At 36.1% G+C, this 72,089-nt stretch overlaps 2 protein-coding genes across 2 annotated transcripts; both read left to right on the forward strand.

The window, feature by feature from the left end:
• Window positions 1-31,531: 31,531 nt before the first annotated feature.
• LOC133035545 (uncharacterized) lies at window positions 31,532-32,917 on the forward strand. Its single transcript, XM_061111390.1, has 2 exons — window positions 31,532-31,822; window positions 31,937-32,917. Exons 1-2 carry the CDS (start codon window positions 31,532-31,534, stop codon window positions 32,915-32,917), a joined length of 1,272 nt encoding a protein of 423 aa, XP_060967373.1.
• An 11,197-nt stretch (window positions 32,918-44,114) lies between these two features.
• LOC133029478 (secreted RxLR effector protein 161-like) lies at window positions 44,115-44,678 on the forward strand (the record flags this gene model as incomplete). Its single annotated transcript, XM_061101899.1, has 1 exon — window positions 44,115-44,678. A coding segment is annotated over exon 1 (477 nt), but the record flags the coding sequence as incomplete, so codon positions are not given.
• Window positions 44,679-72,089: the final 27,411 nt, after the last annotated feature.

Genomic DNA, 72,089 nt, shown 5'->3' on the forward strand with positions numbered 1-72,089 from the left:
ACACAAGACAACTTAGCTGATCCATTCACCAAAGTCTTGGCAGTGACTGCATTTGAAAAGCACCGTCAGAATTTAGGATTAATTGAGATGTACTGATTAGTTTTATATTAGTGCAAGTGGGAGTTTGTTGGGTTTTATGCCCTAAATAAAACTTTGTTTCAATGTAATCCAGATTATTCAATATTAATAAAGTAACAGAAGTATTTTTCATTCATTTGTGTATGTTTTGGTTCATCTTATCAATTGTTTGTCAATTTGATTTATAAATTCATTAAAACCCTTTTCACATACTTGATCATGTTTATTGTGTTGTCAACACATTGGAAAGTAAACATGACTATGTGATTAAAGATTCCTAGATTTATCAAAACACTGGGTTTTACTGATATGACAATCTACAACAGAGTTTACTTGCATTTGGAGAAATGCTATGTTCTTTCCAGAACATTAGTTAAAGTAAAGCTTGGGTTGGATGCATGGAGTATGCATTGGAATGGACCGATATTGAACTTTGATATAGATTTATTAAACTTACCGTAATATCTATTCAATTCAATATCACTTAGTTGATCCTAGATCAAATGATCTTAATCCTGATATGATTAGGTTCAATCTTAAGAGTGTTATTCGTGTTCTTTGATTTTTTAGTTAAGCCTACTTTTGGGTCAGGGTGATACGTACATTTTGGGAACACGGTAGTGCAATTGAGTGGGAGCGCTAACATAAATATGGAATCTATAGCTTCTATCTAGCGAATAGAAAGTAAAGGATGATTTCCTTTGAGCTTAACCAAACAAAAATAAATGGTGGAGTACTCAATTCACTTAGCTGAAATATCATTTATACAGGGTTAAGTGTTTTAAGGATAAAATACATTGTAGGGTGTTACGGTAATTTAATCCCTTTACAGTGTAAATCATCTATATAGAGGATCATTGATGAAATTAAGATTATAACAATGGATAATTAATGACGTGTCTATATGGTGGAACATATAGAGCGTTCTATATAGCTGAGAGTGCAATTCTAAGTTCTATGCGTGGAATCCACAAAGAATTAATAAGTCAGTGAATTTAAGATGTAAATTCTTGATATGCTTATTGGAAGCTCGGATATATAGACCCATGGTCCCCACACTAGTTGAGACAATATTACTTGTAAGACTCATTTAATTGGTTTTAATTAATCAGTTATAATTCTCAAATTAGACTATGTCTATTGTGAATTTATCACTTATTAAGGGCGAAACTGTAAATAGAGAGTTTATAGGGTATGTTTATTAATTAAGAAACTTTGATTAGTTTAATTAATAAATATGATAAATGATAATATTATTTAATAATTATTCATAGTTATTAAATAGTTAGATTTGACATTTATTTGGTTAAATAAGTAAATTGGCAGTTTTTGAGAAAATGGGAAACTAGAAATGATGAAATAGGAAAGTTGCAAAAGTGAAAGGCTTGTTTCCATATTGCCATCGCTGGCCACTTAACTTCCCTTTTCTTATTTATTTTTTTCATTTTTAATGCCAGGTAATTCAACCCGAACCCTGTGTGGTATTCTATAAATGGAAGGTAAAGGCTTCAGGAATCACACATAACACAATTGCTTTATTTTCCTTTCATAGAAAATTCCCTGAGCCGCCACTCTCTCTCTTTCTTTCTTCTCTATTTCAAAATTCCTCTAAGTGATAGAGTAGTGCCCACACACATCAAGTAATACCTCAATCATAGTGAGGAAGACTGTGCAGAATTCAGAGTCAACAAAGAAGGACATTCGGGCTCAGATCTTGATTATACTCTGCTACAGAAAGGAATCAAGGGTTAGAGATCTGCATGGAAAGAGACATATTATTTTGCTGCATTCAATGTAAGGTTTCTCATACTTTATATGTGTTTAATTAATTTCGTTTTAAAAGTTCATACTTAGGTTGTTAATCAACATACTTGTGAGTAGATATAAGATCCTAGTAAAATAATTCCAACAATCTATTCCCGAGACCGCAAAGGGCCAGGGACTAGTCATCAGGGTAATCTCATTGGGAGGAGCTCTCGGTATGTTCGCGAACCTTTGGTACGAATCACATTTCTGGACGTCGTCTATGCAATCTTTTTTCATTGTTGGCCAGAAGTACCCTTGTCTCAATATTTTCTTTGAGAGACTTGGTCCTCCTGTATGATCTCCATAGAACCCTTCATGGATCTCTTGCATGATTTGGTTAGCTTCAGGGTCCGATACACACCTTAAATAAGGCATGCTGAGTCGTCTTCGATAAAGAATTTTGTCCATCATCACATAACGGTGAGCTTGATACTGAATCCTTCTTGACAGTGCCTTTTCTTGGGGCAACTCACCTTTTGTTATGTATTCGATGATGGGGACCATCCAACTGGGTTCTTGCCCAACCGTTATTATGGCTTCTTTTATTTTGATGCTTGGCTCTGCCAAGCGTTCCACAGGTACCACCCCCAGTTTCTCGATTTCGCTGTCTGAAGCTAACTTAGCTAGACAGTCCGCGTGAGCATTCTTTTCTCTGGGGATTCTTTCCACTTTATAGTCTGCAAACTCGTGGAGCAGTTCCTGGACTATTGCTACATATGCGGCCATTCTTTCTCCGCGTGTCTGATATTCTCCCGACACCTGGTTCACTACAAGTTGTGAATCGCTATAGACTTCTACCGTTTTAGCCCCCACAGTTTTTGCTAATCTCAGCCCTGCTATCAAGGCTTCGTATTCGGCCTCATTGTTAGAAGCTGAGAAGTCGAATTGTAGGGTTGCTTGGAGTCGAAGTCCGTTCGGGGATATCATGGTGACCCCCGCTCCGGATCCATTCTCGTTGGAGGCTCCGTCTACAAATACCTTCCACGCTGGGACTGATGGTGTGGGTATGTTTGCAGTAGCTTCAGCTTCATCGCACTCCGTGATGAAGTCTGCTAGCGCCTCCCCCTTTATGGAAATGCATGGAATGTAGTGCAAGTCAAATTGGCTTAACTACATTGCCCATTTGAGGAGCCTTCCGGACGCTTCCGGCTTTTGTACGACTTGCCGGAGCGGATGGTTGGTCAATACCTTGATTGGGTGAGCTTGGAAGTAGGGTCTCAACTTTCTCGAGGCCATCAGGAGGCAAAGAACTAGTTTTTCGATCACTGGGTATCGCGTGAAGCCCAGAAACTTCCCTGACTTAACCCCGATAGTGCACTTCTTTGGGTTGAGTTTCATTCCGTATCTCCGGACCACTTCGAAGCATTCTTCTAGGTCGTCCGCGTGGCTAGTGCACGCCTTTGACTTGACTAGCATGTCGTCCACGTATACTGTTGGAATTATTTTACCAGGATCTAGATTTACTACCAAGTATGTTTGATTAACATCCTAATATGAATTCTAAAACAATGAAATAAACACATAAGAGTTTAAGAAAACCTTACAGTGGGTGCAGCAGAATAATATGACTCCTTCCATTCAGATCTCTAGCCCTTGATTCCTTTCTGTAGCAGAGCATAATCAAGATCTGAATCTAGATCTTCTTTTCTCCTTCTTTGATGCAGAACTTCCATAGTCTTACATACTATGATTGAGGTACCACTTGATGTGTGTGGGCACTACTCATCACTCAAGGATTTTCGAAAATAGAGAAGAAAGAAAGAGAGAGAGTGGCGGCTTCATAGAGTTTGAGAGAATAAATAGTAAAGTGTTTTTCAAACCTGAAGCCTTTACCTTCTATTTATAGAATACCACATATGGTTAAAATTGAATTATTTGGCATTTAAAAATGAAAAATAAAATGAGAAATAGGGGTAAAGGTGGTCGGCCATGTATTGAGGAAACACAAGCCTTCCACTTTTTCAACTTTCCTATTTCATCATTTCTAGTTTCCCATTTTCTCAAAGATTGCCAATTCTCTCTTTCAACTACATAAATGTCAAATCTAATTATTTAATAACTATAATTAATTATTAAATAATATATTGTCATTTATTTTATTTATTAATAAAAACTAATCAAAGTTTCTCAATTAATAAATATACCCTTTAAACTCTCTATTTTCTGTTTTACCCTTGCTTAGTGAAAATTCACAAAGTAGACATAGTCTAACTTTAGAATTTTAATTGATTAATTAAAATCAATTAACTGAGTCTTACAAGCAGTATGGTCTCAACTAGTATGGGGACCATGGGTCTATATAACCGAGCTTCCAATAAGTCGAACCGAATTTACCAAGTAAATTCCCTAACTTATTAATTCCTCATTGAATCCACACTTAGAACTTAGAATTGCACTCTCAGTCATATAGAACGCTCTATATGTTCCATGATATAGACACGTCATTAGTTATCCATTGTTATAATCCTAATGTGATCAATGATCCTCTATATAGATGATTTACACTGTAAAGGGATTAAATTACCGTAACACCCTACAATGTATTTTATCCTTAAAACACTTAACCCTGTATAAATGATATTCCAGCTAAGTGAAATGAGATCTCCACCATTTATTTTTGTTTGGTTAAGCTCGAAGGAAATCATCCTTTACTTTCTATTCTCCAGATAGAAGCTATAGATTCTATATTTATGTTAGCGCTCCCACTCAATTGCACTACCGTGTTCCCAAAATGTACGTATCACCCTGACCCAAAAGTAGGCTTAACTAACAAATCGAAGAACAAGAATAACACTCTTGAGATTGAACCTAACCATATTAGGATTAAGATCATTTGATCTAGGATCAACAGGTGATATTGAATTGAATAGATATTACGGTAAGTTTCAATATATCTAATCAAAGTTCAATATCGGTCCCTTCCGATGTATACTCCATACATCCGATACTGGTAAACTTTGCCAATGTCCTGGAAAGGACATAACACTTTTCCAAGGTGTAAGAATACCTATCGCTGATTATACCATGTCAGTCTAAATCCAGTGTTCTAACAAATCAGGGAATGAACTTTTGAACATATAATTAAGATTATATTCCACTGTGCTGACAACACTATAATCTTTAACAAACTCATATGTTCTGGACTTAAAAAGCATTCATACATTATATACATATAATCATGAAATAAATCATGTGAACCATGCAACATAAAATGTTATTTCTGATCTTTATTAATAAGTAAATCTGATTATATTGAAATGAGTTTTATTTAGGGCATAAAACCCAACAAACTCCCACTTGCACTAACATAAAACAAAATGTGCATTTCAAATAATCATTAACACCTTGATATACAAATCAAGTGTAGTAGTAGTAAACTTCTCGTAATGGGATCTGACAGGTTGAATTAACAACAACCTTTTCTCCACCATTACTTTCCCTTAATCACAAAATCCTTGATATTGTGAAATTCATCTCTATATGTCTACTCTCTTAGGATACTGGATTCTATACTTTTGGCAACTACTTCTTGGTTATTCAGGAAGTAACCCTCACCCTAGTAGTTAAGGCAAGTTGGAACAGTGCCACAAATGTATAGAACTTTCCTTAGACTGAATAAGTACCTTTCCTGCAACTTTAACATTCAGTCTCTTTTTGGTAGACTAAGAGATTTCAGATAGGTTTTTACACTTCTCCAAAATCACTACTCCACCCCCAAAGTAATGACCATCTCATCAGCAGACTTTCTAGCACACAGGCAAGTCTCGAAATCTGATGTGGTGTAGTCTAAGAGTTTCAAAACCACCCTTATTGACTAACATATAATTCCTTTTCTTAATCTTAAAATTTACTTGATTTTCTTCCAATGTTCCTCTCCTGGATTAATCTGATACTTACTCATTACTCCCACTCAACAACAGGTGTCTGGTCTAAGGCATACTAAAGCATATCTGAGACCTCTCACTGTTGATTTAAGAAATTCTTTCATGGCTTTATCTTCTCTGGAATAGTTGAAACTTTTCCTCAGATAAATAAAATCTATGCTTAGAAGTTGTGAAGCTTCTATAGATTTCCATTGGAAAGAAAATGCTTCAGTATCTTATGCTTGCATTAGAGTAAGTAATTACCAGGTATACCACAAGCCATAGGTTTTAGATAAACTCAAACCTATAATACTAGGAACAAGAAGTTTTGTTAAATCCATTGAATAGACTTATGAACGAAAATTTCCTTTCATGTCCTTGTAATAGAAAACTTTAGGTTACTCCATGTGAATGGATCAAACCATAGTTCTATTGACTTTCATCTTGGTTTCTTATCTTGACAATCCATTACTTGTTTAAACTCACAATGCATTTTAATCACTAGTATCTTCCAAGTCATGAGAAGGTAAAGTTCTTTGAAACTCTCCCACTACGACAAGGTATCGTGAATTATGTCTAAGAAAACTAGATGGTATTAACCTCTTCAGTTGTGTTAAGACAACAGAGGCAGTGGGATCATCTTGTAACGAATAAGATGATAGAACACTTATGGAATCAAGAAAAAAATATCTCCTTTATTTGCTACTTTATTTCCAGACTTAGTCATTTTCTTAGAAAAGTAGTATTTGTTTAAACAAACCCTTTCCTATCTAATGACTATGGGATCACTACTACAAAAATTATATTTAGCAACACTTAATTAGTGACACTTCAAAAAAGAGTGTTGCCGTTTTGTCTTTTTGAGAAATTAGAAACAATTGTAGAAAAGTGTTACTAAAGGCTTATTCTAAATAAAATTAATATATATAAACAAATGGTAAATTGAACATTAGACAACACTCTTTGGTGAAGTGTTATGTATATATTAAAAGATAAAATAGAAAGCAATGCTTTCTACAAATGCATTGTCTGATAGTTCAAAAAAAAAATAGATTTAAGTTATATAATAATATGTATATATTTTTGAGTAGTGTTTTAACTGCACCCGCCTCATAAAATTTTAAAATTTTAATTTGAAAATATTAATAAGGATTTCATGGTCACACGTTCTCAATATAAACTTACCACTTATTTCATACAACTTCTCTCATTTAGTTCTATTATTTCATAGTTCTTCTCTTTCAATTCTTCATAATAAGCTAGATATTATATTTTCCTTCTTGATAACTTAGCAGATAATATACATCTCTGGTTATATCGAAGTTTACCCAAGTATAATTGTTTACTATTATAATTACTTATATATAATTCTTTAATACTAATTTTTCGTTGTTTAATTAGTAATTATTCTTTCCAATTGTTTTGCTTGCATCAATATTTTTTTCATTTAATATTTTACTCTTTGTCTTGTGATTGAAATGATTTGTAGCTCTCTTTTTATAGGCACTGAACATTGATTATACTATATACATATATATACATTTTAATAATGTTTACGTTATTCTTATGCAGATTGTTTTTAGTCGGTACATCAACAAATACAGCTTTGATTAACTACAAACCGATACAATTTCAAGCTTTGGGATAACATCAACACCTTTTATTCTTATCCAAGTCTTGTAATTAGATATACATTTAACTAAAATTGTACTTGTAGAAACTACTACATGTAATCACATTTTATTTTACTTATTGCAATACAATTTATTTTCACATAAAGATATATAACAATATTCGTGTGTGCATTTTATTATTATTTTCTTTAGTTATTTTAAATTATAGTAATGCCCTACAAAGTTTATTTTGTTAGATTTCTAGAATGCGAATATTTTAAATATATATTTATATAATATAAGCACAAGATTTTAAATATAATGAAAACCTAAATAATATATGCCTATTTTTTTTTTTTATATTCCACAATATAAAAATAAAATAACATATAGCAACTTACAATGTTTATTAATAATTTTATTAATGGTAACACGTATAATACGAGTGTTGCATAATGTTTATTTTTTGAAAAATTAAAGATTATATTAGGCAACACTTTGTAAGTGTTGCTATAGGATCCGACCTTTTAGCAACATTTTAGGAGACAACACTTATGTAAGTGTTGCCTTTTAGGTTTCTTTAGTTAAAAAAAAGTGTTACCAAATGTATTTTTTCTAGTACTGGATGGCCCACCCCTAATCACTTAGAATCGCTAACCAACATGCAAACCAAGGTTAGCAGTTCTAGCTTTTCTTAAGATTTCGATTAGGTCATCCATGAATCTAGTAATGATTTACATTAAGTATACAACCATTGCATCATTCTGAAATTTATTACCATAGAAGGATTTAGACAACGACTAGTAACTAATCATCAATATGCAACTCGAATTTCTGGGGAGGTAAGTTTGGATATAATTCAAAATCAAATTAATGATCTTTAAACTGCATATCTACTAACTTTTTCTCCACCCCTATCAGTTCGCAGGATCTTTAACCACTTACCATTGCTAGAAATTCATGAAATTTTTCAAACATTTCAAATTTCTTTTGCATAAGGTAAAATCTAGAGTGATCGTTTTAAGAATACAACGAAAACTCATATCCACCCCTGAATGTACATCCATCTGCGAATGAGATGAAATTACTTTCAATGGATATAGGCATATTAACTCTTTGCAGAGAATGATCTTGTCAAAACCACTATGAACAAGATACAAATGCCATATATTTATAAAATAGGTGGTTGTATCTTTTGATGACTTCAGTTTAGTTACATCAAAGAGTTCTTAGAATAGTGCAAGTGGATTCTGGTCACAAAATAATAAACTCATACAGTTTGAATCCATTGATAGAAAATGGTTATGGAACACTTGTGAAAGTGTAACTGTATAATTAGTAATTCTTTCTTGGACCACCACTACTAATCTAACTCTAAGTTGATTTGCCCATACAAGTAGGAGATTTCTAAGATTGAGGATTTATATCATTTTGGGATAGAATTTCGGGAATATAATCATATGCGTCATTCAATTTCTTAAGACAAAATATTGAATGACTTTATATGATTTATAGACCATTCATCCAATGATATGTTATTAAGCTGATTCGAAATGAATAAGCTAAGAGGAATTAGGATAACTTCGTTTTAAATAAGAATCCAACGATGCTCCGATTAGCGAGAGTCAAAGTAATCTTATTTATACAATCTTCTTGTTTCATATTGTAAAATACTGGTCTAAGGTGTCATCAATTGATGAACAGCTATATGTTGCATATACAATATTTATCTTTCGAGATCTAACACTATTATGTTAGTCTAATGGTGAAAATCCATTAGGGATTTATCTCATTAGAAAAACAAACCAAGTTAGACCAACAATGAAGATTCGAAATTAAACTACAATTTAATAACAGAAAATAACATGGTTCAATACAAATTCATACACAATTCAGAAATTATGAAGCATATAGCAATTAGGAATGACAAGTGAAAATACTAAAACATACAATCCTAAATAATTTCCAAGGTTTTCAACAAACTAATATCAGTGTCTCGTTTAGGCGAGAGTCAAAGCTACCATCCATTGAATAGAGTTGTCAGCTCATCTAAAATGATCAACATTCTAGCAACCTTTTATTCGATCAAGATTGGAATCCGCGTTGTCCCGTTTAGGCGAGAGTCAAGGCTATTCTATCTTATGAGCTTCCACCATTGTTTCATATTCTTGCAAGTCTTATACAGTCGCCACCATTAGGGTGATCAAAACCATATAAAAAACTTACAAGATTACTTATCTTTCGAGATTAAACGGTGCTAACTTGCTAATGAACGTTCCTCCATTAGGGAGGATTACTCACTAAAACAATAGCTATGTAAAACCAATAATGGAGATCGAATATCTTTATAATAAAGCTCATTATTTTAATGAAGGTTGTATTTTCTTCTAATATTTATTTTAATCAATTTATTTTAAATATATATATTTATTTAATTAAAATTTCCCATTTAGAATGAACAATTCCAAATATAAATTTTAATTTAATATTTATAAATTATACTTAGATGGATATGAAAATAACGTGAATTATTTCCATCTTAGTAATAATTTCCATAAATATTTCGAAAATTATTCAATTTAAGTTGTTTCAAAATTAATTTAAATTAATTTACAACTCAAATTTAATTTTTAATAAATATATATTGCATTTCAAAAAAAGAAGTGTATAAGAATACTACTTTCGAAAATACTTTTAAAATAAAATAAAAACAAATCCTGGAAAATTACTCTAATTTTATGTTGGCCCAAAATTAATAAAAATTAATTTTCAACAAAAAATATAATCTATCTAGACTTTCATAGACTAATTAATTCAATTTCTAATTATTATATAATTTAGTTCATTTATTTTAATTAATCATTAAATGAAAAAGTCATTGATTTAAGTTGGTCCAAAATAAATAATTTTCAACTTTAATCTATTTTCAAATAAAATTCAAAATTTCTGCATCAAAGTGATGCAATTTCGAAATTTTGGGAAATGATTAATAAAATAAAATAAAATATATTTTGAAAATTATTCAAACTTAAGTTATTCTGAATTAAGATTCCAAACTTAAAATAATTTCCAATTTTAATTAAATAACATGAAAATAACAATATTTAAGTATCATGATGAAAATAAACTTAGATATTGAATTTTCAATTTAATTAAATGTATTAAATTCAAGAAATAAATAATTAAGTATAGAGGAAACTTAATTATTAATTTTAGTTTAATACTAGGAAAATATACTAAACTTAGATTGTACCAAAATTAATTATTGAGACAATTAATTTCACAATCAATGATATTTTCCTATTTAATATTAGAAATAATGATTAGTACTAGAAATAACTATCTAGAATATATCATTAACTAAGTGTTTTTCTAAAATTAACATTAAAATATTACATGAAAAATAAATTTCATATATTTTAAAAGTTAATTATGTTGCTAATTCAATTTTAATTAGATTAGACTAATATAATTGACCTAATACAATTATTTAAATAAGGCAAATGGGCCTTCACAATTGGGGTAGTTCATGTGAGGGGGAGCTGGGTTCAGTATGTCGTACCCACTTCTATTGGCCCCCAACTCTCACACAAGGCCCAAAAGAGAGGAATTTAACCTTTAAATAAACAATTGTTATTCATTGAATAAGCCCAAATCCAATTGGACCTAAATAAATTTACTTATGTCAAAATTTATTTTAGCAACCTAGTCAATTTACTTAGTAAAAACTTAAATGGGCTTCCTATATGCATCTAAGCCCAATAGCAAACATATAGGCTCACACGGGTCAAATGATTTGGATGGGCCCTATCATGCTACTAGGTTTACACAGATGAAAGAAGTACAAAACTTACCTGTTACAAAATATTTATAAGATCTATCGTCAATTGGACTATGATTAAAATCAGATCATTGGATCTGTCAACAAGTTAATCATAGCAATTTAGATCAAATAAATAATAGGTTTGTAAAAAAAAATTTGAATAAACAATATTAATAAAGAAACATTGTCCATGTAACAGATGTGAAAATAAGATATTAATATAATTAAATTATTATTCTTAAACTAACCAAATAAAGGAAACTAATTTTAAAATATCTAGGTTTATTTGAATCAAATTAATTTAAATATCTAATAAGATCAATGATTTGAAAGGAAAAAATCTCCAATATCACTTTCAGATCTTATAATTTAATAAAATAAACCAATTTTAAAATAGATTTGGTTAGATAATTATTATTTTAGGAATAAAATAATAAATGAATAATAATTACCATAATTATATGTCAAAATATCTCAAATTAAGCAATATTCAAATCTCTACAAAAATATCTATGTTATTTAAATATTTAGGATATGATTTATAAATTTCTAATAGGAAAAAAATGATATATATATATAGAAAAAATATCATTTTAAACTTATAATTTATAAATAATTAAATGTTTAACAAAATAACAAATTTTTGAATTTGAAAAACATTATGGTAAGTATATCTTTAAAAATATCTATGTTAATTTCAAATTTATTAATTATTTAATTTGTCATATAAGATAATTTTAATATCATATTTTAAATAAAAGGACAAAGTTATCTTTTAATTTAAAATATCTTAAATATTAAAATATCTAATCTTATAATTAAATAATAAATAAATATTAAAGAAGTTAACAATTTTTTTTAAATCTGACGATAATAGGAAATATTTAAAATTGGAAACATTCCAAAATAGAAATATTTAAAATTGGAAACATTTCAATTTAGAAATATTGAAAAAAAAAAAAAAGAAAAAATGAATTTTGGGAAACAATTCCATGAAAAAATTGGATTTTTGGGGAAAACCCCAAAAAATCGCAACTTTTGGGAAGCTGCCCAGGAATGGGCGTGCAACAGGCTGCACGCAGCCTTCATGCGCGCGCGCGGATCGAAGGGATGCAGCCCCATCTGCCGAGAAACCTCGCCGGGCTGCAGGGTTCCTTGGGCGAGACTCGTGGGCGCTGGCAGGGTGCACTCGGACGTGTCACGTGCGCGCGATTGAGCACCCATGCATACCCGAAATCCCGATTTTCCAACATTCATAACTTTTTCAATTTTTATCGGAATCAAGTTCCGTAAAAAACAAAATTGCTTAATTTTTCACAAGGAATCCAAATAAAATATTTTCAAAAATCAAAAACATATTTTTCGTGGAAAAAGGTACTGTACAACATCAACATTCATCAAACAACACATAAACTAACATGAAACCATCCAAAACAACACAAAAACATATCAATCATCATTTTAATTCATATTACATGAAAGTAAATCATTACCATGGCTCTGATACCAGTTGTTGGAATTACTTTACCAGGATCTAGATTTACTACCAAGTATGTTTGATTAACATCCTAATATGAATTCTAAAATAATGAAATAAACACATAAGAGTTTAAGAAAACCTTACAGTGGGTGCAGTGGAATAATATGACTCCTTCCATTCAGATCTCTAGCCCTTGATTCCTTTCTGTAGCAGAGCATAATCAATATCTGAATCTAGATCTTCTTTTCTCCTTCTTTGATGCAGAATTTCCATAGTCTTACATACTATGATTGACGTGTTGGGTTTTATGCCATAAATAAAACTCATTTCAATATAATCAGATTTACTTATTAATATAGATCAGAAATAACATTTAACGTTGCATGGTTCACATGATTTATTTCATGATTATATGTACATAATGTATAAATTCATCTGAAACCCTTTTCACATACTTGATCCTGTTTATTGTGTCGTCAACACATTGGAAAGTAAACATGACTATGTACATAAAGTTTCCTAGATTTATCAGACATAGGGTTTTACTGATATGATAATCTACAACAGAGTTTACTTGCATTTGGAGAAGTGCTATGTTCTTTCCAGAGCATTGGTTAAAGTAAAGCTCAGGTTGGATGCATGGAGTATGCATCGGAAGGGACCGATATTGAACTTTGACTTAGATTTATTAAACTTACCGTAAAATCTATTCAAGTCAATATCGCCTAGTTGATCCTAGATCAAATGTTCTTAATCCTGTTATGATTAGGCTCAATCTTGAAAGGCTATTCGTGTTCCTTGAATTGTTAGTTAAGCCTACTTTTAGGTCAGGGTGATACGTACTTTTTGGGAACACGGTAGTGCAATTGAGTGGGAGCGCTAGCATAAACATGGAATCTATAGCTTCTATCTGGCGAATAGTAAGCAAAGGATGATCTCCTTCGAGCTTGACCAAACGAAAATAAATGGTGGAGATCTCATTTCACATAAGCTGAAATATCATTTATACGGGGTCAAGTGTTTTAAGGATAAAATACATAGTAGGGTGTTACGGTAATTTAATCCCTTTACTGTGTAGATCATTCATATAGAGGATCATTGATCAAATTAGGATTATAACAATGGATAACTAATGATGTGTCTATATGGTGGAACATATAGAGCATTCTATATACTGAGAGTGCAATTCTAAGTTCTATGCGTGGATTCAACGAAGAATTAATAAGTTAGTGAATTTTAGTGCTAAATTCTTGATCTACTTATTGGAAGCTCGGTTATATAGACCCATGGTCCCCCCACTAGTTGAGATAATATTGCTTGTAAGACTCATGTAATTTGTTTTGATTAATCAATTATAATTCACAAGTTAGACTATGTCTATTTGTGAAATTTTCACTAAGTAAGGGCGAAATTGTAAAGAAAGAGTTTATAGGGGCATATTTGTTAATTATGATACTTTGTATGGTTCAATTAATAAATATGATAAATGAAAATATTATTTAATAATTATTTATAGTTATTAAATAGTTAGAATTGGCATTTAAATGGTTGAATTAGAAAATTGGCGTTTTTGAGAAAATCATATGCAAAAAAGGTAAAACTGCAAAATTACAAAAAGTGAGGCCCAAATCCAATAGTATAGGGCCAGCCACTTTTGTAGGAAATTTAAACTGATATTTTCATTATTTTAATGCCAAATAATTCAAACCTAACCCTAGTGGAATGCTATAAATAGATAGTGAAGGCTTCAGGAAAATTACACTTAAATTTTCTACTTTTCTTCAGAGACTTCTGAATCAGAAAACCTGAGCCTTTCTCTCCCCCTATCTTTAGCTGCCACTTCTTCTTTCTCTTCCCTCTTCAATTTCGAAAATCTTAGTGTGAGAGTAGTGCCCACACACATCAAGTGATACCTCAATCATAGTGAGGAAGATCGTGAAGAAAGATCATCAGCAAAGGAGTTTCAGCATCAAAGATTCAGAGAAAGAGATCCAGGTTCAGATATTGATAATGCTCTGCCACAGAAAGGAATCAAGGGCTAGATATCTGAACGGAAGGAGTCATTTAATTCCGCTGCACCCAATGTAAGGTTTCTTAAACTTTATATGTGTTTAATTTATCGTTTTAGAAAGTTCTTATTTAGGATGTTAATAAACATACTTGTGAGTAGATCTAAGATCCTGGTAAAATAATTTCCAACAACTGGCCTCAGAGCCATGGTAATTGATTTACTTGCAAGAAATTTGGACTTTAAAACGATTGTTTGTATGTTCTTTGGATGGTATCATGTTGTATTGAGTGTTATTTGTTGATTGATTGATGTTTGTGAATTTTCGTGAAAAATAATTGAATATCTGTTTCTGGAATTATTTTTATTGGATAGTATGGAAAAAATTAAGCAAGTTAGCCTTTTACAGAACTCAATTTCGATTTTATTTGAATTAGTTATGAATTTTTGAAGATTTGAAAAAATCGGGGCTGTGCTGAAATTTTCCTGCGATCGCGAAACTGTCCGTACAGTTCACAATTTTTTTATTTTTCTTCGATTTTTCATGCTTTTTCATGGAATTAACTTCCGATTTTTGGTATAGTTTTGTATTTATACTATTACTATTCCTAATTCAATTCTAATTATCTTTTTGAATTAATTTAATATTTTTTAAATTTAATTCAAGATATTAGTGTAATTTGAATTTGAATAGAATTAGTATCTATCTTCTTGCTTAAAAATCTATCTTATTTTAAAATTTGATTATATCTTATCTTATTTTAAATTTAAAAATATGATATTTATAATCATGTAATTTTTAAATGATATAAGATATTTTGCTAATTTTTTAAATTTTGTTATTTTATTTATTTAAATTACATTTAAAATTTGAAAAAGATATTTATTTATCTTTTCTAATTTTTTATTTAATTTTTATTTATAAAATAACATTTAAAATTTAAAAGTAGTTAGGAAATTTTTGAAATGATATTTAGGTTGGTTGAAACCTAATTTTTCAAAAATTGTAGGTTTAATTTTAAATTTAAATTTTTTAAAAATTTCGAATTTTTCAAATTTTTTTTAAATTTTCGAAATTTTTATTATTATTATTTAATTAATTATTTTCGAAATTAAATATTTAATTTAAAATTAAATAAATCCTACATCCAACTATCCAACTAACCTTGTTGCAGGAGTATGTGTTTTAGCTTATGTGTAAGTTTTCAAAACCTATTATTACTTGATTAAAAATAGCCATGGTTACCTTTTGCCAGATCTAATGATCTGATGGCTCCCTTGGTCAAGATAATAATTTGTAACAGGTATATTTATAATCTTCTTTCATCTGTGTATGACCTAGCAACATGATAGGACCCATCCAAAGTGTGCCTGTGTGAGCCTATGTGTTTAATTTGATTATAGATACATATAGGTTGTTGTTTCTAAAATAAATTATCATAGTTCTTGATAGAATTTATTTAGGCCCATTTAGTTATTGGGATTATTCAATTAATAACAGTTGTTCTTATTAAGGTTAAATTCCTCTCTTTTGGGCCTTGTGTGAGAGTTGGGAGCCATAGAAGTGGGTACGACATACTGAACCCAGCACCCCCTCACATGAACCACCCCAATTGTGAAGGCCCATTTGCCTGATTTGAATAACTGTAATAGGTTAATTAAACTAGTTTAACCTAATAAAATTGATTAGCAACATAATTAATTTCATTTATTTTAAAATTAATTTAAGAAAATTATAGTTTAAAGAATTTTTTATTCTAAGCTAAACTATATGTATTTTCTTGTATTTAATTAGATATAGAATTATAACCATCTAGATTCTTTCTGGAACTTAATTTAAATTTTTCATTAAATATTCTTATTTAAGTTGATATTTAGTTATCTACAACTAACCAACTTAAATCTGAATATCTTTTGAATTTCAAATTTCAAAATTAAGTTGAGGAATTTTAGGCATTGGTTATTAAGATTCTTTAGATATTTTTTTAAGTTAATATCTTTTCGAATATTAACTTAAAATGGAATATTTTCAAATTAAGTGGTTACAACTTAATTTTTGATATTTAATTAAATTTAAATTTGAAAAATATTTAAGTTCTAGATTTTTTCTAATACAACTTAAATTAGATATTTTTTCAAATTTTGTGGAAAAGATACTTAGTCAAATAAGATATTTTCTAGATAGTTGTTTCTAGACTACTTATTATTTCTAATATTAAATAGGAAATATTATACATTGTGAAATTAATTATTTATTAATTAATTTTGGTACAATTTATGTTAAGTATATTTTTCCTAGTATTAAACTAGAGACTAATAATTAAGCCTTCTCTACACTTAATTATTTATTTCTTGAATTTAATACATTTAATTAATTTGAAAATTGAATATCTAAGTTGATTTTTATCATCATACTTTAATATTTCTTTTTCATGACATTTAATTAAATAGAAAATTATTTTTAGTTGAAATTTATTTTTTCAACTAAATTTAAATAATTTTCAAAATATTTTTTTTTTATTTTATTAATCAATTTTCGAAATTGCATTTCTTAAATGCTAGAATTTCGAATTTTATCTTGAAAAATAGATTAAGTTGTAAATTAATTATTTATTTTAATTAATTCTTGGATCAACTTAAATCAATGATTTTTTCATTTATTGATTAATTTAAAATAAATTGAATTAAAGTATATTATTAGAAATTGAATTAATTAGTCAAAGGAAAATCTAGATAGATGATATTTTTGCTTGAAGTATTTTTCCAGTATATTTAATTAAATAGAAAATTAATATTTAAGTTGATTTTCATCATCATACTTAAATATTTGAAATTTTTCTTATATATATTTAATTAAATAGGAAAATTATATTTTTTGTTGTAAATTAATTTTATTAATTAATTTTGGGCCAACATTAAATTAGAATAATTTTTCCAGGATTAATTTTTTTTTTATTTTAACATGCATTTTCGAAAATTGTACTCTTAAATACTTTAATTTTTCGAAATGCAATATATATTTATAGAAAATTAAATTTGAGTTGTAAATTAATTTATATTAATTTTGTAACAACTTAAATTGAATATTTTTCTAAATATTTATTGGAAATTATTACTAAGATGGAAATAATTCATGTTATTTTTATATCCATCTAAGTAAAATTTATAAATATTAAATTAAAATTTATATTTAGAATTTTTCATTCTAAATTGGAAATTTTAAATAAATGTATATTTAAAATAAATAAATTAAATAAAGAGAATCAAAGAAAATACAACTCACTTTAAATAATGAGCTTGATTATTATTAAGATATTCGATCTCCATTGTGGGTTTTACACCGCGTTTGTTTTAGTGAGTAATCCTCCCTAATGGAGGAACGTTCATTAGCAATTTCGCACAGTTTAACCTCGCATGATAAGTAGTTTGTAAGTGTTTTGTATGGTATAGATCACCCTAATGGTGGCGACCATACTTGACTTGCAAATTATGAAACAATGGTGGAAGCTCATAAGATAGAATTGCGTTGACTCTCGCCTAAACGGGACAACGCTGAATTCCAATCTTGATCGAATAAAAGGTTGCTAGAATGTTTAACATTTTAGATGAGCTGACAACTTTATTCAATGGATGATGCTTTGACTCTCGCCTAAACGGAACACTGTATCAGTTTGTTGAAAAACCTTAGAAATTATTTAGGATTGTAAGTTTTAGTATTTTCACTTGTCATTCCTACTTGCTATATGTTTAATAATTTCTGAATTGTGTATGAATTTATATTGAACCATGTTATTTTCTGTTATTAAGTTGTAGTTTAATTTCGAATCTTCATTATTGGTCTAACATGTTTGTTTTTCTAATGAGATAAATCCCTAATGGATTTTCACCATTAGACATACATAATAAAATTAGATCTCGAAAGATAAATATTGTATATGTGACATCTAGCTGTTCATCAATTGATGACACCTTAGACTAGTATTTTTACGATATGAAACAAGAAGATTGTATAAATAAGATTACTTTGACTTTCGCTAATCGAAGCATCGTTGGATTCTTATTTTAAACAAAATTATCCTAATTCCTCTTAGCTTATTCATTTCGAATTAGCTTTAAAAACATATCATTGGATGAATGGTCCATAAATCATTTCATGTCATTTTATATGACACATATGATTATAATCCCGAAGTTCTATTCCCAATTGATATAAATCCTCAATCTTAGAAATCTCCTACTTGTATAAGCAAATCTGACTTAGAGTTTGTATTAGTAGTGGTGGTCCAAGAAAGAATTACTCATTATATTTGGTTGAATTTAAGTCTTTGACTTTAATTTTAGAATCCAAACAGAAATTTTCTTATATTTCTAATTCCAAAATACATTACAGTTACACTTTCTCAAGTGTTTAATATCCATCTTCTATTAATGGATTAAAACTGTATGGAATATGAGTTAGGTATTCTGTGACCAGGATCCACTTGAAGTATTCTAAGAACTCTTTGATGTAACTAAACCTATGTCATCAAAAGACACTACCATTTTTTTTAATCTATGGCATTTGTATCTTGTTCATAGTGGATTTGACAAGATCAATCTCTGCAAAGAGTTAATATGCCTATATCCACTGAAAGTAGTTCATCTCATTCCCAGATGGATGTACATTCAGGGGTGGATATGAGTTTTTCGCTGTATTCTTAAAACGATAACTCAAGATTATACCTTTTAGCAAAGAAATTTGAAATGTTTGAAAAATTTCATTAATTTCTAGCAATGGTTAAAACCATTAAGGTAAGTGGTTAAAGATCTTGCGAACTGATAGGGGTGGAGAAATAGTTAGTAGATATGCAGTTCAAAGATCATTAAATTGATTTTTGAATTATATCCAAACTTACCTCCCCAGAAATTTCGAGTTGCATGTTAATGATTAGTTACTAGTCGTTGCCTAATTCCTTCTATGGTAATACAATTTCAGAATGATGTAATGGTTGTATACTTAATGTAAAACATTACTAGATTCATGGATGACCTAATCAAAATCTTAAGAAAAGCTAGAACTGTTAACCATGGTTTCTTAGCTATTCTAAGTGATTAGGGGTGGACCATCCCATTGTCAATAGATAAGAAAGTGTTTGTTCAAACAAATACTACTTTTCTAAGAAATTGACTAAGTCTGAAAAAACAAGTAGCAAATAAAAGAGATATTTAATTCTTGATTCCAAAAGTGTTCTATCATCTTATATAACATATGATGATCCCACTACCTCTGTTGTCTTGTGACAACCGAAGAGATCAATACCATTTAGTTTTCTTAGACATAATTCACGGTGCCTTGTCGTAGTGGGAGAGTTTCTAGGAACTCACCTTCTTATGACTTGGGAGACAATAGTGATTAAAATCCATTGTGAGTTTAAACAAGTAATGGATTGTTAAGATAAGAAAATAAGAAGAAAGCCAATAGAACTATGGTTTAATCCATTCACATGGAATAACCTAAAGTTTTCTATTACAAGGACATAAAAGGAAATTTTAGTTAATAAGTCTATTCTATGGACTTAACAAACTTCTTGTTCCTAGTATTATAGGTTTGAGTTTATCTAAACCTATGGCTTGTGGTATACCTGGTAATTACTTACTCTAATGCAAGCAACTTACTTTAGTAAGATGCAGAAGCATTTTCTTTCTAATGGCAATCTATAGAAGCTTCACAACTTTTTAGACATAGATTTTATTTATCTAAGGAAAAGTCTCAACTATTCCAGAAAAAATAAAGCCATGAAAGAATTTCTTATATCAACAGTGAGAGGTCTTAGATATGCTTTTGTATGCCTTAGACCAGACACCTGCTGTTGAGTGGGAGTAATGAGTAGGTATCAGATTAATCCAGGAGAAGAAGATTGGAAGACAATCAAGTAAATCCTAAGATTAAGAAGAGGAACTATATGTTAGTCTATAAGAGTGTGTTTAAAACTCTTAGACTACACCACATCAGATTTCAAAATTTGCCTATGTGCTAGTAAATATTTCTGATAAGATGGTGGTTACTCTGGGGGTGGAATAGTGATTTTGGAGAAGTGTAAAAACCTATTTGAAGTCTCTAGATCTACCAGAGAGGGACTGAATGTTAAGGTTGCAGGAAAGGTACTTATTCAGTCTAAGGAAAGTTCTATACATTTTTGGCATCATTCCAAATTGCCTTAAACTACTAGTGTTAATTTCCTGATTAACCAAAAGTAGTTGCCAAAGATATAGAATCCAGTATCCCAAGAGAGTAGACATATAGAGAGGAATTTCACATTATCAATGATTTTGTGATTAAAGGAAGAGTAATAGTGGAGAAAAGGTTGTGGTTAATTCAACCTTTCAGATCCTATTACGAGGAGTTTACTACTACTACACTTGATTTGTATATCAAGGTGTTGAGATTATTTGAAACACACTTTTTGTTTTATATTAGTGCAAGTGGGAGTTTGTTGGGTTTTATGCCCTAAATAAAACTCATTTCAATATAATCAGATTTACTTATTAATATAGATCAGAAATAACATTTAATGTTGCATGGTTCACATGATTTATTTCATGATTATATGTACATAATGTATAAATTCATCTGAAACCCTTTTCACATACTTGATCCTGTTTATTGTGCCGTCAACACATTGGAAAGTAAACATGACTATGTGAATAAAGTTTCCTAGATTTATCAGACATAGGGTTTTACTGATATGATAATCTACAACAGAGTTTACTTGCATTTGGAGAAGTGCTATGTTCTTTCCAGAGCATTGGTTAAAGTAAAGCTCAGGTTGGATGCATGGAGTATGCATCGGAAGGGACCGATATTGAACTTTGACTTAGATTTATTAAACTTACCGTAAAATCTATTTAAGTCAATATCGCCTAGTTGATCCTAGATCAAATGTTCTTAATCCTGTTATGATTAGGCTCAATCTTGAAAGGCTATTCATGTTCCTTGAATTGTTAGTTAAGCCTACTTTTAGGTCAGGGTGATACGTACTTTTTGGGAACACGGTAGTGCAATTGAGTGGGAGCGCTAGCATAAACATGGAATCTATAGCTTCTATCTGGCGAATAGTAAGCAAAGGATGATCTCCTTCGAGCTTGACCAAACGAAAATAAATGGTGGAGATCTCATTTCACATAAGCTGAAATATCATTTATACGGGGTCAAGTGTTTTAAGGATAAAATACATAGTAGGGTGTTACGGTAATTTAATCCCTTTACTGTGTAGATCATTCATATAGAGGATCATTGATCAAATTAGGATTATAACAATGGATAACTAATGATGTGTCTATATGGTGGAACATATAGAGCATTCTATATACTGAGAGTGCAATTCTAAGTTCTATGCGTGGATTCAACGAAGAATTAATAAGTTAGTGAATTTTAGTGCTAAATTCTTGATCTACTTATTGGAAGCTCGGTTATATAGACCCATGGTCCCCCCACTAGTTGAGATAATATTGCTTGTAAGACTTATGTAATTGGTTTTGATTAATCAATTATAATTCACAAGTTAGACTATGTCTATTTGTGAAATTTTCACTAAGTAAGGGCGAAATTGTAAAGAAAGAGTTTATAGGGGCATATTTGTTAATTATGATACTTTGTATGGTTCAATTAATAAATATGATAAATGACAATATTATTTAATAATTATTTATAGTTATTAAATAGTTAGAATTGGCATTAATATGGTTGAATTAGAAAATTGGCGTTTTTGAGAAAATCAGATGCAGAAAAGGTAAAACTGCAAAATTGCAAAAAGTGAGGCCCAAATCCACTAGTATAGGGCCAGCCACTTTTGTAGGAAATTTAAACTGATATTTTCATTATTTTAATGCCAAATAATTCAAACCTAACCCTAGTGGAATGCTATAAATAGATAGTGAAGGCTTCAGGAAAATTACACTTAAATTTTCTACTTTTCTTCAGAGACTTCTGAATTAGAAAACCTGAGCCTTTCTCTCTCCCTATCTTTAGCTGCCACTTCTTCTTTCTCTTCCCTCTTCAATTTCGAAAATCTTAGTGTGAGAGTAGTGCCCACACACATCAAATGATACCTCAATCATAGTGAGGAAGATCGTGAAGAAAGATCATCAGCAAAGGAGTTTCAGCATCAAAGATTCAGAGAAAGAGATCTAGGTTCAGATATTGATAATGCTCTGCTACAGAAAGGAATCAAGGGCTAGATATCTAAACGGAAGGAGTCATTTAATTCCGCTGCACCCAATGTATGGTTTCTTAAACTTTATATGTGTTTAATTTATCGTTTTAGAAAGTTCTTATTTAGGATGTTAATAAACATACTTGTGAGTAGATCTAAGATCCTGGTAAAATAATTTCCAACATGACGTACCACTTGATGTGTGTGGGCACTACTCATCACTCAAGGATTTCCAAAAATAGAGAAGAAAGAAAGAGAGAGAGAGAGTGGCAGCTTCATAGGGTTTGAGAGAACAAACAGTAAAGTGTCTTTCAAACCTGAAGCCTTTACCTTCTATTTATAGAATACCACATAGGGTTAAAATTGAATTATTTGGCATTTAAAAATGAAAAATAAAATGAGAAATAGGGGTAAAGGTGGTCGGCCATGTATTGAGGAAACACAAGCCTTCCACTTTTCCAACTTTCCTATTTCATCATTTCTAGTTTCCCATTTTCTCAAAGAATGCCAATTCTCTCTTTCAACTACATAAATGTCAAATCTAATTATTTAATAACTATAATTAATTATTAAATAATATACTGTCATTTATTTTATTTATTAATAAAAACTAATCAAAGTTTCTCAATTAATAAATATACCCTTTAAACTCTCTATTTTCTATTTTACCCTTGCTTAGTGAAAATTCACAAAGTAGACATAGTCTAACTTTAAAATTTTAATTGATTAATTAAAATCAATTAACTGAGTCTTACAAGCAGTATGGTCTCAACTAGTATGGGGACCATGGGTCTATATAACCGAGCTTCCAATAAGTCGAACCGAATTTACCAAGTAAATTCCCTAACTTATTAATTCCTCATTGAATCCACACTTAGAACTTGGAATTGCACTCTCAGTCATATAGAACGCTCTATATGTTCCATGATTAAGACATGTCATTAGTTATCCATTGTTATAACCCTAATGTGATCAATGATCCTCTATATAGATGATTTACTCTGTAAAGGGATTAAATTACCGTAACACCCTACAATGTATTTTATCCTTAAAACACTTAACCCTGTATAAATGATATTTCAGCTAAGTGAAATGAGATCTCCACCATTTCTTTTTGTTTGGTTAAGCTCGAAGGAAATCATCCCTTACTTTCTATTCTCCAGATAGAAGCTACAGATTTTATATTTATGTTAGCGCTCCCACTCAATTGCACTACCGTGTTCCCAAAATGTACGTATCACCCTGACCCAAAAGTAGGCTTAACTAACAAATCAAAGAACACGAATAACACTCTTGAGATTGAACCTAACCATATCAGGATTAAGATCATTTGATCTAGGATCAACATGTGATATTGAATTGAATAGATATTACGGTAAGTTTCAATATATTTAATCAAAGTTCAATATCGATCCCTTTCGATGTATACTCCATAGATCCGATACTGGTAAACTTTGCCAATGTCCTGGAAAGGACATAACACTTTTCTAAGGTGTAAGAATACCTATCGCTGATTATACCATGTCAGTCTAAATCAAGTGTTCTGACAAATCAGGGAATAAACTTTTGAACATATAATTAAGATTATATTCCACTGTGCTGACAACACTATAATCTTTAACAAACTCATATGTTCTGGACTTAAAAAGAATTCATACATTATATACATATAATCATGAAATAAATCATGTGAACCATGCAACATAAAATGTTATTTCTGATCTTTATTAATAAGTAAATCTGATTATATTGAAATGAGTTTTATTTAGGGCATAAAACCCAACATATACCTCCATGTTTCGCCATTCTTTGATAGGTTGCACCAACATTTTTCAGCCCGAAAGGCATGACTAGGTAGCAGTATACCCCCTTATCGGTCCTGAAGCTAGTGCACTCTTCATCTGCTACGTGCATCTTGATCTGGTTGTAACCGGCGTACGCGTCCATGAAGGACAGTAGCTTGAACCCGGAGGTGGCATCCACCATCTGATCGATCCTTGGCAAAAGAAAACGATCTTTTGGGCAGGCTTTGTTTAGATCGGTGAAGTCTATACAAACCTGTCATGTTCCATTGGGCTTTGGCACCAGTACCGGATTGGCTAGCCATTCGGGGTAGTACACGTCCCGAATCATGCCACTCGTTAGTAGTTTGTCCACCTCTTTTTCTAAGGCCTCAGCCTTCACTAAGTCGAGGGGACGTCGCTTCTGCTGGACCGGTGGCATGTCCGGATTGACATTAAGGACATGGGTGATGACGTGGGGACTTATGCCGGTCATGTCTTCTTGGCACCACGCCAAAATGTCCGTGGGGCCCCTCAGTGTCTTTATTATTTTTTCTTTTTCCTCTGGTTCTAGGCTCTTTCCTAGCTGGAGGACTTTGGTGGAGTCGAGGTCGCACTCCGACACTTCCTCGACGTCCTCCATTGGTTCTACAATTTTTTCGAATCCCACACGGGGATCCAACTCATCCTCTTCCGCCACTTCTTGCTCAAGAATTTCTTGGACCATCAAGACGGGTAGGTGGGCAGCAACGTTATAACACTGCCTGGCCTCCCCTTGGTTTCCCCTCACGGTCCCTATCCCAGCTTCTTGAGTGGGGAATTTCAGGCACAAGTGCCGTATTGACGTGACTGCACCAAAATCTACCAAGGCCGGTCAGATTGCATTATAAGTTGTTAGGCAGTCTACCACCACAAATGTGCAGTACTTGAAAGTGCTTTGGGGTGTGTCCGCGCACAAGGTGACTGGGAGCCTCACTTTTCCCATCGGGATAAGTGTTGTTCCATTAAATCCTGTGAGTTGGGAACCACTTGGTGAAAGTTCTCGGTCCGTTAGGCCTATTGCAGTGAAGGCTTCTTTGAATAATAGATTCACAGAACTCCTGTTGTCGATCAAGACTTTGGCCATGATCTTATTGGCAATGGGAGTCTCTATGACCAAAAGGTCATGGTGAGGAAAACGCACTGTCTTAGCGTCCTCTTCTGTGAATGTAATGGGCTGGTCCATTAGCCGGGGCCTCTGAGCTGGGAGTTGAGTAACCTCCCAAACCTCATCGTGTTTTACGGCCCCTGCGTATCGCTTGAGCTCCTTACGGGTAGCTCCTCTGATGTGGGGTCCTCCCGAGATCATGGCCACACTCCCGTTGGGTCTTGGTGGCAGGCCTGGAATATGTTGGGCATCTCCGGGGGGAGCAAGTGGGGCCAAAGCTCCTGCTACACCCCTTGTCGCTCCTTGAGGTGAAGTTCCAGCCGCCTGAACCAGATTGAGATGGGGCAACCGGTTTTTGATCCACTCGTAGAGATGTCCCAATCGGATCAAGTTTTCGATCTCGTCCTTGAGATTTTTGCATTCATTGGTGCTGTGCCCAATGTCATTGTGGTACTCGCATCTCTTATTGGGGTCCCTCCGGGAGCTATCCTTGTACAGAGGAGGCGGTCTCTGGTAGTGCGTATTTTGCCTAGTAGCAAAATATATACGTTCTTGGGAGTCCGTTAACTCCGTGTATTGGGTATATTGGGGAGTATATCCCCTTTTCTGTCGCTTATCCTCCGTCCAGTTGCTGCCTTTGGAGGACCTTTTGCTCCGAGAGCCTTGAGAAGGACCGGCTAAACTTGCGGTCGGAGCGGAGTGCGATGGGGCTTGTCCATTCATCCCTGAGGGATTCCCAAAGTGGGAAGATGCGGGGGCCAAGGCCTGGCCTTGACTATACCTGGGAGTAGCGGAAAATTGTATGCCGCTCATTGGTGGAGTGGCTGCTGGCAAAGTGCCTGGGAGCTGAGCTCCGGGCACAGATCCTGTTATTCCAGTGGGATAGTATCCCACATAGGCCACTATTTGGGCCTCTTCCAGGTTGATATATTTCTGGACTCTCTTCTGGAAATCTTGAAGGTTGGAAGCTCCTTCTTGCTGTAACTCGTTCCAGAATGGAGTCCCTGTACGGATGCCTGCTCGGAGAAGAGCAAGCTGTTGTCCATCATCAACTTTCTTGGTTTTTGAGGCTTCTTCCTTGAACCTCTTTATGAAATTCTTCAATGTCTCCGTAGGCAGCTGCTTGATGTTAGTCAAGGCGCTGACCTCCAGATTGACTTTTCTCGCGGTGACGAATTGTCTCCGGAAGCTAGTTTGCAACTTATTCCAGCAATCCACGGACCCTGGTTCCAGTTTCTTGAACCACTCTTCCGCGGATCCGCTTAGAGTAAGCGGGAAGCACAAACACTTGGTGTCATTGCTGACCCTCATGACTGTCATGACTCGGTTGAACCGTGACAGGTGATTGCTTAGATCCGAGTTCCCGGTGTAAGCTGCCATTTTGGGCATCTTAAAATTTTTGGGGAGCTCTGCCTCCAGGATGTGCTTGGCACATGGCTCCCGATCCTCACAATCAGAGTCGGAGTCGTCGCCTTTCTGTCTCTGGGAGACTTGGGCGATGTCTTTTCGGAGTATGGCAAGCTCTGCCATGATTCCTTCGTTTAACTTTCCCGTAGAGACTGCGGGTCCGTATTTCTTTTGGTCCAGGGGATCACGGAGATCACCATGGTTCCCGTTAATCTGATTTCTCAGATCAATGGGAGGACATTCCTGCCCCCTTCCTCCTCTCCCCCTGGGCTTTTGGTGCATGGAAACGTTCTTTCGGTCCTCTCGATCCTGAGGGCCAAGACTCCTTTTTTGGAGTTTGCCCCTCTGCGGACCTTTCCCTTTCGGGAAATCTGAGCGGACCTTTCGCGGATCCTGCACCTTTTACTTTTTCCCAGGAGTGGAAGTGGGGTTTTCTTTTGGTTCCCTTCGGAGGGATACCTTATAGGGCTAGGTTCCCTAGACTTCTGCTTTTGGGTACTTGGCGAGGATTCCTCTGGTTCCTCTCCAAGTCCAGCAAGGATGGCTTTAGGATGCAAGTCGATTCCTGCGGCTTCCATAGCTTTTTGCATGGCCAGCATCACCTCTAGCATTTTTTGGTTTTGCTCTTTTTGGGCTGCGATTTCAGCCTCATGATCGGCAGCCTTTTGCCCTAAGAGTACCAACTCTGAGTAGCTGCCTTCATCGTAGGCGTCGTACTCGTCGAAGTTTCCTTCATACTCGTAATCAGGGTTCCTTCTTCTTCCTCAGAGCCCACATTTGCTCTTGAGGCCACGTCCTCATCATTTGGATCTTGAGCTTCTTGAAGAGGGTGAGGTTGACTTGTGCTTCGAGTCTCCACCATTTTTGTTTTGTTGTAATGTAGTGTCTACTTTCAGACGCTTCCTTCAGCTCTCAATGAAAGCACCAAAATATTGACCGAGGTTTTCGGCAACCAATATAATAATAATAATTAAGAGAGCTGTAAGGAATTAAGAGAGAGATTTTTACGTGGTTGGGGCATTAATAAGCCTTAGTCCACGAGTCTGTGTATTTATGATAGTATTTATTACAGAGAATGTTCTTGGTGGATTTTTCCTCCTTTAGTTCTTATGAAACCCAGAATTCTCGACCCCTGCTTGAATGAGTTTGGGGGGTATTTATAGTGTTTTTGTGGGGTGATCCCTAGAACCCTAGAATTGAGGTACATGTATTTCTGTAATTATCAATAAAGCCACACATTCCCAATGAATATATAATAGGAAATGCATGGTCTAATCCCTAGGCTTTGTAGGGGTTTTATGGATGTAGTCCTTTATCCTTTTTGACTGATGTGAGTCCTCATAAAGTAGCCGTCATTAGGCTCATTAATCATAGCATAGTAGCTGTAGAGAGGGAGTTGTGCTGTCAGACTTTAAGACATATGGCAGTTCCAATACGCCTTCTCCCATGCGGCATTAAATGCGAAATGACTATTCAGATAGGATCTGACACCTCCTGCAGATGCTTTGTGGTGGCTTTGCTCTCCGAAAGCATGTGAGACTTGCATGCCTTCTCCGGGAGGCGTGTTTAAGGCTGATCCCTGTGGTTAAAGAGACTTAGATGATTTATTTAAACGCTAAACCCTTTCCATCTACGTGTCATCATCCGGTCGGTCCACGTATTTTGGGCAAAATCAGGGGCAACAGCTTCTAAATTAAATTTATTGATAAAATAATTTAAGTTGATAGGTTATTTTGATGATTTTTTATTTTTAGTTTACAATTTTTCAATAATTATTTAGAATAATAATCTTTGTATTATATTTATTTTTAAATTATTTTTATATTTTAATTTTTATACACTTAACCCTCTTAACTTCACTTTTATTTACAAATTTAAGATGCGAGTTAAATTTTACTGTCAAATATTAACTGGGATTGTCAATGTGTACACCTACGTACACATGTGTTATAGTGAGATTTCTCTCACCTAGAAACTCGAGACCAGACTCTTATTTAGAAGACACGTGTACTCAGATCTTTCAATGAAGGCTGAGACGTCTGTAAGAGACTCCTCAAAGTTTTAGGCCTCGCTCAAGATAGAGTCAGCAAGATACAGCGAGCATGACCAAAGTCTGATCGCATGGTTATAACTCAAATTATGCGGGACAAGAGAGTAACTCGCATGTGTTGAAGTATGTGCGAGTATCCTCTCTATGTTCTTGCATAAACATAGAGACCCACTCTCTATAATGTGAGTTGGTCCCAATGACCCTACAACCTTGATAAAACCGATATAGACTCGTATGTCTAGGTTCTATCAGCTCGTCATACGATTCCCACAAAGGCGACTACATAAGAACACAGACATCCTAAACGTAATTAAGTGTTAGGCCCACGATCTTAACATTAGAATATGAACAGTCAACTCGCATGTTAAAAGGGCGCATACATTGCTGAATTTTGTAATTGCTGAATATTTATTGATGTTTACGTTATTTAGTTTAGTTATTGTAATTCAATGTGTAAACGGATTGGCAATGAATACAATCTTTGTATAACTAATTGGACACCTGCTTTGTCTATAAAGGGGTGATCCACCGTGAAATGAGACCTACGAAACTCTTACTACAGTGGACTTAGTAGACTGTGATCTGACTGAACCACTATAATCCTCTGACTTATTGTTGTTTCCAGTTTTCTATTAAGCATTCATATTCCCAGCTCGAGTACTCGCCGCTCTAGGTTGAATACTCGCATCTGCTCTTCAAGCAATTTTCTCCTTGTCATCAATATTATTACATATATTTGGTGTTGTCAAATTTTACGCGACAACATTTGGCGCCGTCTGTGGGAACCGAGAATTAAAGTTTCATTCAGTTCAAGTTAGAAAATCATCATGGCTGGAAACCAAACAAATGGAGGTGCTAATAACAAGTCCATCAACATCGGAATGGTGAACGTGCCATTATCTGGAGTTAGGACACCACCTGTGGATGTCGTTAATGGCGGAGTAGGGAGAGGTAATATTAGACCTCTCAATCTATTCCCTGAAACAGCTGGACCTCAAGTCGGGGAAACGTCCACACCACCAGCAACAATGCACTTTCCAGCAGTCACCCCGGGGGTAGTATCCGAGGGAATCGTCCAACTCACCACCGACCAATACACCGCAATTCAGGATCAACTACGCGCGTTGCAGGCTGAGGTGGATGGACAGAACAAGGCCCGATGCCCCCCTCGAGCCCCTACTACTCGCACAGATAACCCTCAGGTAACAAACTCTAGACGTCGTAATAATCGTATTCGCAGGGAACGAAGAACAAATCCTGAAGGTCTGGACCTAAATAAGCCAACCTCGAGAGACCAATCTGCGAGTTATCCCAATCAGGAAACACAGGTTGATGAAGACCCTAAGTGACGCAATCCTCGTAGCCGGCCTTCAAGAGACAATGACGCAGAATCTGCCTCTTCGTCCTCGCATGGTCGCACACCTAGTAGATACACAAGGTCCGGTTCTGTGGAGACGCAATAGGGAGGACGATACCAAGTCCATAGGGGCGATCTGCGTGATCACCTCAACGCAGTTTTCAGAGCGCGCTCCCGCGCCCCTCGCGACGAGGAAACACCCCGTGATCCCCCTTGTGGGCGATCAAGGTGTAAACACTCAAACTAACCCGCCTAACGCACCGGCAGCAACTACTGGAGTTAATGTCCCAACAAATCTCGCCGCAGTAATCACAGCTCCGACAGTCGCAGCAGTCCCAGCCCCTATAGCCGGGGGAATTGATCAAAGCATGCTTTCGCAAGCTTTGAAAATGCTCGAGCAGCAGAGAAAGCCCATATACAAGTTGCATGGGACTTCTCCTTTTACTGCGGAAGTGCCACAGGCTCAGCTTCCCAAGGGATTTCGACTGTCCGAATCCCTAAAATATAAAGGTATCTCTAATCCCATAGATTCTCTAGAAAAGTTCAATACTATAATGCAAGTGGATCAGGTACCGCAGCTCGCGAAATGTCGCATACTTGCAGCAACGCTGGAGGAAAACACCCACGATTGGTTCACCCGGTGACTTATTCCTCACGCATTTTCAGGCCACGATGACTTATTCCTCACGCATTTTCAGGCCACGATGACTTATAGGACTCCCTATACTACTCTGCCCAACATCAAACAAGAACCGAGTGAGTCTTTACAAGACTATTTTAAACGGTTTAATGCGGAAGTAACAAAAGTCGAGAAGGCTCCTGAGTCTTCACTTGTTTGTATGTTAATAACAGGTGTTCTGCCGAGAACCAATTTTTGGAAAGAATTACAAGCTTGAAGACCAGAATCACTAGTCGAGTTCTTCGCTATGGCCGAACCTCATAAGAGAATTGAGAATTCTCTAGCAGAGTTGGAAAAAGGCAAGGACAAGCGTAAGTCACCAGTGCCGCGATCGCGATCTCGCAGTCCCCGAGGGAAAAATTCAAGAGGCCGAAGCCCAAGAAGACGCAGCCCACGGAGACAGCGAAGCCCGAAGTTGGCCAAATCTCCTCCAAAGAAGGAGTATTCGCTGAAAAGGAAAGGTGGACCGCGCTTCGTGAACTATACCAAACTCGCGGTGCCACGAGACCACATCTACGCAATTGAAGAAAGGAACGGAGTCTTCAAGAAGCCGCCCCCGATCAGGGGGAACCGCGACAAAAGAGACCACAAGAAATTCTGTAAGTACCATAAAGATATTGGTCACACTACTCTGGAATGTTGGGTCTTGCAGGATGAAATCGAAGAGCTGATCCGGAGGGGGAAATTCAACAAATATAAAAAGAACGAGGAAGGTCATCCCCTAGCGGATGACAAAGAAGAAAACCAGAACGCAAGTGGTTCGAGAACACCTCGCAATATATTAACAATCATTGGAGGACCCCATATCGCAGGAGACTCACAGAAATCTCAAGAGCGATATGCCAAGGAAGCTAAGGAGAAGCCGCTCACCAATGTAAACAATCTCAGTGAGCGGCCAGAGAAATTATTTAAAAGGGAATGCGACGACATCACGTTTATGGAGAGCAATGCGAGATGGGTCCATCACCCGCATTCCTACCCACTAGTTATTGTCGCCAATATTGGCGGAGATAATGTCCACCGTATACTCGTGGACAACGAAAGTTCAGTGAATCTCTTGAACTTCCAAGCCTTTAAACAAATGGGATTGCATGAGAAGGATATGCGACTTGTAACGTCGAGTATATACAGTTTTACCGGCGACGTCATCGCACTGAAAGGGATGATTAAACTCTCGATTACTTTGGGAACCGCCCCTGTAACAGACAAGTCAATGGTTGACTTCGCGGTAATTGACCAGTATTCGGCATATAATGCCGTGATTGGTCGACCAATCTTGAAGGAGATGAAGATCGTAACATCAATCTATCATCTCACGATGAAGCTACCTACTCTCGCTGGAGTAGGCTCTGTGCGAGGAATCCAGTCGGACTCGCGAGAATGCTACAATGCAGCAGTCAAACTCGCAGAAAAGAAGTCAATAAATGTCATCTATTTGTCGAAGGCACCACCTCCTTGCCAGGAGGTTCTTAGGATCGAAGAGGTGCCGCATACGGATGGACCAGATCTGGATCCAAGAATCCTCGATCATGCCGCAGCGGCCCAAGCCGTGGAAGACACTATTGAGGTACCTATAGACCCCATAGATAATAGTAATGTTTTAAAAATTGGTTCTAAATTGACTTTTCAATAGCGAGAACAGCTAACGACTTTTCTCAAACAAAATCTTGATGTTCTTGCTTGGAAACATTCAGATATGGTCGGAATATCTCCGCAGGTCATGTGTCATTGCTTGAACATTGACCCCGAAGTGCGAGGTGTCTGACAAAAGCGCCTCAAGATGGATCCGTGAGGTACCAAGCGCTAAAAGAAGAAGTCGACCGCCTCCTAGCCTGCGACTTTATACGGGAGTCGTTCTACCCCAATTGGTTAGCAAATCCCGTACTTGTGCCCAAGCCTAACGGCTGATGGCGCACATGCGTCGACTTTACAGATTTAAATAAAGATTGTCCCAAAGACAACTTCCCACTTCCTAGCATTGACCAACTTGTTGATGCCACTGCAGGTCACGAACTTCTTAGCTTTATGGACGCATACTCGGCATATAACCAAATCCCGGTGTATGAACCAGACCAGGAACATACCTCGTTCATTGATCGAGGCCTATATTGCTATAAAGTAATGCCTTTTGGTTTGATAAACGCAGGTGCGACATATCAACGACTTGTAAATATGATGTTCGCAGATCTTATTGGGAACCAATGGAAGTATATGTTGACGATATGCTCGTAAAATCTTAACATGCGAAAGACCACGTCACATATCTACAAGCAATGTTCGATAAACTGCAACGATATAAAATGCGACTAAACCCTTTAAAATGTGTCTTCGAAGTTGGCTCCGGAAAATTCCTCGGATTCATGGTTAATCAACGAGGAATAGAAGCAAACCCCGCAAAGATTAGGGCATTGGTGGAGATGCCATCACCAACTAAACCAAAAGAAGTCCAAAGCCTCACAGGTAAAGTCGCCGCTCTAAATCGCTTTATATCGCGATCTTCTGATAAATGCAAAGAGTTTTTTCAGATCTTAAAAGGCAATAAGAAGTTCCAATGGACTGGAAAATCCGAGTAGGCTTTTCAAGCCTTAAAAACACATTTGGGGCAACCCTCAATCCTATCAAAGCCCATGACCGGCAAGGTTCTATCCATTTACCTAGCAGTGTCCGAGTATTCGATTAGTTCAGTACTAATACGCGAAGATCAAGGACGACAATATCCGGTGTACTATGTCAGTAAACGCTTACTGGATGCTGAGACCCGCTATCCTCAAATGGAAAACTTGGCGTTCGCATTGGTAATATCGTTGAGAAAGTTGCGACCTTATTTTCAAGCTCACAGTATTGAAGTTTTAACAAACTACCCTTTGAGGCAAGTCTTAGCAAAACCAGAGACATCGGGGAGGTTGTTGAAATGGGCAGTGGATTTAAGCCAGTTCGACATCAGGTATAAACAGAGGACTGCGATCAAGGGGCAAGCCTTGGCAGATTTTATCCTCGAATTCCCAAGCACCGAAGTGGCACTCATAGACGACAAGGTTGAAACTGCTATGCCCAATGGAGAAGTGTGGACATTGTACGTCGATGGGGCTTCGAATAGCGAAGGTTCTGGTGGTGGAATCCTACTAATCAGTCCCAGCAATTTTAAGGTACACGCTGCTTTACGTTTGAATTTTTTGCATCTAACAATGAAGCCAAATATGAGGCTTTAATCGCAGGATTAAAGCTTTCTCTCGAGATAAGAATCGAGTATCTACAGGCTTTCAGCGATTCCCAAATCGTAGTATGCCAGGTGAATGGAAAATACCTGGCCAGAGGCGGGAGGCTGGTTAAGTATCTAGCCATAGTATGCGAATTGATGCAAAAATTCAAAGAAGTAGTCGTGTCTCGAGTACCGCGTGCTCATAATTCACACGCAAACGCATTGGCCCGTTTGGCCTCGACTAGAGAAGCCGAATTGCTCGATGTAATTCCGGTGGATGTATTGGCTCACCCAACGATAAATCAAGAAGCGATCATGGAAATAGATACCGCTCAAGAAGTCACCTGGATGACTCCAATAGTCGCATATCTAGAAAGGGGTATCTTACATGATGACAAGATGGAAGCAAGAAAGCTGCGACAGCGAGCTGCCCGATATGTCATATATGATGGAAGGTTATATCGCAGAAGTTTTAGTCAGCCGTTACTCAAATGTATCGACGGGAAAGACTGCAACTATATATTGCGTGAGGTACATGGGGGTATTTGTGGCAATCATACAGGAGGTAATTCCCTTGCTCTAAAAATCATGCGACAAGGGTATTACTGGCCTACCTTGCGACAAGATGCTTTCACTTTTGCAAAGAAATGCGACAAATGTCAGCGAATAGCCACATATGTCCATCAACCTCCGAGCAACTTGCATTCCATCACAAGTCCTTGGCCTTTCGCAGTATGGGGGATCGACTTAATAGGAGAACTACCTAAAGGAAAAGGTGGAGTCAAGTATGTAGTAGTCACAGTAGACTATTTTAGAAAATGGGCTAGAGCCAAGGCACTCGCAGCCATTACAGCGACTAAGTTGCGCGAGTTTGTCTACAACTCCATAATTTTTCGATTCGGCATCCCTTACAAGCTCATCTCAAATAATGGAAAGCAGTTCGATTGTAAAGAGATGCGACAATTATGCGACGACTTGGGAATTAAAAAAGCATTCTCTGCAGTTGCTTACCTGCAAAGCAATGGAAAAACGGAAGCCGTCAATAAAATAATAAAGCACACCATCAAAGGAAAACTCGAAGAGCGTAAGGGGGTATGGCCAGACGAGCTTCTGCAAGTTCTATGGTCATACAACACGACCCCTCGATCCACGACTGGCGAGACTCCTTTCTCGCTTTCCTATGGATGCGAGGCCATGGTACCAGTAAAGATTGGGGCAAGTTCCTTACGAAGAGACGTTTTCAACATTTCACAAAATAAAGAAAAACAATCGCTCTACCTCGACCTATTGGAAGAAAAGCACGATCAGGCTCACCTAAAAAACGCGAGTTACCAGCAATGAACCGCACGATATTTCAATTCCAAGGTCAAGGCAAGAGTCCTGCGAGTAGGAGACTTGGCCCTTCGAAGAGTAATGCCAAATACCAAGAACCCAACACATGGGGTCTTCGGGGATAATTGGGAGGGACCATATCTCATCGCAGAAAAGATTGGTGACGCTACGTAACGACTCGCAGAACTCGATGGTACTGCGATTCAACGGGCTTGGAATGGCGAGAGCCTAAAAATCTATTATCAATAGTACTCGCATTTTCTAGTTTGCACTCGCCTTGTATTTATAAAAAAATCCTAAGTATAGGGGGTATATACCATGATGTACTATTGATTATATAAAAGAAACTTTTTCAAGTTTGAAATTTCTGAAATTTTCTACTTATTACACCAAGTTGTAATTAAAGTCGAAATTTTCTACTTATTACACCAAGTTGTAATTAAAGTCGCAATTTTCTACTTACTACACCAAGTTGTAATTAATTTCGCGATCAGAATATAATAAACTCGAGTACCCGTGTACTGCAAAAATACTGTAAATAGATATCCCCGAGAGGATATAAAGTCGTTCAAAATTAAACATAAAGGTAAATTTTTCTAAGTACAAGGCGCGAGTACCCTTGTACCGCATAAAAAAAAAGAGATAAAGTTTAACACAAGCGAATATTAGGAAAAGTCAAGCATTGGGAGCAGTAGGGGCAGATCCATCCGCAACTTTGCTGACGGCTTCGTTCTCGACTTCCTCGACATTCGCAGCCTCAGCCTCCTCGGGAAACAGATTCCCTCCGCCGCCTTGAGTCTGCGTGGGCGACATGGCGCGAAAAGCCTCAGCCATGTCAGAGACCGCCTGGTCATACTGCTTTTTCCCATTCTCCTTCTTGGCCTCCAAATCACGAGACTGTTAGGTTTTATGCCCTAAATAAAACTCCATTTCAATGTAATCTATTTTATTCAACATCAATAAAGAAACAGAAGTATTTTTCATTCATTTGTGTATGTTTTGGTTCACTTTATCAATTGCTTGTCTATTTGATTTATAAATTCATCTTAAACCCTTTTCACATACTTGATCATGTTTATTGTGCTGTCATCACATTGGAAAGTAAACATGACTATGTGAATAAAGTTTCCTAGATTTATCAGACACAGGGTTTTACTGATATGATAATCTACAACAATAGTTTACTTGTATTTGGAGAAATACTATGTTCTTCCCAGAACATTGGTTAAAGTAAAGCTCAGGTTGGATGCATGGAGTATGCATCAGAAGGGACCGATATTGAACTTTGATTTAGATTTAATTAAACTTACCGTAAAATCTATTCAAGTCAATATCGCCAAGTTGATCCTAGATCAAATGATCTTAATCCTGTTATGATTAGGCTCAATCTTGAAAGGCTATTCGTGTTCCTTGAATTGTTAGTTAAGCCTACTTTTAGGTCAGGGTGATACGTACTTTTTGGGAACACGGTAGTGCAATTGAGTGGGAGCACTAGCATAAACATGGAATCTATAGCTTCTATCTGGCGAATAGTAAGCAAAGGATGATCTCCTTCGAGCTTGACCAAACGAAAATAAATGGTGGAGATCTCATTTCACATAAGCTGAAATATCATTTATACGGGGTCAAGTGTTTTAAGGATAAAATACATAGTAGGGTGTTACGGTAATCTAATCCCTTTACAGTGTAGATCATTCATATAGAGGATCATTGATCACATTAGGATTATAACAATGGATAACTAATGAGTTGTCTACATGGTGGAACATATAGAGCATTCTATATACTGAGAGTGCAATTCTAAGTTCTATGTGTGGATTCAACGAAGAATTAATAAGTTAGTGAATTTTAGTGCTAAATTCTTGATCTACTTATTGGAAGCTCGGTTATATAGACCCATGGTCCCCCCACTAGTTGAGATAATATTGTTTGTAAGACTCATGTAATTGATTTTGATTAATCAATTATAATTCATAAATTAGACTATGTCTATTTGTGAAATTTTTACTAAGTAAGGGCGAAATAGTAAAGAAAGAGTTAATAGGGGCATATTTGTTAATTATGATACTTTGTATGGTTCAATTAATAAATATGATAAATGACAATATTATTTAATAATTATTTATAGTTATTAAATAGTTAGAATTGGCATTTAAATGGTTTAATTAGGAAATTGGCATTTTTGAGAAAATCAGATACAAAAGGTGTTAAAATTGCAAAATTACAAAAACCAAGGCCAAGTCCACTAAGCCATGGCCGGCCACCTTTGTAGGCTTTTTAAGTTGATATTTTCATTATTTTAATGCCAAATAATTCAAACCTAACCCTAGTGGAATGCTATAAATAGATAGTGAAGGCTTCAGGAAAATTACACTTCACATCAGAAAAACCTGAGCCTCCTCTCTCTTCTCTAGCCGTCACTCTCTCTCTCTCTCTTCTTCCTTCATATTTCGAACCTACCTTAGTGATTAGAGTAGTGCCCACACACATCAAGCAATACCTCAATCATAGTGAGGAAGATCGTGAAGAAAGATCATCAGCAAAGGAGATACAGCATCAAGGATTCAGAGAAAGAGATCCAGGTTCAGATCTTGATAATACTCTGCTACAGAAAGGATACAAGGGTTAGAGATCTGAACGGAAGGAGTCATTTAATTCCGCTGCACCCAATGTAAGGTTTCTTAAACTTTATATGTGTTTAATTTATCGTTTTAGAAAGTTCTTATTTAGGATGTTAATAAACATACTTGTGAGTAGATCTAAGATCCTGGTAAAATAATTTCCAATAACTGGCCTCAGAGACATGGTAATTGATTTACTTGCAAGAAATTTGGACTTTAAAACGATTAGTTGTTTGTTTTTGGATGGTATCATGTTGTATTGAGTGTTATTTGATGATTGATTGATGTTTGTAAATTTTCGTGAAAAACAATTGTGATTCTGTTTCTGGAATTATTTTTATTGGATAGTATGGAAAAAATTAAGCAAGTTACTTTCTTACAGAACTCAATTTCGATTTAATTTGAATTAGTTATGAATTTTTGAAGATTTGAAAAAATTGGGGCTCTGCTGAAATTTTCCTGCGATCGCGAAAACTGTCCGTACAACTCACAATTTTTTCGTTTTTCTTCGATTTTTCATGCTTTTTCATGGAATTAACTTCCGATTTTTTGTGTAGTTCTATATTTATACTATTACTATTCCTAATTCAATTCTAATTATCATTTTGAATTAATTTAATATTTTTTAAATTTAATTCAAGATATTAGTGTAATTTGAATTTGAATAGAATTAGTATCTATCTTCTTGCTTAAAAATCTATCTTATTTTAAAATTTGATTATATCTTATCCTATTTTAAATTTAAAATAAGATAACTATAATCATGTAATTTTTAAATGATATAAGATATTTTGCTAATTTTTTTTAAATTTTGTTATTTTATTTATTTAAATTACATTTAAAATTTGAAAAAGATATTCATTTATCTTTTCTAATTTTTTATTTAATTTTTATTTATAAAATAACATTTAAAATTTAAAAGTAGTTGGCAAATTTTTGAAATGATATTTAGGTTGGTTGAAACCTATTTTTTCAAAAAATTTAGGTTTAATTTTAAATTTAAATATTTAATTAAATTTCAAATTCTTTTTTTCAAATTTTTTTAAATTTTCGATTTTTTTATTATTTAATTAATTATTTTCGAAATTAATTATTTAATTTAAAATTAAATAAATCCTACATCCAACTATCCAACTAACCTTGTTGCAGGAGTATGTGTTTTAGCTTGTGTGTAAGTTTTCAAAACCTATTATTACTTGATTGCAAATAGCCATGGTTACTTTTTGCCAGATCTAATGATCTGATGGCTCCCTTGGTCAAGATAATAATTTGTAACAGGTATATTTACAATCTTCTTTCATCTGTGTATGACCTAGCAACATGATAGGACCCATCCAAAGTGTGCCTGTGTGAGCCTATGTGTTTAATTTTATTATAGATGCATATAGGTTGTTGTTGCTAAAATAAATTATCATAGTTCTTGATAGAATTTATTTAGGCCCATTTAGTTTTTGGGCCTATTCAATTAATAACAGTTGTTCTTATTAAGGTTAAATTCCTCTCTTTTGGGCCTTGTGTGAGAGTTGGGAGCCATAGAAGTGGGTACGACATACTGAACCCAGCACCCCCTCACATGAACCACCCCAATTGTGAAGGCCCATTTGCCTGATTTGAATGACTGTACTAGGTTAATTACACTAGTTTAACCTAATTAAAATTGATTAGCAACATAATTAATTTCATTTATTTTGAAATTAATTTAGAAAATCATAGTTTAAAGAATTTTATATTCTAAGCTAAACTATATGTATTTTCTTGTATTTAATTAAATATAGAATTATAACCATCTAGATTCTTTCTGAAGCTTAATTTAAATTTTTCATTAAATATTCCTATTTAAGTTGATATTTAGTTATTTACAACTAACCAACTTAAATCTGAATATCTTTTGGATTTAAAATTTCAAAATTAAGTTGAGGAATTTTAGGCATTGGTTATTAAGATTCTTTAGATATTTTTTAGGTTAATATCTTTTCGAATATTAACTTAAAATGGAATATCTTCAAATTAAGTGGTTACAATTTAATTTTAATTTAATTAAATCTGATTTGAAAGATATTTAAGTTGATTTTTTAGATTCTTCTAAAACAACTTAAACAAGATATTTTCAAATTTGTTCCATTTAATATTCAAATTTATTTTTTGAATTTAATTAATAATTGAAAATTAATTAAAGTTGATTTTTTATTTAAATCAACTTTGATTTGTAATTTTTCATTATTATATTATGGAACTTGTTCGATATTTATTTGAATTTATCTTTCAAATTAAATTGAAAAATTAATTAAAGTTAATTTTTTATTTAAACCAACTTTAGTTTGTAATTTTTCATTATTATAATATCGAATTAAAATGATTACACAAGATACATATAATATTTTTAAATAATGAGCTTTTAATCAAGAGACATTCGATCTCCATTGTGGGTTTTACACCGCGTTTGTTTTAGTGAGTAATCCTCCCTAATGGAGGAACGTTCATTAGCAATTTCGCACCGTTTAACCTCGCATGATAAGTAGTTTGTAAGTGTTTTGTATGGTATAGATCACCCTAATGGTGGCGACCATACTTGACTTGCAAATTATGAAACAATGGTGGGAGCTCATAAGATAGAATTACCTTGACTCTCGCCTAAACGGGACAACGCTGAATTCCAATCTTGATCGAAAAAAAGGTTGCTAGAATGGTTATCATTTTAGATGAGCTGACAACTCTATTCAATGGATGATGCTTTGACTCTCGCCTAAATGGGACACTGTATCAGTTTGTTGAAATACCTTGGAAAATAAACTATGTTAGATTTAGTATTTCTATAACATATGTCATTACTTGTTATTTTCTAAACTGTGTATGAATTTATGAACCAAAACCTTACTTCTGTTTTATTGATGTGTTGTAGTGTCATTATGAATAACCCTCACCCCGACCCTCTACTAGTTACTATCTTAGCAAAAGAACTCTATAATGTGAAAATGCATCCTGGTAGTTGCATTAACTCGCACCTGTTGATGATGAATCTGAAGTTCCAAAAGGCAAATCTACTAGGAATTGATTTATCAAGAGAACAATGGGTCCAACTTATCCTTAATAGTCTTCCTCCGGAGTATAATGAATTTCTTATCTTTTACCTGATCAACAATTCTAACTCCTCCGACATGGACAAGCTCGAAGCAGAATTACGAGCCCATGAACGGAACTTGATTGCAATGGGTCCCCCTGGGTTTGCAATCAATAATCGAAGGAAAAGGACTAGGTATGAAGGATCTAGCAAAACTGCTTCTTCAAGTACAATTATCAGACATAATCTTCTATGTTCGAATTGTAATGAAAAGGGACATCATGAAGAACGAGGTCCCAGGCTTCTAAACAATTCAAACGAAGGTAATGCTTTTGTCTTTGAATCATGTGTTTTAGAGAACGACAAATCCATCTGGATTGTTGATTCTGGGTCTACTAACCATGTATGTTCTTCACTGCAGTTGCTTGAAACTTGGGAAAATCTGCTTCCCGGAGAGTTAAAGCTTAAAGTTGGCAATGGCGAATCAGTATCGGTCAAAGCTAGAGGAAAAGCCCGCATCAAGTTTCAACAAAGATTTTTAATTTTAGAAAATGTTTTATTTATTCCAAACTTTAGTAGAAACTTGATTAGTGTCTCATGTTTGCAAACACAATCTTATATATTGAATTTTTCGAGTACAAATTGTTCAATTTCTCGTATTGGATTTCAAATATGTGTTGCTATAATGGAACAAGGGCTTTATGTTTTAAGACCGAGTACTCAAATATCACTAAATAGTGAACTTTTCAGTGTAGCTAGACCTAGAAACCTAAAAAGAAAAGAGATTGATAATGATGATCAAACTTATCTATGGCATTTACGTTTAGGTCATATAGGCTTTGATAGACTCAATAGGCTCACCAAAGACGGTCCATTGAAAAATGTCGTCTTAGGTGAACTGCCAGTATGCGAGTCCTGCCTAGAAGGAAAAATGACTAAACGTTCTTTCTCTGCAAAGGGAGAGCGTGCCAAAATCCCTCTAGGGTTAGTGCATTCCGATGTCTGCTGACCTTTGAATGTCAAAGCCCGAGGTGGTTATGAGTATTTTGTCACTTTCATTGACGATTTCGCTAGATATAGTTTTCTTTACCTAATGCAAAAGAAATCTGAAACGTTTGAAAAGTTTCAGGAGTTTCATGCTTTGGCCCAAAACCAATTAGGTAAATCATTAAAGATCTTGCGAACTGATAGGGGTGGAGAATATATGGATATGCAGTTCAAAGATCATTTAATTGAACTTGGAATTGAATCCCAATACACTGCCCCAGCCACACTCCACAACAAAATGGAGTTGCAGAAAGAAGAAATCGCACTCTTTTGGAAATGGTTAGGTCTATGCTGAGTTATTCAACTCTGTCTACGTCCTTCTGGGGATATGCTATATAGATGGCAAATGACATTCTAAATGTTGTTCCATCTAAGGCAGTCCCTAAGACACCCGTCGAACTTTGGAATGGTCGAACACCTAGTTTACGCCATTACAGAATTTGGGGGTGCCCTGCTCATGTCTTAAGAAAGAAAGAAGGCAAACTTGAATCACGTACCGAAGTATGCATGTTTGTCGGAAATTCTAAAGAGACTAGGGGTGGACTCTTTTATAGTCACAAGGATAATAAAGTGTTTGTTTCTACAAATGCTACTTTCCTTGAAGAGAACTATATTAAAGACTACAAACCGAAAAGTAAAGTTGTTCTAGAGGAATTTCTATCAGATATAAGTCCTTCCAATGTTCCGTCCTCTTCCACTCGTGAAGAAGACAATCCCACTCCCTCGCCTGAACAACCGAGAAATCTACTACTAAAGTTTCGTTCGTAAGACAACCGTACCTCGTCGTAGTGGGAGGGTTTCAACAAAACCTGCTCGTTATGGCTTGGATGGTGAAATCAATATGGTCGTAGGTGACGGTATTGATGATGATCCATTAACCTATAAACAGGCAATGGCTAGTCCGCAACGGAAACGATGGTCAGCCGGCATGGATTCAGAAATGGATTCCATGAAAAAGAACAAAGTCTGGGAATATGTAGACGCACCTGACGACTATCATCTGATAGGATGCAAGTGGCTTTACAAGAAGAAAAGAGGAGCTGGAGGCAAAGTCGAAACTTTTAAAGCTAGACTTGTAGCCAAGGGTTATACCCAAAGAGAAGGCGTGGACTATGAGGAAACTTTTAGTCCTGTTGCCATGCTCAAATCCATCTGAATTCTTCTCTCCATAGCTGCTGCTTTCGATTATGAAATCTGGCAAATGGATGTCAAGACTGCCTTCCTTAATGGGGTACTTGAAGAAACCATCTATATGGACCAACCAAAAGGTTATGTTCTTCCTGGGCAGGAAAAGAAAGTTTGCAAGTTAAACAGGTCTATCTATGGACTTAAGCAAGCTTCTCGCTCATGGAACAAAAGGTTTGATGAAATCATCAAGACCTACGGCTTTCTTCAGAATGAAGATGAACCTTGTGTTTACCAACTCAAGGAAGACCAAATAGTAGTATTCCTGGTCCTTTATGTTGATGACATTTTGATCATTGGAAACAATGTCAAGAAAATGACTCACATTAAGGAATGGCTCAACACTCAATTCGATATGAAAGATTTGGGTGAAGCAACCTATGTTCTTGGTATTCAGATTATCAGAAACCGGAAGAACAGATCTCTTGCTCTCTCTCAAACAACCTACATAGACAAAGTCTTAGAGAGATTCTTCATGAACAATGCCAATGGGGCAAACATGCCTTCTAGATATGGTATTCGTCTATCTAAGGAACAGTCACCGACTGATCCTCAAGAGATAGAGGACATGGCGAATATTCCCTATGCCTCTGCAGTTGGAAGTCTAATGTATGCAATGTTATGCACTAGACCTGACATCTGTTATGCTGTTGGAATCGTGAGCAGGTATCAGTCTAATCCAGGACAAGAACATTGGAATGCAGTTAAGTATATTCTGAAATACTTAAAGAGTACAAGGAATCTTGTGTTAGTCTACAAGGGTGGTGCTTTAAATCCCATAGGCTACACTGATTCAGATTTCCAGGCAAGTCTTGAAGACAGGAAATCTACATCTGGGATGGTGTTTACTCTTGGGGGTGGAGCAGTGGTTTGGAGAAGTGCTAAACAAACAACGATATCGGACTCAACTATGGAAGCTGAATACATAGATGCAGCCGAAGCTGCTAAAGAACTTGTCTGGCTAAGAAAGTTCTTCACCAGCATAGGAGTTGTTCCTGGAATGGAAAAGCCTCTGGTACTACTCTGTGATAACAATGGAGCAACAGCAAACAGCAAAGAACCTCGAAGCCACAAGAGAAGCAAACACATTGAAAGGAAGTATCACATTATCAGAGAATACGTGGCAAGAGGGGATGTACTAGTTGAAAAAGTTGACACAGAGGACAACCTAGCTGATCCATTTACCAAAGTCCTGGCCGTGACAGCCTTTGAAAAGCACCGTCATAATTTAGGATTAATTGATATGTACTAATTAGTTTTATATTAGTGCAAGTGGGAGTTTGTTAGGTTTTATGCCCTAAATAAAACTCCATTTCAATGTAATCTATTTTATTCAACATCAATAAAGAAACAGAAGTATTTTTCATTCATTTGTGTATGTTTTGGTTCACTTTATCAATTGCTTGTCTATTTGATTTATAAATTCATCTTAAACCCTTTTCACATACTTGATCATGTTTATTGTGCTGTCATCACATTGGAAAGTAAACATGACTATGTGAATAAAGTTTCCTAGATTTATCAGACACAGGGTTTTACTGATATGATAATCTACAACAAGAGTTTACTTGTATTTGGAGAAATACTATGTTCTTTCCAGAACATTGGTTAAAGTAAAGCTCAGGTTGGATGCATGGAGTATGCATCGGAAGGGACCGATATTGAACTTTGATTTAGATTTAATTAAACTTACCGTAAAATCTATTCAAGTCAATATCGCAAAGTTGATCCTAGATCAAATGATCTTAATCCTATTATGATTAGGCTCAATCTTGAAAGGCTATTCGTGTTCCTTGAATTGTTAGTTAAGCCTACTTTTAGGTCAGGGTGATACGTACTTTTTGGGAACACGGTAGTGCAATTGAGTGGGAGCGCTAGCATAAACATGGAATCTATAGCTTCTATCTGGCGAATAGTAAGCAAAGGATGATCTCCTTCGAGCTTGACCAAACAAAAATAAATGGTGGAGATCTCATTTCACATAAGCTGAAATATCATTTATACGGGCTCAAGTGTTTTAAGGATAAAATACATAGTAGGGTGTTACGGTAATCTAATCCCTTTACAGTGTAGATCATTCATATAGAGGATCATTGATCACATTAGGATTATAACAGTGGATAACTAATGATGTGTCTATATGGTGGAACATATAGAGCATTCTATATACTGAGAGTGCAATTCTAAGTTCTATACGTGGATTCAACGAAGAATTAATAAGTTAGTGAATTTTAGTGCTAAATTCTTGATCTACTTATTGGAAGCTCGGTTATATAGACCCATGGTCCCCCCACTAGTTGAGATAATATTGTTTGTAAGACTCATGTAATTGATTTTGATTAATCAATTATAATTCACAAATTAGACTATGTCTATTTGTGAAATTTTCACTAAGTAAGGGCGAAATAGTAAAGAAAGAGTTAATAGGGGTATATTTGTTAATTATGATACTTTGTATGGTTCAATTAATAAATATGATAAATGACAATATTATTTAATAATTATTTATAGTTATTAAATAGTTAGAATTGGCATTTAAATGGTTGAATTAGGAAATTGGCATTTTTGAGAAAATCAGATACAAAAGGTGTTAAAATTGCAAAATTGCAAAAAGCAAGGCCCAGTCCACTAAGCCATGGCCGGCCACCTTTGTAGGCTTTTTAAGTTCATATTTTCATTATTTTAATGCCAAATAATTCAAACCTAACCCTAGTGGAATGCTATAAATAGATAGTGAAGGCTTCAGGAAAATTACACTTCACATCACAAAAACCTGAGCCTCCTCTCTCTTCTCTAGCCGCCACTCTCTCTCTCTCTTCTTCCTTCATATTTCGAACCTACCTTAGTGATTGAGTAGTGCCCACGCACAGCAAGCAATACCTCAATCGTAGTGAGGAAGATCGTGAAGAAAGATCATCAGCAAAGGAGATATAGCATCAAGGATTCAGAGAAAGAGATCCAGGTTCAGATCTTGATAATACTCTGTTACAGAAAGGATACAAGGGTTAGAGATCTGAACAGAAGGAGTCATTTAATTCTGCTTCACCCAATGTAAGGTTTCTTAAACTTTATATGTGTTTAATTTATCGTTTTAGAAAGTTCTTATTTAGGATGTTAATAAACATACTTGTGAGTAGATCTAAGATCCTGGTAAAATAATTTCCAATAGAGACATCTCCTCGATTTTTGTCTGTGCGTTCTTAGCCTCGAGCTCGACTTGCTCCTTTGCCTTGCGAAGTTCCTCGAGCTCTTTGTCCTTAGAAGTCGCATCTTGTTTCAGCTTGTTAATGTCCTCCTGAAGCTGAACGTTCTGTCTCTTCGCGATTTCGACCTCCTTGGATCCTGTAACAAAAGCCTTTGAGAACATGCGGATGAACTGCGAAGCTAACTCCGTAGAGCGAGGCAACAGCTCCTCAGCAGCAATCTATCTTTGACTGGAAATCGTCGCTCACGAACCTCTCTTGGAGAGTCAGTATATTGTGGGCTCGAACTGCTGGGTCAATCACGACCTTCTTCCCTTTCTCATGAATGCCCTTAGCTGGCCTCTTGGAAGAATCCGCGACGGGGTAACCACCACATCGCTCTTCCTCTTCTGAGGAACGATAGGGGAAGTTGCCACTGTTCCAGATTTCAGCTTGCGGTTAAGAATGGGTGCGGACTTCAAGAAAGTCATTTCTGCAATAACAACAAAAAATAATGATTAATGCTAATAAGAATGAGGTTCTAACGCGCTAGTTTATGTATATGCTACCTGATGATGGTCGAGAAGTTTGCTTAGAGAGGTGTTTATCAGTTCGCTCTTGTTGCTTTTCAGAAGGTTCCTTGTATACCGGCTCTCTCCAAAGACTTCTGTTCTCTGGAATCAGCTTGTGTTCTCGCAACTTGGCAGTCGTACACAATAATCGCCAGTCGCGATCTTGTACAGGAAGGCTCCCGAGAACTTCAGCTGTCTCTCTACGAGTCGAGTCAAGTGTAGGTCGAGCTGGTCTATCTGCGAAAATAAAAAGAGCGAGTTAGCATGAAATCTCAAAATAACTCAAAAAATGACTAAGTCAGGAAACATGCGACATACTAGGTCGACGATTAAAATCAGTCCTAATCCCTGGAACTTTGAAAATATAAAACCACTTCGATTTCCAATCTCCCATGTTGGAAACCATGCCTTCTACCCCATTAATCTCAGAAGTCGACCACTTGTTGAAGCAGTAGAAACCATTGTGGAGGCCTACGCTCTTTATATCGTAGAAGTAACTGAAATCTTCTACTGTTGGTGCCCTATGTACGTATTCCATATACATCGCATAAAAGGCTAGGGCCGTTCGATAACTGTTGGGGGTTAATTGGAAAGGAGACACATCGTAACATTTGAGAATGGCCGCAATGAAAGGGTTAAAAGGGATCGATACCCCACATCGAAGAATGAGTATTGAGACTACCACATCCTCTGTAGGTATAATCGCAGGATTGGTAAAAGAAAGGTGCGCTCTCTGAGTAGGTTTAGGTCGCAAAGAAGCAAGTCGCAGAAGGTTCAGCCTCGTGAAAGTGGTAAGATCTGATTTGGTGACCCTCGAGACCAAGTCCTCGCATGAAAATGGCTCGTTCAACTGAGTGTTGTCCACCGAATCGGTCCCACTTCCTTCTGCATCTTCTTCTTCCTCGCCTGACTCTCGAGCTGGGCCGCCCAATCATCATCCATCTCCTCGACCTTGACGTCAGGGGCATGCCTGGAGTGGACGAGATAATCATGCGCTGACACCGTAGATTCGCTATCTCGAATCTCAATGGTTCCTGGTTCAGTGAGCTCCTGCACCATCCTCTCAATATCTACGAAAGACATCGGGCCTAATTCTACACCTCCCGCAGTTGCGATATCCTCTTCTGAGATTGAAGTCGGGATAAAACTATCCTCCCGTTGGTCCTTGTCTCCCTCAAACGCGTTGCCTCCTGAGTCGAGAATCTGGCTATGCGATAATTCGCTCATCTGAAAGATAGAAGATCTTTTCAGCGTGGTGAATGTGCAAAAAAACAAAATAAGTGACCTCTTCCGCATATAAGTTATAAAATCGTCTTGGGAGGATGATTTGAATTCTCGCAAAAAACTAACCATCCCACCAAGACGCGAAAAGTCAGGTGTGCGAGTAGAAGGATATCTCAAAAAATGGCTGGGTGTATCCCAGTAACCTAAGCGACATGCGTTTTCGACCATGACCCTGAAGTGACTGGGAAACACCCATCGTTTCGAGGAACCTAACTAATCACAACCTGCGAGTATGTCACGCGTCTCCAACTGGCGATGTACCTCAAAAAACGGCTGGGTGTATCTAGTGACTCAAGGGGCATGCGTTCCCGAGCATGACCCTGAAGTTACTGGGATACCCCCACCGTTTCGAGCAAATCTACCATTCAAAGAATGCGCTTATCAGAACGTTGGCGCATGTCGCAAATGGCTGGGCGTATCACAGTACTTCAAGGAACATATAATCGCATATATGAACATTAGAATACTGTGACACGCCCACCATTTGAAAGACTTAACCAATGTTCGCACAACAAAACATACGGAGTGCAAAATCCTAAAGTTCTAAGTAATAGTTAGAAGTGATAAAGTCTCTGTGAAACCTAAGATGAACAGATATGCGAGCATTCGAAGTGTACGTCCGAATACCCGCGTGTATTCAAAATATAAAGTTGCGACTATTCAAGCATTCTTCCTAAAGTTCACGGTTATGCAAATTTAAGGTCATTTTCTCTGAGATTACCCAGTTCCATACCTAAAAACATAGTCCTATATGTATTTCCTACAAACATGCATTCCTAAACACCCTCAAAAATACCAAAACCAAGAAAATAGCGTTTTTTCTCCAAACAAAAAATAAAAATGCAGTGAAACTCGAAACTAACCTTTAGTTTTGGTAAGTTGTTCCTGTGATTGCTCTCGATAACTCTTGAGGTTGAGAAAATTCTAAAGAGAAAGGTAGAAATCTGGGCAAGGTGTGAAAATCTCTTTGAAATCTCTAAGAAGGAGGGAAGAGGGAAGTTAAGAAAATGAGGAATTTTGATTCGAATCAAAGGGTTTAAATACCCATATCCCTCATTAATTGGGATCACGACACGTGGCAACCAGAACGCCTAAGGTCATCCAATCTAACGGCCAATAATGGCCACGCCTACACAAAAACCGAGGAGTTTTTTGACGTGGTATCATAAATGCAATAAACAGTAATACTTACGGCCGTCATTTTTTGAAACCCTCGAAGGGACAACCAAAGGTCACCTCCTCGTGACAACCTTTCACCTGCCTCTCGCGTATACTTTCCCTTGTGACCGCACCTGTCACGTCGCAAAACTAGGGGCATGTGTTATAGTGAGATTTCTCTCACCTAGAAACTCGAGACCACACTCTTATTTAGAAGACATGTGTACTCAGATCTTTCAATGAAGGCTGAGACGTCTGTAAGAGACTCCTCAAAGTTTTAGGCCTCGGTCAAGATAGAGTCAGCAAGATACAGCGAGCATGACCAAAGTCTGATCGCATGGTTAGAACTCGAATTATGCAGGACAAGAGAGTAACTCGCATGTGTTGAAGTATGTGCGAGTATCCTCTCTATGTTCTTGCATAAACATAGAGACCGACTCTCTATAATGCGAGTTGGTCCCAATGGCCCTACAGCCTTGATAAAACCGATATAGACTCGTATGTCTAGGTTCTATCAGCTCGTCATACGATGTCCACAAAGGCGACTACATAAGAACGCAGACATCCTAAACGTAATTAAGTGTTAGGCCCGCGAGCTTAACATTTGAATATGAACACTCAACTCGCATGTTAAAAGGGCGCATACGTTGCTGAATTTAGTAACTGCTATTCATTTATTGATGTTTATGTTATTTAGTTTAGTTATGGTAATTCAATATGTAAACGGATTGGCAATGAATGCAATCTTTGTATAACTAATTGGACACCTGCTTTGTATATAAAGGGGTGATCCACCGTGAAATGAGACCTACGAAACTCTTGCTACAGTGGACTAAGCAGACCGTGATCTGACTGAACCACTATAATCCTCTGACTTATTGTTGTTTCCAGTTTTCTATTAAGCATTCATATTCCCAGCTCGAGTACTCGCTGTTCTAGGTTGAATACTCGCATCTGTTCTTCAAGCAATTTTCTCCTTGTGATCAATATTATTACATATATTTGGTGTTCTCAAATTTTACGCGACAACAACATGATAGTAAAACTTCGAAGCCAATAAAAATATGTCACGTATACACATGTGTACATAGTGGTAATTCAATTGATATTTAACGGTGAAATTTCACTGGCGACTCAAATTTGCAAAATAAAAAAAATAAAGTTAAGGGAGTTTTTCCACCTAAAAAAGATTAGAAGTTAAGTGTATAAAATTTAAACATAAGGGAGTTTCACCAATTATCAAAGAACACCCGGTAAATCTAACCACCATATCCAAAGATAAGGCAAGTTTAGAAAGATTGTTAGCTAAAGAGTTAGCTATATCTATATATCTATATAAAGTTAAATGTTAAAGTGATGATGTGGAATTTTTGTAATAATTACTTCTAAATTAATTTACGTTGATAGGTTATTTTCATGATTTTTTATTTTTAGTTAATAATTTCGTAATAATTATTTAAAATAATAATTTTTATATTATTTTTATTTGTAAATTACCCTTTATATTTTAATTTTTATTCACTTATGTCAAATGTTAACTAGGATTGTACACCTGTGTACACGTGACAGTAAAATTTAGAAGCCAATAAAAATATGTCACGTATACACATGTGTACACAGTAATAATCCAGTTGGTATTTAACGGTGATATTTCACTGGTAACTCAAATTTGCAAAAAAAAGGTGAAGTTAAGAGAGTTTTTCCACCCACAAAAGATCAGGGGTTAAGCGTAGAAAATTAAAATATAAGTGGATTTCAACACGAATTATCAAAGAACACCCGGTAAACCCGACCACCACACTCTTGCCATATCTAAAGACAATGCAAGTTTAAAAAGATTGTTAGCTAAAGAGTTCGTTGAATGATTACAAAAGAGAAACTTAGAAATATTAACACGGTTACAAATATCATCAATATCTTTAAAAATTAGGCCAAACTCAGCCAAGAACAAATTTCTCTTCCGCAGGATATGGATAACACGTTGACAATCTGATTCGATCTCCACATTGTTGAAGCCAAGATGCGAACATAGAAGTAATTTATATATTAATTTCATTATCTTTAGTATTTGTCAGAAACAATATCACTATCTTTCTATATATTTTTAAAATAGCAAATTACATTTCTAATTTTAATACTATTATTTTGTTTATAATAGACATACATCAAAATATTATCTTTTAGATTATATATAACTCAATAAGTATAAAAAGAAAATATAAGGATATTACAAAACTTGAGCAACACTGCGCGAAGCGCGGCTTTGTTCCCTAGTTAAGAGAATACAATGGAAATGAAAACATTCAGCTTAGCTCCATTCCAAGTAGTTGATCTACTAATGTAAATATAAGTCATTGACATCAATACAATATCTTTAGTGAGTAAAAAACTTCACTTCTGCAGCTGTCAAAATAAAAAAGAAAAAATTCAGCTTATCTATGATATAAGAATATTTTTATATCAGGAAATAAATTTCTATTTAAGGAAATAAAATAAATAATTGATTTTGTGATAAATGAATATTTTATATATTCATTGAATCTGGACAAAATTAATTACGTAATATTCTATATATGGTCAGATTTCTATATTCATTACCCTATTTTATTTTTTGAATTAATTTTCAAAATATTCTGACAATTAATGTGGCGTAGATACTGATGGAGTATCTCACCTATAAATATAGGGTCTCGGTCCCTGAGCTCCTCACTCATACAGTTCATAACAGCAAAATTCCATCTAAAGAGAGTTGAGAGAGCGAGGAAGCCCGATTACCCACATCAATCGGTTTTTTTTGCAGATGAAGCTTATGTGGGACTAAAGCTCAAAGATTTAATGGCTAGAGGAATTTTGATCCTATAGTCATATAGTGTATATGTTCATTTATTCCGCACATACATATATTTCATTTTATACATATAAATATCTAACAGTTGGTATCAGAACAGTTTTATCTCTGCCTTGATTATATTTGAGTTTCATTTATTTATATAAGTATACGGTGTTCATATATATATATATTTATTTTTCATTCGTGTTCATGTATGTTGACCAAGATTTTCGGCAACCAATTAAATAATGTATAAAAAGAACTGTAGAAAGTTTAATGCAGGAGATTTTTACGTGGTTGGGGCATTAATAAGCCTTAGTCCATGAGTCCTTTGTATTTATGAGAGTATTTATTACAGAGAATGTTCTTGGTGGATTTCTCTCCTATTTTCTCTCTTTGATTCCTTAAAACAAAATCGTTCGACCCCTTTTCAATCTGTTTGTGGGGTATTTATAGTGTTTTTCTGGGGGATTCCTAGAAATGGATCGCTTGTCTTTCTGTGTTAGCTTCATAGGGGCACATATTCCTAGCAGATACAAAATAGGAAATACATGACCTATACCGTAGGTATCTTAGGAGTTAGGTGGATATAATCTTTTATCCACTCTTGACTGATGTGATTCCTCATAATGTAGCTGTCACTAGACTTATCGATTGTAGTGTAATCGTCGTAAAAGGGGGGTTAAGTCGTCTGTCATGTCGTTTATGGAGGCTTCAATACGTCTTCACCCATGCGGCATTAAATGCAAAGTGATTGTACGAGTAATCTCTTTACCTCCCAGAACTGCCTTAGCATGACTCTAGCCTCCCGGAGCATAAAGATGGGCCTTATGCTCTTTTCCGGGAGGCACCTTCTCTGAGGTGTCCTTTTTTCTGTCGAAGACTTAGTTAGTTTTCATTAGTGATGGTTCTTCCAGATCCACGTGTCACCTTTATCTGCGTCCACGTAATTTGGGAAAAAAATAAGGGCAACCTCTATCCCCCAAGCCTCATTTAGCGAAGGGTAAGTGAGGCTTGCTTAATGCCTCCGGTTAGCTTGTTGGTCTAATGGCACGTGCCTTAAGCGCGTGGGTTGCATTTATGATGGCCATCATTAATATTTATTTCCTTTTGCAGGTAACGATTCGCTTCCCGTCCATTGAGAAACCAACATATTTAATCCGAGTGTCAGAAAAGTACTCAAATTTTTTCAACCGCTCTGGCACCCATGTATCTCAGCCGTTGGATTTGTAGAATACGAATCGATTATGATTTCCACCGTACGATGGTGTCTGATCACAGCTGCCTTGCACCCCTTCTGGTCTATAAAAGCCAATATTTTTCCTTCATTGGGTTACTTTCACTATTTCGCTATTTCGTCCCAAGAAACTCCATTGAGAAAATTTCAGAAACCATAGATTTCTTACTGTTGTTTCTTTGTCGTTGCCAATCTGCATTCTACCGTCGATCATTATCAACTTCCAGTTCACGACCCTTACGTAAGTTTTTTGGGTACATTTTACTTTTGATGTTCACTTGCATGTTAGGGTAGAGTTTTTGGTAAAGTATTTGATTTCTGTGGAATGATTTTGGCGAAGACCGTCGCATGGCGTAGTTTTCATTTGTGTTCTGCTGCTTTCTTTCTTTTTCGTTTTGCAAACAACTTTGTTGTGTAGGGACTGCTCAGAGTATGAAATGGTTTTCATACTTATGTCCCTCTTTTTTTTTTCCTTTTCCTTTTTCCTCTGCTTTCGCTACCTTTGGGATATCTGCACCCGATGTTTGCCTAGGAGAATCCCTAGATTTTTCATTTCTAGCAGACATCCGGAGGGGGCCTCTTTCCAACAGTTAGGGGACCCTCATTCCCTCCTTTCATATTAGGGTTTGGTTGGGGGCTAACTTCTGGATTTCTCTTTTTCAAAGTCTCGTTATTCTCAAGACATGTTTGTTCCCACAACCGGAGTGAAATCCTCAAGCAAAGGATCTACTACCCTAGCCACCCTGGAAGAGGTGATGAAGGGACATGTAGTCCAGAAGAAGTACACTCGTCGATCCAACGGCTGGGAGGCGGACAAGTTGCACTCAGCTCTAACCTGCGCCCACCAGCTGGAGAAGATTGTCACTGTGGCCTGGATCAAGCCTTCTGCTTTCGAAGTTTTTCACCGTCTTCCCAGAGACAAGGAGACGCCCAAGCATAACTATGGTGGCTTCGGAGCCTGGAGCCAGACTCACCTCATGTCCGGGGCAATGCTGCCGCTCCAGGATTACTTCATCGATTTTTTAGTTTTTGTTGGCCTTGCGCCTTACCAACTCATCCCCCAGGCCTACCGCCTTCTTTCAGGCTTATTTATTTTTTATGTTGCCAGAGGCTGGGCTTCGCCTAGCCCGGCTGAAATTTTGTACTTTTATAAACTTGTATCCGTCCCAAAGAAGGGAGACAAACTTAAGGACAGTTTTTTTACACTCCGAGCCCATCCTGCTAATGAGGGTCCAGTTCCTTTTGATTTCCAAAAGAATGTTAAGGAATACCATCATCAGTTTTTCTTCTCCTTCGGTTTTCAAGCAAACGAGTGCTCAAAACTGCTTACAGAGTGGGTCAAGATACCGCTGATGCACCGCACCGCCCCCACACAACTTTTCCTTTAGCACGCTGAGGTCTTTTCCACGCATGACAAGGATGGGTTGAACGTCGGGGACTTGGTCACAACTGCACACTGTAGGAGGGCCAAGTTGATCACAGAGAGCCAATCAGTGGACGATTTCAATTTGTCCAAGGTCCTTTGTCCCAATGTTCGCAGTCCTGACTCCGGGAAGGCGCTTCGGGCAGACATCATTGCTTCCGCTGTGGACCGTTATAAGAAGTACCTCTTCAGGAGGGAACAAGAATTGGCTTACATCAAGGTCCAAGCCGCTGCTGGGAGGGTTCTTCGGATTGAAGCCGGTAAGGAGCAGGCAACCTTCCGGCCTAAGCTTCCGTTCTCGGTTCCCAACACTGGTGCTCCTGATGCCAGTACCTCTGGGTCTGGTAAGTCTCCACTAACTGTTCATCACGTTCCTTCCGTTCAAGATTATTCTGGCTGTAGGCCAGTAGTGTTTGATGAACGTCTCCATAGGTTTAGGATGCCCCTTTTTCGATGGGGCGATCATGCTAAGGGTTTTTATTTTTCAAACCTAGGTCACTTTTTAGGCCAGTCATGGATGGTGTCCGGTCCTCCCACACCTATCACGTTGGATCATTCGGCCTATTTATCTTCCAGCTGGTTCCTCCCCTCGGACAGCTTTCTTGGGGACGACGACACCAGCCTTTTAATGTATGCTTTTGCTAGGCAGAATTAGATCGTCAGGGTAGGATTAGTTTTATTGCTTTGTTCTTACATGTATGACTTCTTAATAATGTTCTAACGCCCTAATCTGTGTGTAGCAGCGAAGCCTGTTATCCCAAATTTGGCACTCTGACGTGGCATCACGAGAATGGTGACACGTGGACTCTACTTAGAGCATCTGTTCGGATCAACATGCCGAGCAGGATGCCTCGCTGGCATATACAAAATGGAATACTCGACGAGCCGTGCAGAATGAGCAACACTTAACGAATTCAGCTTAACGCATCATGAGTCACCAGCTCAATCCCTATAACTAAGGGATCAACTTATGTGGATGTGGCATACACACGATCCCACTATCAGTGTATTCAGCCTCAATCCCACGATCCTTGCATTCACCATTGATCGCACGATCTTTCTGTTTATGCGCATTGTCACGAGAGAGGAAACTCTTCCTCCTCAAGTTTCCAGCCCTATAAATAGTGAGCAATGTTCGCTGGGCAAAGGGTCGAAAAAACAGTACCTGAGAAATCGTATGACGAAATGCTATAAGCTAAGGCTATCTAAGAATTATATATTTAGAGATATTATTGTAAGAGCTATAAGAAAAGTAAACTTCTTCCTTATTCTTAAGTCAATACAACTAACGAGGATTAGGCTATTACCGAACTGCTGGGGGCTGAACCTCTATAAAATTTCTGTGTCTTATTATTGCTTTACTACATATTCTTATTACGACATATCGTTTATCGCTTATTAAAAAGACTCATTCTCGTTGGCTAAAAGCAAAGTCAACATTTTGGTGCTTTCATTGAGAGCAGAATCACAGATCGCTCTTTTCAATACTCGACACGATGGTACAAACTCGTAGAGGCCTGTCTGACCCAGCGAACTCACAGATGCTGGATCCGACGTTGCAGGACCGAGGGAGTTCGAGGGCTCCACCCGCTGTCAATCCTGGACAGATGGGAAGCGTGGTGAATGGTGGGACAACTATTGTTACTGAAACTGCGTCTGGTGTGCAAGAGATCGGAAATAACGGTTCTGCACACAGCCAGGGCGTTCATAATACGACTGTTCAACCAGGCATCAACGCCCAAACGACCATCGGAGATGCAACCGAATTGCAAAACCTCCGCGCTACGCTCGGACTCATGCAGGGTCACAACAATGCCCTGCATAACAATCAGGAGGAATTACGTGCCGAAGTAAACCTCGCGTTTGACGAACAGAGGCGTATGTTCGCCGAGTGGAGGGACAAAGAGATGGAGGCATTAAGGGCTCACCATGCAGAAATCAAAGATCGTAGTCGGCAAGCCACTGTGCTGATACGAAGAGCCTATCAGACTGTAGGCCAGCAAACGCCGAGCGTCATTCCCCTGGGAGAAATCGAGGACGACCCGACGATGAATGCCTCCTAGACAACCAACGGTCAGCCGTCCAATCCCCGGTCACGAGTTCCATTCGTGGGCCAAGAGGTAGGTAGACAGACCTTGTCTGGGAATTCATCAGGAGGAGTCATGCTCGACGGATCCACGCAAAATAATGGAGCCATTCCACCTGCCAACCAAGCGAACCAATCGCTAAGGCAGCCAGGTTCTTCTGTGTTTAATAGGTTGGGAACAACCCATGACCTAAGGGACGGTCTAAACAGAAGAAGGGGAACAAATGAGAAAAATGTTGGAAATTATTTTACCAGAATCTTAGATCTACTCACAAGTATGTTTATTAACATCCTAAATAAGAACTTTCTAAAACGATAAATTAAACACATATAAAGTTTAGGAAACCTTACATTGGGTGCAGCGGAATAATATGACTCCTTCCGTTCAGATATCTAGCCCTTGATTCCTTTCTGTAGCAGAGCATTATCAATATCTGAACCTGGATCTCTTTCTCTGAATCTTTGATGCTGAAACTCCTTTGCTAATGATCTTTCTTCACGATCTTCCTCACTATGATTGAGGTATCACTTGATGTGTGTGGGCACTACTCATACACTAAGGATTTCGAAATTATCAAGAGGGAAGAGAAGAAGTGGCAGCTAAAGATAGGGAGAGAGAAGGCTCAGTTTTTCTGAATCAGAAGTGTCAGAAGAAAAGTCTTATTTTTCTGAAGCCTTCACTATCTATTTATAGCATTCCACTAGGGTTAGGTTTGAATTATATGGCATTAAAATAATGAAAAAATCAATTTAAAACACACACAGAATAGGTGGCCGGCCATGCCTTAGTGGATTGGGCCTTGGGCTTTGCAATTTTGCAATTTTAACACCTTTTGTATCTGATTTTCTCAAAAATGCCAATTTCCTAATTCAACCATTTAAATGCCAATTCTAACTATTTAATAACTATAAATAATTATTAAATAATATTGTCATTTATCATATTTATTAATTGAACCATACAAAGTATCATAATTAACAAATATGCCCCTATAAACTCTTTCTTTACAATTTCGCTCTTACTTAGTGAAAATTTCACAAATAGACATAGTCTAATTTGTGAATTATAATTGATTAATCAAAACCAATTACATGAGTCTTACAAGCAATATTATCTCAACTAGTGGGGGGACCATGGGTCTATATAACCGAGCTTCCAATAAGTAGATCAAGAATTTAGCACTAAAATTCACTAACTTATTAATTCTTCGTTGAATGCACGCATAGAACTTAGAATTGCACTCTCAGTATATAGAATGCTCTATATGTTCCACCATATAGACACATCATTAGTTATCCATTGTTATAATCCTAATGTGATCAATGATCCTCTATATGAATGATCTACACTGTAAAGGGATTAGATTACCGTTACACCCTACAATGTATTTTATCTTTAAAACACTTGACCCCGTATAAATGATATTTCAGCTTATGTGAAATGAGTACTCCACCATTTATGTTCGTTTGGTCAAGCTCGAAGGAGATCATCCTTTGCTTACTATTCGCTAGATAGAAGCTATAGATTCCATGTTTATGATAGCGCTCCCACTCAATTGCACTACCGTGTTCCCAAAATGTACGTATCACCCTGACCTAAAAGTAGGCTTAACTAACAAATCAAAGAACACGAATAGCCTCTCGAGATTGAGCCTAATCATATCAGGATTAAGATCATTTGATCTAGGATCAACTAGGCGATATTGACTTGAATAGATTTTACGGTAAGTTTAATTAAATCTAAGTCAAAGTTCAATATCGGTCCCTTCCGATGCATACTCCATGCATCCAACCTGAGCTTTACTTTAACCAATGCTCTGGAAAGAACATAGCACTTCTCCAAATGCAAGTAAACTCTGTTGTAGATTATCATATCAGTAAAACCCTATGTCTGATAAATCTAGAAAACTTTATTCACATAGTCATGTTTACTTTCCAATGTGTTGACGGCACAATAAACAGGATCAAGTATGTGAAAAGGGTTTCAGATGAATTTATACATTATGTACATATAATCATGAAATAAATCATGTGAACCATGCAACATTAAATGTTATTTCTGATCTATATTAATAAGTAAATCTGATTATATTGAAATGAGTTTTATTTAGGGCATAAAACCCAACAAACTCCCACTTGCACTAATATAAAACAAAAAAGTGCGTTTCAAATAATCTCAACACCTTGATATACAAATCAAGTGTAGTAGTAGTAAACTCCTCGTAATAGGATCTGAAAGGTTGAATTAACCACAACCTTTTCTCCACCATTACTCTTCCTTAATCACAAAATCATTGATAATGTGAAATTCCTCTCTATATGTCTACTCTCTTGGGATACCGGATTCTATACCTTTGGCAACTACTTTTGGTTAATCAAGAAATTAACACTAGTAGTTTAAGGCAGTTTGGAATGATGCCAAAAATGTATAGAACTTTCCTTAGACTGAATAAGTACCTTTCCTGCAGCTTTAACATTCAGTCCCTCTCTGGTAGACCTAGAGTGTAATATCCCAGAAAATAAATAATATTTAAATGGACATATTTTATTAAATATGTAATTACTTGGAAAATGAAGTAGGATTATGATCTTACTTAGGTGAATTTTTGAGAAATTATTTAATGAAATACGTTATTTTGGGCCCGGTAATTGTGGAAATTTAGCTATGTGGTTAGCAATGTCACGACATTAAATGAAAGGATTATTTTAAGAATATCCCGGATTAAGTTAGAATTTTATTAGAATGTCGGAATGGGGAGTTAGTAAAATTACCAAAATGCCCCTAGGGTTTTTTTTTAAAAAAATTTATGTGAGAGGGGTAAATTAGGAATTCAAGAAAATATTTTTTTTGACTTTTCTTTTTATTCTTTGCTGCTGCCTTTTGTTGTAAAAGGAAGGAATTTTAAAAAAAAAAAAGAAAAGAAAAGAAAAGTTTTTTTTTAAAAGGAAGAAGGAGTTTCCTTCCAAGAGAAGCAATCTCTTTTTCTCCACCTTCTTCTCCTTTTTCCTTCGAGCAGCTGAACCAGCCTCAAGAGGGATTGGTTTGCTTCAGCCAACACCAATTTTCAGAGCTAAACTCCATCTCCAAGTTGACCTTGCACCCTAGGTAAGTTCACCCTTCTAGTCTTGGTGTTTTCTTAAGTTTTCAAGCTAGGTTTTGTTATTTTTTTGAAAATTTTCAAAGCTGTAGGTTTAGTGAGGGTGTAGGTTTGTTATCCAAGTTAAATATGGTTTGTTAATGCATGTTTGGATTGAATTCATGGCTGTTGGGATTGATTGGAGAGTGAGGAAGCTAAAAGAAACTTGATTTCTTCACTTGAGTATGTGATTTCAAGCTAGAGATTGAACCATTGTGTTTTGCAGCTTAGGTTATGTCATATGTATGTTAATAAACTGTTCTGGAAAGTTTGGATAGGTTTGGAAGGGTTTTGGATCGATTTTTGGTGAAAAGGAACTATTGTTCCTGGTCTGCCAGAACCGGTCGACCGGATGGGTTCTGGTATACCAGAACCGGTCGACCGGCCGGTTACTGCAGGGGAGAATTTCTTCGGGTTTGTTTTATGTTCAGTTTTGACCCGGGGAGTTGTGTACTATCTGTTTTAAATTAAATATGGGATGCTTGACCTAAATTAGGGTTGTTGGGAGTTAGGTTACGTTTGATTTCTAAATTAGGGTTTTAAATCCGGAATATTATGTTAAGGTATTTATTGTGTTTCTCAATTGTCGTGACATAGGACCGGGATTGCCTAGCTTGTTTTTCCACCCAGGTCGGCCATATTCTTGACTTCTGAATTAAGGTAAGAAAAGTGGTAAGCACCGTATGTGGTTAAAAAAATCAATGAATGAATGGAAGTGATCTTGATTATTATCATGATGTTGATTAAAGCTTATTAAGCCTAGGTTATTACCTAGGGTTGGAAACGGTTATTACCGTTATGAGTAATTACTCTTGAAACCGTGGTTAGGTTTCTTACTTATCGTTTGCGTTATCGGGCAACGATAGTGACATATTCAGCTCGTATGTAACGAGTGGTAAAAGTGGTACTTTATTAAGTACCAGGAATGTATGCTGTTTAAGGAAATGCTTATTATTATTATCAAATAGTGAGTAAACATAATGGCATGAGAATAAGTTGATAATCGTTTTTTTTCAATTATTGTTTTAGTCACTTTCTTGCTGAGTCTCTGTGACTCACTGGTGCTTTATGGTGCAGGTAAAGGAAAAGCTAAAGTCGAACAACCATGAGTTATGGTCACAGCAGCAATGTACATACCAGCCGCAGGCAGCCCAGTTTACAGGATGCTCTATTTTGATTGTATTTTGGAGAATATAAAGTTTATGTTGTAAAAATACTTTGAAACCAGTTTGTAAACATTTTGGAAACAGGGGAACCCCATAAATCATGTTACTTATCTTTTGTTAAATAGTTTAAAGGTTGAGTTTTTAACTATCAAAATTTTTAATTACCCACACTTTTAGTATAATTACATCTTATATAATTATTGGTATTTTAAATAAAGTGCACACACGTGGCGTCCCTATTGGACAGGGCGTTACAACATGGTATCAGAGCGCCAAGGTTTTTAGATCCTGAAGACTGGTTTGATATGTACATTGGCTGCAAGGACCTGATCGACTCATGGTTTAGTAAGTTTTAAGTTAAAAGATAGCTTGTTAATTTTCTGATTACCTGATTATCTGAATTATGTTGATATCAGAATGTTGTGGGAAGGATTATAATATATGGAAATACTTATCAGTATTGTTATTACTTGGAATGTGATCGCAGGTGTATAGTTATGCACCCAAGGCGGACTGGTAGGGGTGCCCGCGAGCTAGCTGGGCTCAGGGCTGCCGGTGAGGGAGAGAACCCTTTACCACCACCTAATTGGGAACAGTTATATGCTGCTATGCAAGAAACTATTCGGCAGCAGGGTGAACAAATCAGAGAATTAAGAGAGCAGCGAGCACAGCCCTGCTCTAAATCGAATCCCGATCCTCCCAAGACTCTAGTAGTGCCACCTGATGCGTGTGAAATCGTTTGGAACCATTATATGAACGGTTCGAAGCGTAACCCGCCAGTGTTTGAGGGTGGTGCTGATCCACTCAAAGCAGAGCAATGGATGAGTATGATAACATCCATTTTTGATTTTATGCGAGTTGAAGATAATGACCGGGTCAGGTGTGCTACCTATATGTTACGAGATGATGCCCGTATTTGGTGGGAGATTGTATCTCAGGGCCATGATCTGAATAATATGACCTGGGAAACTTTTCGGGCCTTGTTTTTTGAAAAGTATTATAATGAGTCTATTAAGGCAAAGAAAGGCAGAAGAGTTTATACGGTTAACTCAGGGTAGTATGACTGTGACAGAGTATGCTACTAAGTTCGATCGACTGGCAAAGTTTGCCTCAGATGAAGTGGCTACTGAAGCAGCTAGAAAGGCCAAGTTTATTCGGGGGCTGGATGAACACATCGCCCGGGATGTGGTTGTTGCTTCTAAACAACCGGGGGTTGCCCGAACTTATGCTCAGATAGTTGAGTTGGCTTTAGTTTCTGAGGGTGCAGAGGCTCAGATACGAAAGAAAAATATTGCCGAAGAGATTCATGGAAACAATCGGCGAGTGCTTTGGTTCGGGAAGGGGTATTGATCTTGGTGACCGCAGAAAAGACCTAGTGAAACATCGCCAGCGGGGCCCAAACAAAAGATTCCGGGGTAACCAAGGTTTTCGTCGTAGTGGGAATGAAAACTGGCGGACTTTTCCTGAATGTCTGAGGTGTAAAAGGCATCACCTGGGCGAGTGTCAGGCTAGGGCCCGTTTCCACTGTGGAATGGTGGGTCATATGAAGAGAAATTGTCCACAATTGCTACGGTTAGAGCAAAAGAAGGATGATACACCCGCTCCTGCTCGAGTATTTGCCCCGACTCAAGCCGAGGCCGATGCGGTCCTTCTCGTGACAGTCGGCTTCGTTGCCGGTACTTTATTGATCGTATTAATTGATTACGGGTGCGACGCATTCTTATATTTCAAGTAGAATAATTGAGCAATTGAATAAACCTAGTGATGTGCTTTCTAGAGGTTTTGGAACCTTGTTGCCTACCGGGGAGTTGGTTATCTCCGGCAGTGGGTTCGATCCCTTCCGGTGTTTGTGGAAGGAAGAGAGTTATCGATTGATCGATAGAATTAAATCTGGAGGATTTTGATGTTATTTTGGGAATGGATTGGCTTGCTAAATACAACGCCACCATTGATTGTAAAAGAAAGATGGTAACTTTTCAGCCTGAGGGCGAGGACCCTTTTGTATTTGTGGGTAAGATGCAAGGATCTCGGATTCCCTTAATTTCAGCCCTTAAGGCAAGGGATTTGTTGTGTGAAGGGTGCATTGGTTTCTTAGCAAGTGTTGTGGATATTTCCAGGGAACCACTAGCGGGACCGGAGCATGTCCCAGTGGTTCGAGAATTTCGGATGTATTCCCTTAAGAGTTACTGTGGTTGCCACCAAAACGTGAAATTGATTTTGAGATTGATTTAATACCAGGAGCTGAGCCTGTGTCGAAAGCTCCCTACAGGATGGCACCTGCAGAGCTGAAAGAGTTAAAAGTTCAATTACAGGGGATGATGGATTTGAAATTTACTAGACCTAGTACTTCACCTTGGGGTGCACCAGTTTTGTTTGTGAAAAAGAAAGATGGAACATTACGAATGTGTATAGATTATCGGGAGTTAAACAAATTGACAGTGAAGAACAAGTACCCTCTGCCAAGGATAGATGATTTGTTTGATCAGTTGCAGGGTAAAACTGTCTTTTCTAAGATTGATCTTCGATCTGGTTATCACCAACTGAGGATTCGAGAGGAGGATATTCCCAAGACAGCTTTTTGGACCCGGTATGGTCATTATGAATTCTTGGTAATGTCCTTCGGATTGACAAATGCCCCGGCAGCATTTATGGACTTGATGAACCGAGTGTTCAGAGATTTTCTAGATGATTTTGTTATTGTCTTTATCGATGATATTCTAATTTATTCAGACTCGGAAGAGACTCACGAAAGACATCTTCGAATGGTATTACAACGTCTTAGGGAGCATAAGTTGTATGCTAAATTTAAGAAATGTGAATTTTGGTTACCTCAGGTGAGTTTCTTGGGGCATGTGGTGAGTAAAGATGGTATTTTAGTGGATCCAGTAAAGGTTGAAGCAGTGCGTGACTGGCCTCGACCTAAGTCAGCAACTGAAGTTAGAAGTTTCCTGGGGTTAGCAGGGTATTACCGAAGATTTGTTGAGGGCTTTGCAAAGATTTCTACGCCTTTAACTGAGTTGACCCGAAAAAATTGTAAGTTTGTTTGGACTGACAAGTGTGAAGGTAGTTTCCAAGAATTGAAGCAAAGGTTGATTACCGCTCCTGTGCTAACCTTACCAAAAGGTGATGAAAAGTTTGTGATTTATTGTGATGCGTCCAAACAAGGGTTAGGTTGTGTTCTTATGCAATCAGGGAAAGTGATTGCTTATGCATCCAGGCAATTGAAGGAGTATGAGCAACGATATCCTACCCATGATATTGAATTAGCAGCGGTTGTCTTTGCACTAAAAGTTTGGCGTCACTATCTGTACGGTGAGAAGTGTGAAATTTATACAGATCACAAAAGCCTCAAGTACTTTTTCACTCAGAAGGATTTAAATATGAGGCAACGACGATGGTTAGAACTGGTCAAGGATTATGACTGCGAGATTCTCTACCACCCTGGTAAAGCAAATGTGGTAGCGGATGCTCTAAGTCGGAAAGGACCAGGGCAAGTTTGTGAACTAAAGGAAATCTCAGCCAAGTTGGCTGAGGATATGACGAGAGCGGGAATTGAATTTGTAATTGGAAAACTTGCTAATATCACCATACAATCTAATCTATTGGAAAGAATTAGAGTAGCCCAACAAGGTGACCTTGAGCTACAGGGACATAAGGAGAAGTTAGAGGCTGGATTGGCAAGAGACTTTTCATGCTTATCTGATGGGTTGTTGCGATACAAAAACAGAATCTGTGTACCGGTTGACAAAGAAATCAGACAAGAGATTCTTGATGAATCTCATACTACACCGTACTCCTTCCACCCGGGAACAACCAAGATGTATCATGATGTGAAAGCTTTATACTGGTGGCCGGGTATGAAGAGGGATATTGTTGAATATGTGTCAAAATGCTTAACCTGTCAACAAATTAAAGCAGAACACCAAAGGCCGGCAGGTTTGCTTCAACCTCTAAAGATTCCTGAATGGAAATGGGAAGACATCACCATGGATTTTGTGGTGGGATTACCCAGAACAGTAGGGTATTATGATTCTATTTGGGTGATAGTGGATCGATATACGAAGTCTGCTCACTTTCTCCCGGTGAGGACAACGTATACAGTGGATCAATATGCTGATTTGTATATTAAGGAGATAGTTCGACTTCATGGTGCCCCAAAGTCGATAGTTTCAGATCGAGATCCAAAATTTACATCCAAGTTCTGGGGAAGTTTACAGCAAGCAATGGGTACTAAGTTGAAATTCAGTACAGCTTTTCATCCTCAAACCGATGGTCAATCTGAAAGAACTATTCAGATACTTGAGGATATGTTGAGGGCATGTATAATGGACTTTGAAGGTTCTTGGAACAAGTACCTACCTCTGATTGAATTTTCTTATAACAATAGTTATCAGAGTACCATTGGCATGGCTCCGTATGAGATGCTTTATGGAAGGAAATGTCGATCACCTATTCACTGGGATGAGGCTGGTGAACGTAGGTATCTTGGACCTGAAGCTGTCCAAAGAACGAGCGAGGCTATTGAGAAGATTCGAGCTCGTATGCTTGCTTCCCAAAGTAGACAGAAAAGCTACGCAGATCCAAAGCGTAGAGATATTGAATTCCAAGTTGGGGATTTTGTTTTTCTTCGGGTGTCCCCAATGAAGGGAATTCGAAGGTTCGGGAAGAAGGGAAAGTTGAGTCCCAGATTTATTGGTCCATTTGAGATTCTTGAGAAAGTAGGTCAGGTAGCTTATCGGTTGGCTCTACCTCCTGCCTTATCTGGGGTTCATAACGTGTTTCATGTCTCGATGCTTCGGAAATATGTATCTGATACAACTCATATCTTAAGTTATGAAGACATTGAGCTTCAAACCGACCTGTCGTATGAAGAACAACCAGTACAGATCTTAGACAGGAAAGAAAAGGTGTTGCGAAACAAGACTATTCCACTAGTCAAAGTGTTGTGGCGGAATAGCAAAGTTGAAGAAGCGACTTGGGAATTAGAGTCGCAGATGCGGGAGTTGTATCCCGAGCTTTTCAGGTAAATTTCGAGGACGAAATTCCTATAAGTGGGGGATAGTTGTAATATCCCAGAAAATAAATAATATTTAAATGGACATATTTTATTAAATATGTAATTACTTGGAAAATGAAGTAGGATTATGATCTTACTTAGGTGAATTTTTGAGAAATTATTTAATGAAATACGTTATTTTGGGCCCGGTAATTGTGGAAATTTAGCTATGTGGTTAGCAATGTCACGACATTAAATGAAAGGATTATTTTAAGAATATCCCGGATTAAGTTAGAATTTTATTAGAATGTCGGAATGGGGAGTTAGTAAAATTACCAAAATGCCCCTAGGGTTTTTTTTTAAAAAAAATTTTATGTGAGAGGGGTAAATTAGGAATTCAAGAAAATATTTTTTTTTTTTTGACTTTTCTTTTTATTCTTTGCTGCTGCCTTTTGTTGTAAAAAGGAAGGAATTTTAAAAAAAAAAAAGAAAAGAAAAGAAAAGTTTTTTTTTAAAAGGAAGAAGGAGTTTCCTTCCAAGAGAAGCAATCTCTTTTTCTCCACCTTCTTCTCCTTTTTCCTTCGAGCAGCTGAACCAGCCTCAAGAGGGATTGGTTTGCTTCAGCCAACACCAATTTTCAGAGCTAAACTCCATCTCCAAGTTGACCTTGCACCCTAGGTAAGTTCACCCTTCTAGTCTTGGTGTTTTCTTAAGTTTTCAAGCTAGGTTTTGTTATTTTTTTGAAAATTTTCAAAGCTGTAGGTTTAGTGAGGGTGTAGGTTTGTTATCCAAGTTAAATATGGTTTGTTAATGCATGTTTGGATTGAATTCATGGCTGTTGGGATTGATTGGAGAGTGAGGAAGCTAAAAGAAACTTGATTTCTTCACTTGAGTATGTGATTTCAAGCTAGAGATTGAACCATTGTGTTTTGCAGCTTAGGTTATGTCATATGTATGTTAATAAACTGTTCTGGAAAGTTTGGATAGGTTTGGAAGGGTTTTGGATCGATTTTTGGTGAAAAGGAACTATTGTTCCTGGTCTGCCAGAACCGGTCGACCGGATGGGTTCTGGTATACCAGAACCGGTCGACCGGTTGCCTGCAGGGGAGAATTTCTTCGGGTTTGTTTTATGTTCAGTTTTGACCCGGGGAGTTGTGTACTATCTGTTTTAAATTAAATATGGGATGCTTGACCTAAATTAGGGTTGTTGGGAGTTAGGTTACGTTTGATTTCTAAATTAGGGTTTTAAATCCGGAATATTATGTTAAGGTATTTATTGTGTTTCTCAATTGTCGTGACATAGGACCGGGATTGCCTAGCTTGTTTTTCCACCTGTGCCTGGCCATATTCTTGACTTCTGAATTAAGGTAAGAAAAGTGGTAAGCACCGTATGTGGTTAAAAAAATCAATGAATGAATGGAAGTGATCTTGATTATTATCATGATGTTGATTAAAGCTTATTAAGCCTAGGTTATTACCTAGGGTTGGAAACGGTTATTACCGTTATGAGTAATTACTCTTGAAACCGTGGTTAGGTTTCTTACTTATCGTTTGCGTTATCGGGCAACGATAGTGACATATTCAGCTCGTATGTAACGAGTGGTAAAAGTGGTACTTTATTAAGTACCAGGAATGTATGCTGTTTAAGGAAATGCTTATTATTATTATCAAATAGTGAGTAAACATAATGGCATGAGAATAAGTTGATAATCGTTTTTTTTCAATTATTGTTTTAGTCACTTTCTTGCTGAGTCTCTGTGACTCACTGGTGCTTTATGGTGCAGGTAAAGGAAAAGCTAAAGTCGAACAACCATGAGTTATGGTCACAGCAGCAATGTACATACCAGCCGCAGGCAGCCCAGTTTACAGGATGCTCTATTTTGATTGTATTTTGGAGAATATAAAGTTTATGTTGTAAAAATATTTTGAAACCAGTTTGTAAACATTTTGGAAACAGGGGAACCCCATAAATCATGTTACTTATCTTTTGTTAAATAGTTTAAAGGTTGAGTTTTTAACTATCAAAATTTTTAATTACCCACACTTTTAGTATAATTACATCTTATATAATTATTGGTATTTTAAATAAAGTGCACACACGTGGCGTCCCTATTGGACAGGGCGTTACATAGAGACTTCAGATAGGTTTTTACACTTCTCCAAAATCACTATTCCACCCCCAGAGTAACCACCATCTTATCAGAAATATTTACTAGCACATAGGCAAATTTCGAAATCTGATATGGTGTAGTCTAAGAGTTTTAAACACACCCTTATAGACTAACATATAGTTCCTCTTCTTAATCTTAAGATTTACTTGATTGTCTTCCAATGTTCTTCTCCTGGATTAATCTGATACCTACTCATTACTCCCACTCAACAGCAGGTGTCTGGTCTAAGGCATACAAAAGCATATCTAAGACCTCTCACTGTTGATATGAGAAATTCTTTCATGGCTTTATCTTTTCTGGAATAGTTAAGACTTTTCCTTAGATAAATAAAATCTATACCTAAGAAGTTGTGAAGCTTCTATAGATTGCCATTAGAAAGAAAATGCTTCAGCATCTTACTAAAGTAAGTTGCTTGCATTAGAGTAAGTAATTACCAGGTACACCACAAGCCATAGGTTTAGATAAACTCAAACCTATAATACTAGGAACAGGAAGTTTTGTTAAGTCTATAGAATAGACTTATTAACTAAAATTTCCTTTTATGTCCTTGTAATAGAAAACTTTAGGTTACTCCATGTGAATGGATTAAACCATAGTTCTATTGGCTTTCTTCTTAGTTTCTTATCTTGACAATCCATTACTTGTTTAAACTCACAATGGATTTTAATCACTAGTATCTCCCAAGTCATAAGAAGGTGAGTTCCTAGAAACTCTCCCACTACGACAAGGTATCGTGAATTATGTCGAAGAAAACTAAATGGTATTAACCTCTTTGGTTGTGACAAGACAACAGAGGCAGTGGGATCATCATATGTCATATAAGATGATAGAACACTTTTGGAATCAAGAATTAAATATCTCCTTTATTTGCTACTTGTTTTCAGACTTAGTCATTATCTTAGAAAAGTAGTATTTGTTTGAACAAATACTTTCTTATCTATTGAGAATGGGATGATCCACCCCTAATCACTTAGAATAGCTAACAAACCATGGTTAACAGTTCTAGCTTTTCTTAAGATTTTGATTAGGTCATCCATGAATCTAGTAATGATTTACATTAAGTATACAACCATTACATCATTCTGAAATTGTATTACCATAGAAGGAATTAGGCAACGACTAGTAACTAATCATCAACATGCAACTCGAAATTTCTAGGGAGGTAAGTTTGGATATAATTCGAAAATCAATTTAATGATCTTTGAACTGCATATCAACTAACTATTTCTCCACCCCTATTAGTTCGCAAGATCTTTAACCACTTACCTTAATGGTTTTAACCATTGCTAGAAATTTAAGAAATTTTTCAAACATTTCAAATTTCTTTGCATAAGGTATAATCTAGAGTGATCGTTTTAAGAATACAACGAAAAACTCATATTTACCCCTGAATGTACATCCATCTTCGAATGAGATGAACTACTTTCAGTGGATATAGGCATATTAACTCTTTGCAGAGATTGATCTTGTCAAATCCACTATGAACAAGATACAAATGCCATAGATTAAAAAAAAATGTGGTAGAGTCTTTTGATGATTTAGGTATAGTTACATCAAAGAGTTCTTAGAATAGTGCAAGTGGATCCTGGTCACAGAATACCTAACTCATATTCCATACAGTTTGAATCCATTAATAGAAGATGGATATTAAACACTTGAGAAAGTGTAACTGTATTGTATCTGGAATTAGAAATATAAGAAAATTTCTGTTTGGATTTTAAAATTAAAGTCAAAGACTTAAATTCAACCAAATATAATGAGTAATTCTTTCTTGGACCACCACTACTAATACAAACTCTTAGTCAGATTTGCCCATACAAGTAGGAGATTTCTAAGATTGAGGATTTATATCAATTGGGAATAGAATTTCGGGATTATAATCATATGCGTCATTTAATTTCTTAAGAGAAAATATAATGACATGAAATGATTTATAGACCATTCATCCAATGATATATTATTGAGCTAATTCGAAATGAATAAGCTAAGAGGAATTAGGATAATTTCGTTTATAAATAAGAATCCAACGATGCTTCGATTAGCGAAAGACAAAGTAATCTTATTTATGTAATCTTCTTGCTTCATATTGTAAAAATACTAGTCTAAGGTGTCATCAATTGATGAACAGTTAGATGTCGCATATACAATACTTATCTTTCGAGATCTTACACTATTATGTATGTCTAATGGTGAAAATCCATTAGGGATTTATCTCATTAGAAAAACAAACATGTTAGACCAACAATGAAGATTCGAAATTAAACTACAACTTAATAACAGAAAATAACATGATTCAATATAAATTCATACACAATTCAGAAATTATAAACATATAGCAAGTAGGAATGACTAGTGAAAATACTAAAACATACAATCCTAAATAATTTCCAAGGTTTTCAACAAACTGATACAGTGTCCCGGTAGGCGAGAGTCAAAGCATCATTTATTGAATAGAGTTGTCAGCTCATCTAAAATAGAAACCATTCTAGCAACCTTTTATTCGATCAAAATAAGAATCCAACGTTGTCCCGGTAGGCGAGAGTCAAGGTTATTCTCATTTCATGAGCCTCTACCATTGCTTCATGTTTCATAAGTTTATCTCTAAGTAGTCACCGTAGGGGAGAGTCTAATAGAGACGAAAACTTACAAAACACTTATCAAATGAAATCTTACGGTGTTAAATGCGTTCAACGAATAACCATCCATAGGGGGACGAAGTCTAGCGTCTCGAGGTTATATTGAAAACATTTAACTTTTGTAAGACCAACAATGGAGATCGAATATCTTAATAATAATCAAGCTCATTATTTAAAGTGAGTTGTATTTTCTTTGATTCTCTTTATTTAATTTATTTATTTTAAATATATATTTATTTAAAATTTCCAATTTAGAATGAAAAATTCTAAATATAAATTTTAATTTAATATTTATAAATTTTACTTAGATGGATAAGAAAATAACATGAATTATTTCCATCTTAGTAATAATTTCCAATAAATATTTAGAAAAATATTCAATTTAAGTTGTTACAAAATTAATATAAATTAATTTACAACTCAAATTTGATTTTCTATAAATATATATTGCATTTCGAAAAATTAAAGTATTTAAGAATACAATT

Source organism: Cannabis sativa, chromosome 1, assembly GCF_029168945.1.
Source record: "Cannabis sativa cultivar Pink pepper isolate KNU-18-1 chromosome 1, ASM2916894v1, whole genome shotgun sequence".
NCBI classification, from domain to species: Eukaryota; Viridiplantae; Streptophyta; class Magnoliopsida; order Rosales; family Cannabaceae; genus Cannabis; species Cannabis sativa.

Coding starts and splice junctions, on each gene's coding strand:
- LOC133035545 (XM_061111390.1), top strand. CDS start 31,532: ATGGCCGAACCTCATAAGAGAATTGAGAATTCTCTAGCAGAGTTGGAA. Junction 31,823..31,936: donor CAATTGAAGAAAGGAACGGA/GTCTTCAAGAAG, acceptor TGGGTCTTGCAG/GATGAAATCGAAGAGCTGAT.